The sequence below is a fragment of the Beta vulgaris genome, chromosome 2, assembly GCF_026745355.1.
Source record: "Beta vulgaris subsp. vulgaris cultivar EL10 chromosome 2, EL10.2, whole genome shotgun sequence".
NCBI classification, from domain to species: Eukaryota; Viridiplantae; Streptophyta; class Magnoliopsida; order Caryophyllales; family Amaranthaceae; genus Beta; species Beta vulgaris.
The window spans coordinates 54680741-54749853 of record NC_079203.1 but is presented as its reverse complement, the minus strand read 5'-3'; the positions used below and the strand labels follow the sequence as shown (position 1 = coordinate 54749853).

Genomic DNA, 69113 nt, shown 5'->3' with positions numbered 1-69113 from the left:
CACGGTAGTCTAGTATCATTTGTGAAGGGATAAGTTAGATTAAATACGAGGGTTATGACATGTTTATTCATTGCCTCATGTAAAGCAAACACTTTTCTAATTTGAGTTTATATCATACTCAATTGTGTTGTGTTTCAAATTTTAAACCACGGTAGTCTAGTATCATTTGTGGAGGGATAAGTTAGATTAAATACGAGGGTGACAATGATAATGTTATATAGGCTATAATAGTAAGAGTGGTTTGAGAGTAAAGAAAATTTAGCGAGAAGTAGTGTCATTATATATTAGAGTATTGTTACCTTACTATTTATTTATTTATATTCATGTATTTTAAAGTAAGTATGGACATTGATTTACATCGAGGATTATCATTTCACAAAAAAAAAAAAACAGTGTTTTGGAAACGTTGAATCAGTGTAAATCAGTCTGTTATTTTATCAAATGAATTAGGGGTTGGAAACATTAGATCGACATGTGTTAAACAATGAATTGGTGTGTTCATTCCATCAAATGAATTATGGTTGGAAACATTTACTCAAGACGCGTGTGTTGTGTGTGTTCGAAGGAAACACCATGTAGAGATTTAATAAGGGCTCCATTGATTAGATTTACAAGAATTTGATCAAATTGAACAACACCCTATAAAGCACACAAATTACCTACTCCATTTTTATATATTTAATGTATGTCTTTTCAGTTAACTTAGCACAAGAATTATGTAGAAGAAGGAAATGACCAACATTATATAAAGCATTGATTACAAAAAAGTGTATAAGAGGTAATACAAGAGAGAAACAAGTACATAAAAGTATATATTGGGGTTTACTACCATCAAAAAGGATGTTGGCAACTTCAAACTAGAAAGACTAGAGTTTTTTTTGGAAGAAAAGGAAGAAAATGTTAATGACAACTTGACCCAGATTAATGTACGATAATCATAAGTTGATGAATTAATTTGATTAACTAGGAGTTACTAACCAACATAATTAACTGTCCTTACTCATTAAGGACATTTTAATATTTTTTTTTATAAAATTATGGGATATATCGAATTTTGAAAGGCATACTAATACTTGATAGAAAAAAACACTCGAGAGATTTGGTGAAAAACCGGAATATATCGAATCTTGAAAAGTATAAGAATACGTGATATTTTTTGAACTTATTTTTAGTCAAGTTCAATTCAGTTTCTCCCAATCCAAAACAACGGAACTCCCTAGTGATTGATTACCAACCACGTGGAAAGTCAACCAATGTGCTATGCGACAAGGAGCACACCGTTTCACCTGTGACTCTGTGAGGCCCATACAAATCGCACTTACATCCATACATACATACATGATACATACACATTGATTAAGAAATCTCCAACTTACCCTCGACAAAACACAATAACAATGAATCCTTGTCCTAAACATTTCCAAAACATCAAGGATATAAACGTAATTGTAACTTTCAAAAGCTACTGGAATATCCAAAATTCGCCCCGCTCAAAACCACACATAAATAAACTATCCACTGTAATCTCACACTCACTTTCTATCTAACTCTTACATTCACGGAAATCTCACAACCTAATCACCAAAAACAAATCTCAAAAAACAAAAAAACTTCTTCATCTTCTCCAAAGAATGGGTCGTAAATTCTTCGTCGGCGGTAACTGGAAATGCGTTAGTCTCTCTCCTCTTTTTTATTTGTTGTTTCTCGAATTTCAATGTATATCGATCTGTTTTTTTTGTGTTAGATTTACTGAAGTAGAACATTTGATCGAACTTTTTTCTGCATTTTCTGACCGGAATTTTTCTGATGTCGAATTTGTTAAATCATCATAGTATGTGATTTCATATCTTGTTAATTTGAGCTATCGATCGAAATTAAATCGCCTTTTGTGATTTTTTTGTTTTTGTTTTGGAGTATTTTAGATATTGTTTTTTAGTTGATTGTCAAATCGATTTGAATTTTTTTCATTTTCTGAGCGGAATTTCTCTGATGTCGAATTTGTTAAATCGTCATAGTATGTGATTTAGTATATTGTTAATTTGAGCTATCCATCGAAATTGAATCGCCTTTTGTGATAATTTTTGTTTTGGAGTATTTTAGATTTTGTTTTTTAGTTGATTGTCATATTCATTTGAGATAAACTTTATTTCTGCATTTTCTGAGCGGAATTTAACTGGTGTCGAATTTGATAAATCGTCATAGTATGTGATTTAGTATCTTGTTAATTTGAGCTATGGATCGAAATTAAATTGCCTTTTGAGATAATTTTTATTTTGGAGTATTTTAGATTTTGTTTTTAGTTGATTGTCATATTGATTTGAAATGAACTTTTTTCTGCATTTTCTGAGCGGAATTTATCTGGTGTCGAATTTGTTAAATCTTCATAGTATGTGATTTAGTATCTTGTTAATTTGAGCCGTGGATCGAAATTAAATCGCCTTTTGTGATAATTTTTGTTTTGGAGTATTTTACAGTGTGTTTGGTTCATTTTTAGTAAAGGAAAGAAAGGGAAGAGAAAGGAAGGGAAGAGAAAGGAAAAAAACCTTAATTTCTCATGTTTGGTATAAATTTTCTCTTTCCTTCCGAATTCCCCCGCTTTTGGGAGGAAAAGGAAAGTGATATTTTATTAAAGAGTCTTTCCTTCCAATTCCTTCCATTTCCTTTCACTTAATTTTTTTTAATGAACCAAACATTGGAAAGTAATAAATTTCCTTCCACTTCCTTTCCTTTCCTTCCAAATTCCTTCTACCAAACAAACTGTTAGATGTTGTTTTTTAGTTGATTGTCGAGTTGATTTGAAATATTACACAATGTTTATTGGTGTGGATGGTAAAAATAGCTGGAATTACAATATGCTTTTGTTTCTTTCTTCTTCCTATAGATCAAATCTAGGTGATAGAAACGGTTTTGAGAATTTTTATTCGCAATGAGAATTAGTTAATACTTGGATTGGTGATCAAATGAATTCAAATGAAGTTTATATTGTTCATGTATGAACAGATAAATTAGCAAGTAAATAATTGAAATAATAGTTAAGAGGAGGAAGTGGTGATTAATTTCGTGGAGATGATGAGGAAAGATCTGTTTTTCTTAACATTTTGGTATTTTTTTTTTCTGAAAACTGTTTTTCTAATTGATTTTAACTAATGATTACAGTCATTTTACTAGTATAAACTTCGATTATGAAAATATATTGTCAGCTCTTGGGGATAAGTTGAGGATGAACATGAAGCGGCTGAATGAAATAACTCTCGTTTAGATCATTGCATTTCTAAAATAGGCTTCATTGTGGAATCAAGATCTGGATCTTAGTAACTTACTGATCAATATGGGGGAAGATGAAGCTAAAAGATTGATTTTGATGCGAGTATTTGTAATTTGATAACATTTTCATCCTCGTTGTTTCAGAATGGGACTAGCGCAGAGGTGAAGAAGATAGTAGAAACTCTCAATGCAGGGCAAGTGCCATCAACTGATGTTGTGGGTAAGTGAATTCTGAATCGCGTGAGGAGTTTATGAGTCTTTGTATTATCTTTATTGTAGAAAGGTGATTTAAGTTTTTTTTTCTTCGGTTGTTTCCAGAGGTTGTGCTCAGCCCGCCATATGTTTTCCTCCCTGTGGTGAAAAGCTCATTGAAGCCCGATTTCCAAGTAGCTGCTCAGAATTGTTGGGTTAAGAAAGGTGGTGCATACACCGGTGAGATTAGGTAGGTCAAAGCTTTCTCTTTTTTTTTTTTTTTTTTTTTTGGTTGTTTTTGTGGCGTTTGTTAGTCTCATGTGTGCTTGTTTGTGCTTCTTCTTGATGAAGGAATTCATTGTCTATGTTTCTAGTTCATACTTAGCAATCTTTCGTTTTTTTGTTAATTTTGCCATTGTACACTAATGTTTTGCATCCATAGAGTCTCACTAAGAATCCTTCATTTTTATCACTCTTGAGATATAGGGTGTGTGGATCATATTAGCACTTCATTTTTGTCGCACCCAAGATATAGGGTGTATGGATCTATGTTGTCATGTCCTGTTGGTAAACTTTTGTTTTTGTAAGTTGATGTTTAGGTGCCATATAACCATACTTCAATTCTTTGCTGGATTACTTCGACGTGGACATCAGATCTGTGGAATTGCATTCCATGAGCGAAATGTTAAGCAACATATGATGGCTTTCCTATGCTCTTTTTTTCCCTATTGTTTCTCGTCCATTTTGGGTTTTCTGTATTACATGTTTCAGCGCACAACACCTTGGATTCGTAATACGTAGGGTTGCATAGACTCTTGGCATAAGAATCATGCAGCATTAAGGCATCTTTCTTGTCTGAGTGCATTTGCTTGCCCTGTATTTTTCACTATATGTTAAATTAGATGCTTGCTTAATTGGGTATGATATATTGGGATGCATGATTTGGGCTTGCTGGAGCTGCCAAAAGAGTTCGCTGTAACAAGGATTTATGCTGTGTTTTTTACATCATGTTATATTGGTTCATGTGAACCAGTAATTTGAATGTGGGTTTTTATTTGGAGTGTAAAAAAAGGAAGAATCTCTGGTCTAGACGAGTGGTGGTGATTATCTTTTGACATTATCAGGGACATAGATAATTGTACTTTAAAGTTATTCATCAGGATTTATGCTTTATTGTTTATAGAGTTATTGTTTTTCTGATTTTTATGGTATTGTAATTTTGTCATTTACATTTATAGAGAGCGAGCTTAGGAGCTTCTTTAAGTTCGTTAAAGCATCTACTGCTCAGAAGTTTTCGGTTATTCAGATGTGTGTTTGAACTGTAATATATTTGTTCTATATTGGTAATTTTCTTTTTGTAGTGCGGAGATGCTTGTTAACCTGGAAGTTCCATGGGTCATCCTTGGTCACTCTGAAAGGAGGGCTTTGCTAAATGAGTCTAATGAGGTATGTGTTGAAGTTATAATTGCTGGAGCTATTTTGCAGTGCATCTTATTGCTTTTGAATTTTGATACTCTGTAAAGCATTGAAAATTCTTGAATTTGTCCTCTAATCTTTGCCATTTCTTTCTTTCCTTGATTTTTTCTTCTGAAGTTTGTTGGGGACAAGGTTGCATACGCACTCTCAAAAGGTTTGAAGGTCATAGCTTGTGTTGGAGAGACTCTTGAACAACGGGAAGCTGGCACAACTATGGAAGTTGTTGCTGCACAAACCAAAGCAATTGCTGGTACGTGTCAATAATATCACTGAATATGTTGCGCAATAAGATTGTTTAATTGATACCCTGTTTCTTTTTAGTGCTAGATAGGATTTGTTTTGTTCTTATGTTAAAAAATAAATAATTTATGCAGTAGATGTGTAAATTAATTTGTTTCTTTCACCGCCAATTTTTTCCCAAGTTATGTACGTTCCTGTTCTCATGTTTACATTGTACACTTTAATTATAATTGGGTAGTAGATATTAAGTTTACTTCCTGTTCTTTGTGATAGCTGATCCAGTATGTTTGTTTTCTCCACAGACCGAGTAACTGATTGGACAAATGTAGTTATCGCTTATGAGCCTGTGTGGGCTATTGGAACAGGAAAAGTTGCAACTCCAGAGCAAGCTCAGGAGGTATATTCTCTTGTTTAGATTGCATAATGGTGGTGCTATACACCGTTTGTTTTGTCTTGTTTAGATCGGAAATTCACTATTGCTAAATTTGCATAACCAGACATGAAATAAGCTAGTTTGATTCAGTTTCTCAACCATTAGATATTTAGTGTCGGCAGGTTTTTAATATTAATATGCCTTGTATTCTTCTTCTCTTAACAAGCATTTCAAATCAGTTGCTGGTTTAAGCTTTGTTTTCTAGAAGATCAGCTGGCAATTATAGGCTTTCTACCTTGGGGGATTATTGTTCGATTTCAATCTAAGTGCTGGAGGTCATTTATCAACTGTGTTATAAATTTAACCATTGTGCACATTTTATTACCCACAACAGGTACATTGTGAATTGAGAAAATGGCTTGAGGCCAACATCAGTCCTGAAGTTGCTTCCAGCACAAGGATCATCTATGGAGGTACTTCTCTTGTTTTCCAGCTTCCTCTCTGTGTATTGATCTTTTCTCCTGTCATAATTTGACTGATTCCATTTCAATTAAAGCCTGATTTACTCCTAACCTTGGGCTTCTGAATTTATTTTTGCTGATAATTCATCTTCTTGTAACTAAAGTCGGCGTCAATAACTTAAGTTAATAATATACAAAGTTACAAACACTCTCCAAACTTCTTCACTGTAGATTTAGTCAGCCTGTTTGTTCCCTTCTGTTACTTGCTCCTGTGATCCTATGTTTTGAGATGTGCTACAACTTCTCATGCTCTTCCCTTTCCTTCTGTTTGCTAAGTGTCGTGTAATAGTGTAATGTTTTGCTTGTTTGTTCAATATTCAGACTTCTTTTATAATATTCTCCTTTCAGCTATTTCCACCTCATGTTGCTCATATGAGGAACATACTATCATACTAGCTGGCCTAATAGTCACCGTATAAAATTTCATTTTCACTGAGCTCTCGAAGCCCGAACGTTTCCATCAATAGCAATCGTAATTAAAAGTGATTTACGCAATTTATTGAATCTTTGGTCTTCTATATAGACCTTCCAATTGACTATGATGGTGTTGCAGGTTCAGTTAATGGTGCAAATTGTAAGGAGCTGGCTGCTAAGCCTGATGTTGATGGTTTCTTGGTTGGGGGAGCCTCTCTAAAGGTATGTTTCTCAAGTATCTTCCTTTTGATCTTCCTCGCCAGCAAGCTGCATCGTAGTTTTTTCTTTTCAATTTTGCCTTTTTCCTTTTGAGTCCTAACCCTGACGTTTGTTTGCTGCCTTATTCATCCAGCCGGAATTCATCGACATAATAAATTCTGCGACTGTGAAGAGTGCTTGAATCCGGGAATCGAGTACGGAAAAGTTACATGCAGGGGTAAATGTTTGATTGAAGCTGCTTTTGAGAGAATAAGCTCTGGTTGAACCTCTGTATTTTGGCTTACCAGTAGCTTTTGGCTATCTTGTACTAGTAGAAATAATCTGAGTTATTGTTTTGCGCTTTTCGATTTTGCTGGATGACGTTTTATCCAGTGCCATTATATCTGAATGGATTTTCAGATTTTTCTGCCCAGTTTGAAGATTTTACTCCATTGCCAGTCCTCTGGCTTTCAAAACATAACCCTGATGTAGTCACTCTAGTCCAAGTCAATTATTCTAAAAGAATAGTATGGAAAAGAGATGAAATAAAATTTTGCCAATTATACTGCAAATATTATGTCACTTTGTAACCTTTTTTTTGTCTAAAAAAAAAACAAGTTAATAGTTTATCTCAAGCAATTCAAGTATATTATGACTATCTTTTGTCAACTTCTAATACATTTTTGGGGGTTGAAAGCATATTTTGTTGATTAAGAAGAGGCAAGAGGAAGCAATACTAAGCTACAAAAATGACTAATTGTTTTAGTTGTATACTTGTATCCAAATGTATTGGTATGTCAGTCAAAAACTCAGAACCAAGGATGTCTTGGCTTAGTGGTTAAGATTGAGATGTTGTGAATGATATGTCAGAGGTTCAAAACTCCCCTCCTCTTTTTTGTATTGCCTTCATGGCTCATATGGATTAAAAAAAAAATACAACTTTAAACATCAATATTCATAATTGACTATGAGTAAAACTTATAAAAGTTAATATTATGAAACTATATGACAAGACGAATTTAATAATATTTACATGAATATATCTTTTTATATGTATAGATAATAAAAAAAAAGTCTACGTGAAATTCGTCAATAGTGTCAAGAGTTAATATTGAACAACTAAAAAGAAGGGGAAGTAGGTAGTGGTGATGACGAGATTTTCAAAAAGGAGAAAAAATAATAGATGTAGGTTCTTTTTTTTTTTTTTTTTTTTGGTACATGAGTAGAGTTAGGACACCCTTCTCTCAAGGGAAATGTAGGTTCATTTGTATTAAGTTAAAGGATCGATAATGGGCCTAAAATATTACTTTTAAGTTTTAATCATTTAAGGAATTTTAAATCTACATGGTTAAAGTTTCTTTTCTTGAGTCCTAACCTCAAGTACTTGCTATCAAACTATTACTCTACATTACTAAATCATGGATAATTCTCTTACCAACCGCTAACTTCTATTTGTAACAAAATAACAAAGTGAAATACAATTTTTTGATGTATCAAGTGGGTTCATATGTCCCCTCAAAAAAAAAAAAAAGTGGGTTCATATGTCAGTTTGTCACGTGCTCTTTGTGATTTAATGAGTCTCCTTACCATTATCCTAATAAATTTTAAAATAAAGAAATAAGGATATTTTAAGGTATTTACATGTCTTGGTCTCACGACTTCAAGTATCAACAACAAAATTCAATGAAACTTTTTATAATTCTTAAATCGAAATATTGACAATGTATATATACCTTTGACAAAAAAATTAAAAAAAGGACCAAACATAAGTGCTACTATTTATATATATATGAGTTTACTCGTCATATAATCAACCTTTTTTTATAGAACGATTTAAGATATTGTCTGAAACCTCAAACTAGTTATAATGAGAAAACTATTGGTGAATTTCTTCTATACCTACTTAAGTATAGAACATTTTAAGATTCAATGTTGTACAAGTGACAATTTGGTCAAAAGTGTGGGATCAGTGAGAGATATCATGAAACATTAACTTCAGAGTGAGTGCTCTTATAGTTTATACTACGTGGAGTTGAAAGCTTCTTCATGACCCTTATTGTAAACTAAGACTCAAATTTGAAAGGTGAGGAAAATAGCAATAGTCATCCATCTTCATACAAGTTGTGTAGAAGACGAAATTAAGTGTCTTTAAGTTTGTACTGTGGATATTATTGTGACGATTGACTACAAGTTTTGCTTTTGGAACATTTCATGTGCAGCAGTACATAGCATCAATTTTAAGTAGGTCTCACTAACTCGACATTTTGACGTATGAGAAACTTTGTATTTGTCTAAATCATGGGCCTGAAATGATCGAGTACAATATTGTAACTAGTTTGTGATCTTGTGTGATGCATAGCATATAAAGTTATTATTTTTGGTGACGGGACCCATCCACTTAGTGAATGGTAAATTTCGAGTTATATGGGTGAAACCCACACCCCATGTAACCAGGTCAGTGTGAAGGGTAATGAGGGAGCAACTACCACATCGATACCTTACTATGGCGCCAAATCTCAAACTTGGGACCTGGTGTATGACATGTGACGCTCAAACCATTTTGCTTTGGTCCACGAGGGTTCATAACATATATTTTACCGACTATTATATGTAAGGCATGAATTTTACTATGCAAGTGACTAAGTTTGTAACTGAAATGGGTGGTCACTAAAGGCATTAGTCTTTACTATATGCAAGGTAGTTTTGTTATAATATGACAATATATTATACTATTTTCAGCTGTAATGTATATATATATGTATTAATATTCTTAATTGAAACACTTTGATTATTACATTATACACTCCCTTGACCAGATAAAAAAAATGTTATCATGTAAACTAATAATATGAAAATAGTCTCCATGTAAAATTTCAAATTAGTTAAATTTTGTAATAGTTTTCACGTAAAAAAAGTTCAAAAATATTAAAAATAATCAAAATTGTACATTGTCAAACATAAAAGTAAAAAACATTGTAATTTTATATAACAGATTAAAATAAATATAATATTTTGCAAATTGCATACTTGTTCTTAAGAACCTTCTTTTTAGGATGAGCTTTTAATTTGCTTATACTCCCTCCGTTTTATCATATAGTGCTTGTTTATTTTTTACACGGTCTTCAAGACGAAACTTTAACCTTTAATATCTTCAATTCCGTATTAATTAAAAATATAAAAGGTTAATATTATGAAAGTACACGTTGTGATGAATCTAACAAGACACAATGAGTAGATTTTTGTGCGAACAATAATGAGAATATTTGGTCAAAATTTTTAAAATTTGATTGATCGAAAATGAAATAGGCACTATATTATGCGACGAAAGGAGTTTTACATATCAATATCACAAGTAACACCACCAACCACCTCTCAATTTGTTTAGGTACTTAATATGTACGCGTAATATTTAAAGCTTGAGAGAGTAGTTGTTAAATACAAATGTCTTCACTCTCAAATCTCAATTGTAAAAAACTAAAAGTCCATAAGTTGGCTCAGTTTTTGCCCATGACAATTTGACATCACGACCTTTCGTTATCTAAATCTTCATTGACACATAAATTTTGTCAGCTTAGTTTAGACTTGTTCTTCTTCTTCGTTTAATTTTTCTCTTTTTAGGGGTTTTAATTTGCAGGGTTGGATATGACATAAATATAGTATCCTATGAATAATTTGTCAAGGCCTTCCACATAAAAAACTGTACTCGATCATAGAATTATTCCTGTAACGCACTTCGACTTTTCTTGATATTTAAAGGTACTTTATTTGTTTTTCTATGACTCGTTCTTAACTTTTTAGGTAGCATGTTGATAACTAATCGTGTTAAATATACATGAACAATAGTTATAATTGATAGAGTATTAGACTATTTTTAGAACTCCAACCATTAGCGTAAGCTTTTGGTTGAGTTGGTCATTTGGCATGATATCAGAGCAACGGACAGAGCTCGCGTTAATGGCTAGAGTCCCATAAATAGTTTAATACTCTATCAATAATATATGCCTCCTCTTCTCCTATTTTAACTTACAACATTGTAACTTTTGTATTATTCATACACTTATTTTAACAAAGAACTTATGAATAATGTAGAGTAAGATTTTAGCAATATAAAGTGTTGTTGGATTTACCTCAATATATATTTATAAGAGTTTAATTTTTTTTTATAATTTTTACAAATATATAATTAGATATTTCAAACGGTCAAAGTTGTATATTGACAAGCACGAAAGTCAAAATATTGCATGTGGAAGAAAATGGATGAGATATATATTAATATAAGTGAGATAACTAACAAATCAAAAATATGTTTAATTACTTTTTGGAATGACAATTGGGTGTTTAATTACCCTATTATAAAGAAGTACTCACCTATAATTGGGTCAGAGGATTTGATGGTTAATTTTTTCATTACAGATGCTGCTCAATGGAATAAAGAACTCCTCTTAAACTATGTTCCGTTTAATGTAGTGGAAGATATTTTAAAAGTCTTTATCCCTTATAATAAAGTGGCAGATAGGGATTTTTTGGGGCCTTACTGCAGATGGAGAATATTCGGTTAAGTCGGGTGTTGCTCTGCTTCAAGGGTATGGCTTAGATCCGCCCAATCAGGTTAGCTTTGCTTGGATTTGGGGGTTGTCCATTCCCCCCAAGATTAAATTCTTTCTGTGGAAAATTTGTCAGAATGGTCTCCCTACTAAAAAGAGGTTAGAAATGAGTCATATTTTTCTTCCTTTAGAGTGTGTTTTTTGTAACTACCACTCAGAAGATGACCATCACTTATTTCTTGATTGTCCTTTTGTACATGATGTTTTAGAAATAGTTAATGTCAATGGGTTTTTTTCTCCCCTTCCTATTGATAATAGTGATCTTTCTTTTATTGAGTATTTGTGCAATCTTAAGTCTTGTTTGAGTCTTAAGAACCTCAATTTCTATGCTATTGTGTGGTGGTTCATTTGGTATGCTAGAAATAGTATCACTTTTCGTCAGGAAAGCTTTTCTCCAGCCAAACTAGGGGCAATGATTAAAGCTTATATGCATAATCTAGATTGTTCCTTGTTTAATTGTTCCAATTTAGACTATAGTCAGCAGGTTGTTAAAGCAGCTAAAAAGCCTAGGCCTAATATTGTTTGGTCCCCCCCTCCTCTTGATTTTGTTAAACTTAATTTTGATGGTTCCAAGTTACTGAATGGAAGTACAGCTTATGGCTTTGTTATTAGAGATTCCGTGGGGAATCTTTTGCTTAGTGGTGCTAACGCCATAGCAGATAATAATTCTATTTTAGTTGCCGAGGCCTGGGGTCTAAGAGAAGGTATAAGGGGAGCTCTCTATCTGGGGGCTAATAATATTACAATTGAGGGTGATAATCTCTCGGTTATTCAAGCTATCAAAAGAATCTGGAAAATTCCCTGGTCTATTAATGCTCTCATTAATGATGCAGCGGAAGATTTGAAAAATTTGATAATTATAATATTCAGCATGTTTTTAGAGAATCTAATTTTGCTGCCGACTGGATGGCACATTATGGCCACTCCACTACTAATCTCTGTTATTGGTTTGAATCTCCTGATATTGCTTTTTCCAAAATCATCCGTAAGGATGCTTTAGGGTGGCCTGTTAATTGGGTTCCTCCCTAGTTTCTTTCTTTCTGGCTAAAAAAAAAAAAAAAAAAAAAAAAAAAAACAAATCAAAAATATATTTCATCTATTTTCTTTTTACTTTTAAGACATAACTTCAACCATTAATATCTTTGGTTACCAATAACTAAAATTATAATAAGTAGATATTTGAATATATGGATTCATAAGAATCTAACAAGATCATGCATATGTTTTTCCTAACTATAAATAACAAAAGATAAACTAAGTAAAGTTATTGAATAATGTAAAAGTAAAACCTTTGCAAGTATAAAGAAACAGAAGAAGCAAAAAATCAAACCTTTACAAGTATAAAAAAAAACAGAAGAAGCATACTCTACTAACGGCCGTTTGGTAGTTGGTCATAAATGGTGGTACTGGGAATGAATTTGTGAAAAATATTATTGTCCATTCCGATGGTAATGCTAATTTATCCTAATATGTCCACTTCCCTTCTTGAATTTTCATTCCCATCCAATACCACCTTGTAGGTGGTAATGAGTGGTAATGAAAATTGCTTCCCCTTGGTGTCAAAAACACAAGTTTAGGGGTGAGATTGTTTGCCCATGGAGAAAAAATGCCTCCCCATGGACATTTTAAGGGTGCTTTCCTAATAAAATTATACTTAAAATTCATTCCCATTACCGCAATTTATTAACGACAACCAAACGGGCCGTAATTGGCACATGACATTCTAATGCTTTTTTTTCTCATTTGAAATTCCTTATTTTACTCATGTAAAAGTGTTTAAATTTAACGATAAAAAAAAAAATAACTTTACATGTAACATACTCCCTCTGTATTTTTTTTTTTAATCTTTTCTACTTTGACTTTGCACTTTGTCAATGTACTTATTCTATATTAAATATCTTTCACTATATATTACTCCCTCCGTCCCATAATATAGTGCTTGTTTCTATTTTACACGGTCTTCAAGACGTAACTTTGACCTTTAATATCTTCAATTTCGTATTAATAAAAAATATAAAAAGTTGATATTATGAAACTACACATTGAGACGAATCTAACAAGATCCCACATGAATATGTTTTTTATATATACAAATGAGAATATTCGGTCAAAAATTTTAAAGTTTGACCCACCAAAAATGAAATAGGCACTATATTATGGGACGGAGGGAGTAGTAAAAATTATAATAATTAAATATTAATAAAATACATGAATTAAACAAGACCCCACATGACTATAATTTTTTTTATATATTGAAAAAAATCTAAACATTCTCTCTAATTGTGAATAGTGTCAAGATTCTAAGTGAGAAAGATAAAAAAATACAGAGGAAGTACTCATAATAAACATAAATCAATTGAATGATGAGTGGTGATTGCTATGCATGTATTACCAAAAACAGAACAAATTATTCATGAGTATTATATTCTCGAGGCATGCGCAAGTGCTTACCACGGTTTGAATTAATCCAAGTAATAATCTTCATCCTCGTAGAGTCGTAGACATACTTTACGTTGGTACGTTGCTTGATGCCATGCAATCTTTTTGTCTTTTTAGATTGTTTACTAATATTATTCTTTATAGAAAATACACAGAATTTACATATACATGCTCTCGTTATTCAGTCATTGGGGTCAACAAGAAAAAAAAGGGTAGGCCTCTCTTGCTTGGTTAAGGTGACAACATTCACAAACTTATCATATTCTAGTTAAATTGCTTTGACTTGTGGAAATTAAGTTTGGAAAAAGGTATGAGTTCCCCAAATATCTAGTGGAATTGTGGAAAGATAATACTACTGGAAGATAAGAGACCGTGTTTTTTCTAATAAAGTTGATTGATGTAATTCATATAAAATCAATTTGTGATCTTTGGTAGATACTTTGAATTTGGATAAGTTATGCATCTAGCAATATTTGTTTTCTCTTCAATCTTACCCTCTATATTTCAAAATAGTGATGGCCATGTGTGCAGGTTAGGCGGGACGGGTCGTGTACCGTAGCGAGTTGGACTGAGATTTCATGGCCCAGGATCAGACTGTGAAATTAAAACGAGTTGGGTGGGCTGGTCCATTATGGGCTGAAAAATCTTGGCCCACACCGCTCTACTATCGATTTTCGCAGTTCAGAAAGCAGTTTGTGGGTCTAATGGGCTGGACCGGACTGCTGGGCCAGCATGAATTTTTTTTTCAAAATTATTTAATTATTGAAATTATTCATTATTGTTATATAAAATCTTTACAATGAATTAAAATATATACAATTATTAATATTGATGAATAATTTCATTATTTTTAAATTTGATTGAATTATAATACTTCCTCCGTTTTTTTTAGATGTTACACTTTCTATTTTAGGAAGTTTTAAATTAGATGTTACACTTTTATTTTGGGTAATAACTTCTCTCTATCTCTCTCCTATCACATGTTCACATGGGACCCATTTGTTTTTCATTCTCTCTATCTCTCTCCTCTTCAAAAATTACCTAGGAGTCTGTGATTTGAAAAGTGTAACATCTAATAAAAAACGGAGGAAGTATATGCAATTTGATTAAAATATATAAAATTTGATTAAAATATACACAATTTGGTTCAATATTTACTTGGACTGGGCTGGTCCGACTCATGGGTCGGGCTAGACCGATTTCGTGGTCCGGGCTAGGCAATTTTAGTTGCAAGCGTTAGTGGGTTGAGCTTAAGAAATCTGGCCCGCACCCACCCACCAATTTCACAATTCAAGTTGGGTTGGACCGAGCTTTTTGCGGGTCCGGCCCACGAGGTGGGCTGAATTGGCCCGTACTGTCGGTCATCTCTATTTCAAAATATAAGGGACACATTATGATATTTAAGTTGAAACATGCCGTTGATATTCAATCTTACCCTTTATATTTCAAAATATAAGCTAAGGGACATACTAATATTATTCCGACCTTGTTTCCTCTACTTCATACATGTTCGAACATTATAATAGACTACTATATTAGGCTTGTAATTCTATCAAGCATAGTTGTTCTAATCACTAAGGGTGCATTCTATTCAACTTATTGGACCTGAACTTATTGGAACTTATCTGAACTGAACTTATTGAACCTGAACTGAACTTATTGGAACTTATTAAACCTGATTGGACCTGATTGGACCTGATTCAACTTATTGGACCTGATTGAACCTGATTGGAACTTATTGGACCTGATTGAACCTGATTGACCTTATTGGACCTTATTGGAACTTATTGTCCCTGATTGAAACTTATTAGACCTTATTGGACCTGATTGAAACTTATTAGACCTTATTGAACCTGATTGAAACTTATTTGACCTTATTAGACAAAAACATTGACCATAAATAACATAAATATTACCACTAACGTAAATACTACCCCTCAAAATTTTTTATGGAATAATAATTATAATTCGTCCTTTAAAAAATAATGATTATTAATTATCGAAGATGAAGAAAGATACTCCAGTGATGATAATGAAGCAATCAATTGATAACATTTATATCTTTCATAGTTATTAGTAACGAAAACATGTTATCTCTAGTTATTTAAAGACGAGCGAATTGCAAAATATTGTAATTATAATAATAATAATTATTATTATTGTTAACCTTAATTATTTGACCATGATTATAATATTATTCGATAGCAATATGAATAATCAAATAATAGACAATAATACAAGTATAATACTATACATTGTGGTAATTTAATAAAAAATTCTAATAATAACATAATCAGCTAATAGTAATATGAATAATAAAATAATAGACATAATACAAATAAATAATAAAATAATAGACATAATACAAATAAATAATAAAATAATAGACACTAATACAAGTATAATACTATATAATCATTGTGGTACTTTAATTAAAATTCTAATAATAACATAATCCGCTAATAGTGATATGAAATTATGAATAACAAAATAGTGGACAATAATACAAATGTTTATTAAACATTGACTATTTGGACCTTATTGGACCTTATTAGACCTGATTGGAACTTATTGGACCTTATTAGACCTGATTGGAACTTATTGCACCTGATTGGAACTTATTGCACCTGATTGGAACTTATTGGACCTTATTAGACCTTATTGGAACTTATTGCACTTATTAGACATTATTGCAACTTATCTGAACTTATCTGAACTTATCTGAACTTATCTGAACTTATTGGACCTGAAACTTAATTTTTTAAGTTGAACAGAACGCACCCTAAGTCATCACTCAATCTCAACTCAAATATCGCATTGGACTCAAACATTTATTTATCAATATCTCAAGTGCCGAAATACCTCTATCAAACTCCATTCATATTATTAACCTATCCTTCTAAATAAACGTACGTATTAGTACAAAACCAAATAGTTTCGTAGTAGTACCTAGTAATCTCATAACACTTTCCATAAGATTTCAACTTCGCAAATTCCTTTTTATTTATTAAAAATCAAGATTGACCTTCTTGGTGGGAGACCCTCCTTCCTCCCTTGCAACAGTAAATTCGATCTTACCTCATTAAAAAAATAATATCGTAACACTTGAATACTTTATATTATTACAAACATGATTTCCATGAGCAGCATCAATAAACAAAATCCACCTCCCATAGATCATTTATACTAATCTTTACAATAACATCCCATAGATCAGTTAAATGAACACTACTAGCAATAAACTATTCAGTCAACTCCAAAAGTACTCCTCCACACATTTTTTTCCCCTATGCAAAAACACAATAATCTGACAAGCTAAAAACGCTGTAGCAAAACGTTGAAAATTCTTCGTCTCCACATTCCTTTGAATTTACTTCACACCTTCCTACTGTCTTTTCACTATTTAATCAAGTTAAAAAAAACCCAATTTTCTCTCTCCTACAACTTGCTTGAATTTTGTGTCCATTTTTTTCTCTTATCAACTTTCTCATTCATATAAAATCCATCACATCCTTCTTAAAACCCTGTTTTTTTGCTTAAAATCCTTTAAAACAAACTCAAGCAAGAAATCCCAGAATTTTTTAGCTCTGAAATGGGTTGTTGTTTAAGCATACTACAATTAAAAGCTGATGGAAGCCCTGTTCATCAAAATAGTATGTGCCCATTAATCTCTTTTTTATTTGTTTCATTTGCATTAATTAGTAAACACTAATTGTTTTTTTTTCATGTGTTTGGTGGTTAAATTGATGCTTTTATTAGTTTTGGTTGGTACTAATTTTTTTTGTTGTTGGTTATTTATAAGAAGCTAAATTTAGATTTGGAGTAGTAAACATGTAATAATAACCCATGATTTTGTTATAAGTTCTTAACTTTATACCATTTTTGGAAATATAGTTTGAGATGTTTTTTTTTCTTGTAAGACATAATTTAGATTTGGAGTAGTAAACATTTAATAATAACCCATGATTTTGTTATAAGTTCTTAACTTTATACCATTTTTGGAAATATAGTTTGAGATTTTTTTTTTTTTTGTAAGACATAATAATTGATGTTTGTTTAATCTAATTGGTTATTAACTTCTCTTGTAGAGTTGTAGTCTTAGACATGAATTATAGGAGTTGATTGCTTTTTTGTTCAAAGATAAGGTAAAAGGAAAAAAAGTTGAAACTTTTGAACATTCAACTCTAGATTTATTTTCCAAAGAAATGCTTGAATCAGCTGACAAGAGGGTTGTTTAAGCATAACTAGAGGTCTCGAATTCGAGTCGAAATTTTACTCAATTGGGAATTCCTGGCTAGAATTCAGATTAGTCGGAGTCTAGTAGGCTTTTGAATTAGTACACAGTGTGTGTAGATTCTTTTTTTTTTTTTTTTTTTTTGTTTCAAATGTAACTTTCATGTTATCAATAAATACTCCCTCCGTCCCATAATATAGTGTTTCATTTCCATTTTGGGTGTCCCAAAATATAGTGCTTGGTTCTATATTTAATTCCATAATTTTTTGTGATTTGCCTAGAAAAACCGTGTCATCATTATTTGTTTGCTTCTTGAAAATAGTTTTTTTGCTTTGTTTATTCAACCCAAGGGTTGCATTTAATGCTCTTTCACCAATTATTCTCCATTCTCTCTCTTAAGATCACCTTTTTCCACACAATATTTATTTTAATAATAAAAAGTTTTTACTTTCCTCTTAGATTCTATTTACCTTAATTCCCGTGAAAAAATGGAATCAAGCACTATATTATGGGACGGAGGGAGTACTACATTATCTAACTTTGATTAGTTAAAATTGTGTATATATAAGTTACTGTTTTGTTCCAATTTTAAGTGTTTATAGTTGTTGACTTGTTGTGTTCTTATAAAGGTGGAGATAGTGATAGGATTCAATCTCCAGGACTGAACCAAAGATCAGAGGGAGAGATATTGCAATCGTCGAATTTGAAGAACTTTTCCTACAATGATCTTTGCACTGCAACTCGCAATTTCCGGCCTGATAGTGTGCTTGGAGAAGGTGGTTTTGGTTGTGTGTACAAAGGGTGGATTGATGAGCATACCTTTGCACCTGCTAAGCCAGGTTCTGGAATGATCATTGCTGTCAAGAGGCTTAATCATGAAGGATATCAGGGTCATAGGGAATGGTTGGTGAGTATCAATAATTTTAAGGCATATCTTAATGCTAATGCTTACGCTAATGCTATGCTGCTGACTTTTTGCATTAATAATTTGAGTTAGTGGCTCTAAATTTTTATTATACTACAGTTCATCAACGGTTTGAAAGTTTGACATGAATAATTCTAAGTATGGGTCGTAGAACAGAAATAATGTGACGTTTGCTATGTTATCACAAAGGTGAATTTTATATCACTTACAAAAGAAGACTTTCTTCTCTACTGTTCCTCCCCTCCACCATCAAAGTTATAACACGGGACGAAAGAAATGTGTTATTACTAAGGTGAAATAACGGAAAGATTAATTCAATTCATCGATAGCTCACCCGTGTGACAACATAGCAACTTGGGATTATTTTTGTTTGTGGATCTTTTACAAGAGCTGAGGATCACAAATGATGCAATTTTTTGTTTGTTATAAATTCGATTAAAGGAACTTCCTTTTCACTTGAGAAGAAAAGAATGAATGATTGCTAACTCTTGGATGTAAAGTCAAGTTGGTTTTATAACTGCTTACACTATATCTACTAACAAGGCAAATTGTTGTCAGTTAACAGATTTAAAGAACTGGAAACAGGGTTTTTAACTAGAATGTTTCCTCTGTTTTATTCTCTATGTGTTCTACCTGATTTTACTTTTGGTTGAATTGGATGTTTATATGGATGAACCATACTAATTCATTGTATGTATGTTTGACATGTAGACTGAAATAAATTACTTGGGACAACTACGACACCCTAATCTTGTGAACCTGATCGGGTACTGCTTAGAGGATGAGCACCGCCTCTTGGTATACGAGTTCATGACACGTGGTAGCTTGGAGAATCATCTGTTCAGGAGTGAGTTCTGTAGCCTTTCATCATATTGGTTAATCTACCATATTTCTATTTCGATTATGGTGAAAATCTAGTATGTGGCTTCTGTCTACTAAAATATGGAAATCTATTGTTTTTGTAGGATCATCTTATGTTGAGCCTTTAACATGGAATCTCCGAATAAAAATAGTTGTTGGCGCAGCAAAGGGGCTTGCCTTCCTCCATAGCCCAAAGATAAAAGTCATTTATCGAGATTATAAGCCTTCCAACATACTCCTCGATTCCGTATGTGAAGCCCCTTTATTCGCTAATTGAACGTATCTGAATTCTCACTCAATTGCATCACTTAACATTTTTAATGTATATACAATAGGATTTCGAAGCAAAGCTTTCCGATTTCGGTTTGGCTAAAGATGGGCCATTTGATGACCAAGGTTACGTATCCACAAGAGTCATGGGTACCCATGGGTATGCAGCTCCCGAATATATTGCCACTGGTAAGGCATCTTCTTGCTTTCTCTTATTTAATAAGTACTTATGTGACTTGTTTTTAAAGCTTCAACCCTCAATTCATTCTGATAGCACTTAAGTTGACTATTGAGCATGAAAATGCAGCTCCAGAAAGTAGGGGTATAAGTGGTTCGGATAAGGTCGAAAGTCCGGTCTGAACTTATATGCTTTGACTGAACTAGAAAAGATACCTGGATTCGGACTCAAAATTTTAAAGAGAAAAAAAAAATCTAACTGCATATGGACTCTATACTCTGTAGTCTGCAGTCCGAAATTTAGCTTAGAGATATATATGTGCAATGTTGATATATGCAGGCCCTAAGGGCTAACAATAAGCGGCGAATACATTTCCCAAATTGGTATTAGTCAAGGGACTTGTGACAAATTACGCATCAAATTCGATGTTATTACTTTTTAATGCTCACTTATTGCTCAAATTTTCCACTTCTAGCTTTTATAGGCTGTATATATCAATTCCCTGTATGTATATGTAGGTTGGAGCTTGGATGTGTTATCTCGTCTATATCCTCTGACATTGAATTTTCTTTGCTTTTTCTGTAGGTCACCTAACCCCAAAGAATGACATCTACAGTTTTGGGGTCGTTCTCCTTGAAATGATGACAGGAAGACGAGTTCTAGATGAAAACCGGACCACCAAGGAGAAAGACCTAGTCAAGTGGGCAATGCCGTATCTCCGGAAGGAAAAAATAAGCAGAATCATGGACACTAGAATCCAGGGACAGTATTCTTCAAGGTCAGCAAAGATCATAGGCAACCTTGTCATTCAATGCCTGTCGATAGACCCTAGGTTTCGGCCCAATATGGTTGAGGTTGTCTCAACACTCGAGCAACTTCAAGACTCTAAACCCGCTGCTGATTTATACCCTGTAAACCGCGATTTATATCCTGAAGTAAGACGGGGTTCTAACTGTCAAAAATCAAGTCTAGAACCCAAAAACCGGAAGCGAGTCATCGTTGGTAATGAAGTTAGCAAGGGTGGTGTTACTACTTCTCCTGATTATAGATCATCTGTTGCACCTGTTTAATAGCTGACAATAATATAAATTTTTTATTTTTCTCATCTTTTGGTGAATGGAAGTCTTGCATATCTCATGACATCTTAATATTCAGAAGCATCTACAATGGTTTGGAAAGAAATAAGGTTAGGTAGGTAAGGTTGCACATGGTTTTTCCAATGTAAATTGAACAACTTTGGTAATGGGTGAATCAAACTGATCCCATGCTTTGGTTGATGATTGTACAGCAATTTTTAATGTTGTAACTAATTGTTGCTCCCCTCTTTTCTTTTCTCTTTTGTCCTCCAAAGTTCCTTTCTTGTAGTTGTAGTAATAATATGCTTGCTCCTCTTAAGCTTAGTATTAGAAATATGCATATAATATACCTCATCCGTTTTGAAATGTTTTTACGTTTGTCGATGCATTATTTCAAACATTAATATCTCTAATTATCAATAAGTTAAAATTATAAAAAGTTGATATTAAAATAATATACATTGAGACGAGTCTAACAAGATTCCATATAATTATGTTTTTCCTAAAATATAAATCACCAAAGACAATCAAAGTGCAAGATGTGAATTGTAAACACTATACAAATGGTGCAACTATTTCTAAACGGAGGAAGTATAATGTAGTAATACTGTGCTTGCTCCGATATTGTTTATATTTACATTGTATGACTACAAATATAGCTTCAATGTCGAATTCTTGATATAACACAGTGTTCAAAGCATTTTGCTCAGCATTGTTTGACAGCATAGTTGTATATCACAAAAATTACACTATGGACTATAGATGTTTTTTTTTTTTTTACAACAACAATATCTAGACTAAACAAACAAAAATTTTAAATTAGAACGAAAACTATTAGCTAAAACATGAGCTTGCTGAACCTGTTGACGAGGAACTTTAGAAATACGGCATGAAGTCATAGAACTTCCTAATGAGATAATGCTTTGAGTTGATGGGCTATAGATGTTATTTCCCCATATTGTTGTCTAAAGACTACATACATCCATTTGACAAATTGGCAAAAAAAGCAAAATCCATTTTACCCTTTCAAGATTGTAAAAATATTGTATTATTATAAACAAAAGACTGTATTATGGCCTTAAATAAAATGCAAATTAGTTAAGTCCAATGACATGTAAGATTCAATGTTTTAGGTATATGTGACTAATAATTTTGAAACAAAAGCATCTAAGGTCGCATAAATCAATTAAAAGCTCCTCGTACACTTCCTAATTTGTTTCACTACTTTTTATTTGTGACCTTCTAAGTGCTAAAATTAAATTCCCCATCCACAAATTAAAACCAAAATCAAAACTAATTTCTGTTTACTTATATCATAAAAATAATACTCCACTATTTTGTTACATCATTTTAATTTACATACGGTTTTAATCATAAATAAATGTAATCATCAATTATTTTACTCGAACTATTTAAAAAACTCTCCTTACTATCTCAATTGTTGCTTAATTTTTTGACTTACATTTTTTTTTATTTTTTTTATTATAAAGGTAAGGAAAAAGAGGTTAGGAGACCCTTCGCACGAGGGGAGCTCCGACCTGATCGTTTACAAGAATGGAATTAAGGGCGGAATGAGTACAATCATCAAAAGAAAACTGTGGATCCACAAGATGGCCAGCGTTAGCAACCCAGTCTGCGGCTTTGTTTGCTTCCCGGTAGATATGACGAATAGACGAAGCTGAGAGAGACCGCATGAGAACTTGGATATCATGGATAATATGTGCAATCTGCCAAGGAGTAGACCAGAGACCTTTCACGGAATTGATGACCAGAAGATTATCCCCTTCAATATGTAAGTGACGAATATGATGCTCAAGGGCTAGGCGGACGCCCTGTTGAAGAGCCGTAGCCTCGGCGACGAACACTGAAGAGGACCCAAGATTGAAGGCGGTGGCAGTAATGAGGTGGCCGACATCATCTCTAATGATAATACCTGCTCTTCTATTAAGGTTGCATATACGAAGTAATAATTTTTCCAAACACGATCATAGTATTGGTATTACCTCAAATTTCGAAGATTTAGGTCCTTAGGATCATGTCTTGCCCCTTCGGAAAGGGATCCCCATATCTCCCTCTACTCGCAGACTTCGGGGTGCAATATCTTCATCTCAATAAATTAAGTTTAAGGTGTAAGAAGTTCAAATAAGTTCAGTTCAGTTCAGATTAGTTTCAATCAGGTCCAATAAGTTCCAATAAGTTGAATCAGGTTCAATTAGGTCTAATAAATTCTGTTCAGTTCAGGTTTAATAAGGGTGCGTTCTTTTCACCTGAATAACCGAACTTCTCTGAACTGAACTTATTAGATCTAATTGGACCTCTTTCAAAATTTAGACAATCTTACGATCATTCAAGTGAAGATAACGCAACATTCTAACTTACCCTATTTTTTAAAAAAATAAAAACAAAGGCAGTGAGGTTTTGGGTTTTTGTTTCAACATTTTGCTATTCTGCTACTCTTTCTTCATTGACACAAGAGAGAAAGGTAGTGAAAGATAAGGCAAGCAAACAACAATGGCGCTACTACATCAAGTATATTCAATCCCACTCGCACGTGCCTCCATTCGGTCACGTGCTTTTGCCCTCACAATTTCATGTCGTTCTATTGTTTCTTCTCCTTCTGCTACTACTTCAGCTGTTACTAGTATTAATACGACTAATACGACGCCGTCTAAACTTCCAGAAGCATCTCCGGCACGTGCGTCACTCTCTGACTCACGTGTTCTTCTGGGTATGTCAGAACAAGAACTTCAACAACTTGCCATTGAATTTGGCCAGGTAAAAACTAAATTAAAAGTTGTTGTTTTTATAACCCATGATTTTAAATTTATTTTTTTAAATATTTTTTTCATATTTTTTTTGATGTATAAATGTTTTGGGAATTTAGCAAAGTTATAGAGGAAAGCAGCTTCATCATCTACTTTATCAGAGGAAGGTTAAAGAAATTGAGGAATTCACTCAATGTAAGCCCTTTAATTTGTTTTTTTTTTTTTTTTAATTTCTTTGTAGGTTTAGTTTCATGGTTTTCTTAGTTGTTGGTACTTTGTACTTATATCTTAGAGAATTAGGAAAATTTAACTGGAGTAGCATAAAGTAGTATGTTTTTGTGAAGTTGTATACTTGTATTGATTACTTACTAATTAGGGGGTGTGGTTATATGTGGGGGAAAGTGCCACAGGCATTGAGGGATCAGCTGCAAGAAGCAGGATGGAAGGTGGGGCGATCGCCGGTGCATCATATGGTCACTGCTACTGATGGCACAATCAAGGTTGAACCCCTTGAAAATTACCCATTTTGGTTCTTTGCTGAAATTATTAGTTCCTTGGTTTAGAAAGTGTTGTGTGATAGTGTTATGTGAGTTTCTTGGATATGTTGTTCTTTTTAAAGTGATTGTGAAATGATTTGTTGTGTATGTTGGGAATTTGATTGTCGAATTCAAATGCTTTTGGTGATGGGTATTGGAACATTGGTTCTCTTACAATGCTTGGATGGATAGAAATTGGGTGTTTACTATAATTTTGACGTGTTGTTTGGCAGACCGATAAGAAATGGCAGTAAAGATAATGATAGCTAAATTTTTTTATCTCCATTTCCACTTTGGAATGTGGCTTGGCAATGAAATATTGTGAAGAAAAACACATCTTTCTGGATACACTGCCTATCAAATAGGACCCCAATGCTTTTTGTAGGTTGGAAATTCCCATGGGGAGTGTAAAATATTGCTCTCTCATTGCACAATAATGTTGCTGTACCCTATAGGTGTTTGAGGAAACTTGAGTAGTTGCATATCTTGAAAAGCACTGAAATTGCGTATGAGACTGAGGAACAAGTCGTCAATTTGACAATATCTTTTTTCTTTTGTGACTATCGTATGTTGTCATGGCCTAAGCTTCTTGGGAAAGATGTGGCTTTAACTGATGTTCATGATGATAATGAATGCTTTCTGTTTATTTGGGTCTACATTGGCTTCAAAGCATCGTACTTTTGTTTTCTGCAGTTACTGCTAAAGCTGGAGGATAACAGGTTGGTTGAAACAGTTGGAATACCGGTGAAAGACGAAAAGGGTTCAGTAAGGCTTACTGCTTGTGTTTCATCACAGGTCATTTTCTGAAACAGGCCTTTATTTCGAGAAAATCATTGGCCTCACCTTAAAATCTTATTTTTTTTGTGCATTAAAAGTTTATGTTATTGCTTGTCCATCTGATCTTTCCGAGTGATGCTACTATTTATGTTGGTGGATTAGGTTGGTTGCCCATTACGATGCTCATTTTGTGCTACTGGGAAGGGAGGTTTCTCGAGAAACCTCCAGAGGCACGAAATTGTTGAACAGGTTTAATCTCTATCGTTTTATTGAATGGCCTCTCTTGTTTTTTTCTGAAAGTATGGAGTCCTGGTATGTAGCTTCACATGTCAATAAATTGAGCAAAGTCAGAAATGATTAAGGCAATTACAATATCAAGGAGTTATTCTATAGTGCTTGTAGAGGATGCCATGTTCCCATCTCTGGCTATATCTTGAGTTGTGTTTATGAACAGCTTCTCAAAATCCATATATAACAATATAACATTATGATATTTTTTGGTCTTCTATGCAGTTACTGTTTTCTCCTTTTCCTTTTTGTAATATTTGAAGAAAAATTTAACGTGAATATGGGTATTTTAATATGTGATGAGTTAGTTTACCTTTTCTTCTAAGTTTTATGGCATCCATATCTTAATTCCTTTCAGGTCTTGGCTATAGAAGATCTTTTTAAGCATCGCGTAACGAATGTTGTTTTCATGGGGATGGGGGAGCCAATGCTCAACCTGAAATCTGTTATTGAAGCACACCGATGTTTGAACAAGGTAAGTAGCGTGCTCATTATGTGTTCATTTGAAGAATTTTATTCCTTACATCCAATATTTATCTTCCCAAATATAAATTACAGAGAGATTAAGAACATTTATTGAATGTAGAATAAAAGGAAATGAATATGAAAAGGGAGAGAAATAAGGGTGTATCTGATGGAGAGAGTGAGTAAGAGACTAACTTATATAGGATATTGGAAGTCAATTAAGATTTAAGAGGCACCTCAAAAGTTAAACTGGGGACATAACTAGCCAGCTCTCTAGTTGTAAATTATAAAACATAGCTTTACTTTCTGTTGGGGGTGCTAGGCAAATATCCAGCTCAGCCTTTGATGAATTTGTATCTTAAAAGACTGAACCTTGGTGGTAGTGGATGGCCTGCCGTGAAAAAGATTCAACAGAAGACAAACAAATCCGCACTTGAAAAGCTACGTCTTTCCTATCATGGTTAGTGGTTAGTAATTTGTGTGGCTTGACCGGTTAGATTAGTCAATTTACTTCACCTAGTTGCATTCTTAGCTTTTAGAAGCCAAGGCCCAAGCGCATTAAGTCCTCAGTCTGGACCGACATTCTCATTTCTCTTGGAACAGAAAGAAAAAGGAGGAAATGATGGTGAATCATCTCAGATTTTCTACTCTCTTGCCACTTCTTTCTAGGATGTGAGTTCGATTCGAAGAATTGGCTTCTTTTTGAGAGAGATGATAGATATGTTGTGTGTGTTTTTCTATCTTTTTTTTAGTTTTCTGGCATGTTATCATATTCTGTGGGACTTGTCATGTCAGTGTAGTGAGTGTACAAGTTTTGTCCTTCACCCTCATCAAAATTGGCTATGTCTAAATATTTCAGGACATACAAATTGGGCAGAGAATGATAACGATATCAACTGTGGGAGTTCCTAACACAATCAAGAGATTGGCCACCTACAAACTTCAGTCTACATTAGCCGTCAGGTGCATCACCCTGAGAATATCTACAATCACTTTTGGGGATAATATCTGTATATTGTGCTAAAAAAGTCTTATGGTCTACATGTTTATCTACTTGTGTGATTATTGGTCTAAATTGTTAGGAGCAGTACCATGCTCTTCATGCATTACCTTATGTGGCTATGTGTGCTTAAGCTGTTTCATGATCTAAATACACTGACAACAAACAATTAATGTGGATCCTGCTACGACTGATTCGTGATTCTATCATATATTGTTGTGTAAAAGAATTTGATGTAATCAAGTGCGGTGGTCCCAGACTCCCAATTCAGGCTCTTACCACATGGGGTCATGATCAGTTTTTATTTGAAATTTGAATGGGATGAGCCTTTTGACGTGCCGATATGAATCCCAAACAGCCTTGAAAGAGTTCTTAAAGATTTCTCCATGATTCCTTTTCAGACTTGTATATTGGCTTTCTTAATATCTCTCCTGGACTTAGGGAAAAGTTGCAGTTAAGTGACCCAGGAGACTTCTTGTAAATCATTGTTGACATTAGTCTCCGCTTGGGTCTTGGAAAGGTCCTACAACTGTGCTTTATATTAGATTTGCTGAGTGACCCAGGAGACTTCTTGTAAATCATTGTTGACATTAGTCTCCGCTTGGGCCTTGGAAAGGTCCTACAACTGTGCTTTATATTAGATTTGCTGGTCAATTTCATTGAAATTGTAACAGTTTCCTAAAATATGAGGCGATTGGGCTGGTTACTATATTATATTTGGATGCAGGGACTATAAAAAATATCCCCATCTTTTCCCCCCACAATTACTACTCCCTTTTCGTCCTATTCATTATCCGAGTATCCGACTATGTTTGTACAAGTTTTTTGGAAAGTGAAATTGTAGAGTGAAAATAGGCAAATTGTAAGGCCTAATGCTAGAGGAAAAGATTACTATAAGGAGCATGTTGCAACAACTAAATTGGGATGACCCAAAAAGGAAACTGTGTCAACTAAAATGGGACGGAGGGACTATTGATTGTCGTTATTTTTTGTAGTCGATAACACTACATTACATCAGTATCAAGATCCATGCCTAGTGGTGATGGTCTTTACTCTTTACTAAACAACCTTGCACTGTTACTTGTGATTCAGCTTACATGCACCAAATCAGAAGCTTAGAGAAAAGCTCGTCCCAAGTGCAAAAGCTTACCCGCTGGAAGCCTTGATGCAAGATTGCAGGGATTACTTTCTTGAAACTAACCGACGAGTGTCTTTTGAGTACACTCTTTTAGGTACTGCATTTAACTAAATCTGCCATTGGATTTGGGGTGGGGAGATCACAAGAGTATAACTAGCCAATGTCTGTTTCAGCTGGAGTAAATGACTCAGTGGAGCATGCAATAGAACTTGCTAAGTTACTACTTCAATGGGGACGAGGCCATCATGTGAACCTGATACCATTCAATCCCATTGAGGGCTCCGAGTACCAGCGACCCTACAGAAAGGCGGTATGTTTACTCTCTCTTGTAATTCTGAATGCTTCTAGTTTCTAAAAGGTTCGTTATTTGAACCACCTCCCCCCCCCCCCCCCCCCCCCCCAAACCCCCTAAGAGAAAATCAATGTGTTCAAAATATGATGTTCGGTAACCAAATAAATTAATTTTGTCATATTAGCATAGAAGGATGAGGGTTGGACAGGGGAGATTCAGAGGAGGCTGCTTCGAGATAGTGTTCGGTTGGCTTTACAGCATAATTAGCTTTCGTGTTTCCTTGGTATGGTTTGTAAAGGGATGGAAAATAGTTTATATGTGTGGAAAATAGATCTTTCATGAGTAGAAAAGTTTTTCCTTTCCAGATGAATGAATATCATTTTTTATCGTTTCTTACCTTCCTTTTTCTCCCCCTTCTCTAGCTTTTCTTGTAAGGTATCACACAAAGGGAAACTGATCTACAACAGTATTTTTCTGGGAAGAATCTTTAATAGATACGCATACGTTTTACAATTGTTGCAGGTCCTCGCCTTTTCTGCTGCTCTGGAGTCCCGCAAAATAACCACAAGTGTACGTCAAACAAGGGGTCTCGATGCTGGTGCAGCTTGCGGACAACTGAGAAATGAGTTCCAGAAGACACCTTTGCTCAATGACCCTGTGATTCAGGAACCTGAAGATGTTGCTCTTGCTTGTTGATGGCATACATTGAGATACATTATTTCACCTTTGCTATAATAAGCATACAGAAGAAGCTTGCGTAAGCTGGTGCCCGAGAAATCTGGTGGTTTCAGCTTTCATCTTTGCCAAAACAGAACTGTGAAATAGTGCTGAGACCAATATCTACAAATGTTGAGAGGGAGAAAACTGATCCTCATTGCTACAACAAAGTGCAAAAGATCTACTGCATATGGATATTATGGGCTATGATGCTCTTCAAAGCTTGGATTTTCAAATATGTGTATAGTTGTGCAATATTAGCCATAATTATTTTTGAAACTATGTTACTGATGTGTTTCCTATAGAAATTTTGTTGTTTATGTAGTTTTGATTAGGAAGTGAAAGAAGATACTGTATTTGGTTGATCATTGAAAATTCACAAACATGCATACGGCTCTGTAGGCCTTCATATATTTGATGCCTCTGGTTACTAGTTCCTAAATACTACCTCCGTTCTTTTTTAGTTGCAACGTTTGACAAATTGCACTATTCATGTTCTCTTATTTGACCACATTTATTGATTTATATGTTAAACAAAATATAGTCATGTGGGGTCTTGTTTGATTCGTTTCGATGTAAGCTTTCATAATATCAAATTTTAATAATTTTTACTTACATACAATTAGAGATAAAACGATTTGAAATTATACATTGACAAGCGTGAAAACATTGCAACTAAATAAAAACAGAGGTAGTATTAGACAAGTTGACTATTTGTACACATATCTAAATTAGTGTTTTATGCTTCTAATCTCATTTTGTGAGTTCAGACATAAATTCACAAAATGAAATAAATTGTTGTTTACGTACCCCTACGCAGATTTCCCCACCCCTCCCCCATCCCTATCGATTTTCACACCCTCCCCCAACCCCAGTCGATTTCGGCACCCAAACCCCCACCTCCGTCGATGAACAACCCAGAAGCCCACATGCGAGCCCAGAAATCTATGGGGGTGGGAGGTTTGTGAAGGGAAATCGTCTGGGGTTGGATGGGAGGGTGCGAAAATCAATAGGGGTGGGTGGGGAAAACGCAGGGGATGTTGGGATAAGGGCAGCGAGGAAGGGGGGTTATGGAGGGGGATGCTGGGAGGGTGGGGGATGGGGTGGTGAGAAAGGGTTAGGGTAGGGGTTAGGGTTAGAGTTTAGGGTTAAGGTTAGAATTAGGATTAGGGGTTAATTAAGGTTTAAAATAGAAAATCAGAGTTAATGACTAACGACAGTTAACGCCGTTAGTCACTAAGGGTATTTGGGTGTATTATGTTAAAATTGAGGAGTAACAGGTGTATTTTCAATAGTACGATGGTACCTGATGAATTTCGTGAAAACTCGAGCATTTGGTGAAAAAACCAATTTTCTAATGTAAGTAGTAAACTTACCCTTTTTTTTTATTAACATAAAAAAACATAAAATGTCGAAATGTAATAATTATACAAGTACTTAATGCACCCCTGAATTACACAGGCTAGGTAGGCTAATAAAATACCCTAAACGACAATCATCAATTCATCACCCTCCTAACTTTAGAGACCAGCATTTTCGGCCGAATTGCATCAAAAAACCCTAATACGGAATTCGAGGTACGAATTGATCTTCAAACCTCGTTTTAGGTTTTTTTTTCTCCTTGGATGAATCTACTTTTGTTAGACGATCTTTTGTTGCGATTTTTCAGGTGATATCTCATCTCTCGCGATTTTTCAGATCTACTTGATGTGATTATTCATGCGATTGTTATTTTTTGTTTCATGAATTCAACATCTTTTTTCTTATCTCATGTTTTTAGGGATGATTTACATGTTATAAATTTACGATTCAAATTTTTGGTGTAAATTCATAATTTCATGTTTGTTTCTTGGAAGCAATTAGCAAATGAGAATAATTTTTTTATGTTGCCATTTGTAAATGCGCAGAGTTTCATGTTGTTTGTTTCTTTAAATCAATTTTTAATCTTTGTGCTTAGATATGGTTTCAGGTGGAATATTTGCTTCTTTTTCTTTTGTTCGGATGAGTTGTTTAGAATTTAGCTTGCTTTATTTTGGTTTTTGATTCATAATTTATGAAGTCTTTTTTGTATATAGTCTTCTATAGATTTGGCTCGCTCATATTTGAAAATAACTAATGGATGTATTATGCATTCTTTAGCCCACATCATGAGGAGGTATAGCCCTGGTTATTACAGTCCTCCAAGAAGGGGGTATAGTAGTCGAGGAAGAAGCCCTCCAAGAGGAGGATATAGCCCCCCGAGACGGGGTTATAGTCCTCCGAGAAGAGCATATGGTGGCTATGGACGACGCAAGGAGCCAAACCATGGAAGCTTGTTGGTCCGAAACATCCCTCTCGACTGCAGGTAACCTTGTTAAATGTGTATTCATGGTTTATGATGTTGTGCTCTTGTTTTGCAGGTTGTTTATCTCGCTTGAAGAGTTCTTTTTTTTTATAAAAAAATTAACGACTGCAATTAATGACTGAAAGCTGTGTTGCTATTGTAGACCTGAAGAACTTCGAGTTCCTTTTGAAAGGTTTGGGCTTGTCCGTGATGTCTATATCCCGAAGGATTATTACACAGGGTGAGATGTTTGATTATTTCTTTGTATAGTGTATACTCTAGAATTCTTATATGGAGAACCTGAGGTCCTGACGTCTGGCCTTTATCTCATTTTGATTTAAACAAACCATTGTTTAACCTTATTGATGTGATTGATCTGTCATTTCAACAAATTTTTGACCCCAACGGTCATCAACCCTGTTAGGGCGTTGTGTAGGTCTCATAGCTATCATACATCTTAGCTTCAGGTTTCATTAGCAAAAAATATTTTTTGGGACGAGGGTAGAAATATGAGGTTGTCATGCTTAAGTTTGGTAGTAGATGCTTGCTATATTACTTGGATAGTGGGTACAAAAAGTGATATTTTTCGAAATTTATCAGGCATTTCTCTTTGATTCTCAGTACGATGTTTTTTGAACTGGTTTGTCAGGGGGTATATTGGTTTGAAGTTAAACAAGCCCAAGCCCCACTTTTGATGAAGACCCACACTATATGTTTGATTAACATACTGCCTGCCAAGATTTTAGGAGTAATGTTATAAAGAAGAATCTTCCTAATGAAGAGAATTTATATGATGATTCAATCAATAGAAGCTTGGTGAAGAAGATGAGTGATTGTTGATGAAATGAAGACAAGATGATTCAATCTATAGAAGTTTGTCAGGGTTGAAGATTTTCATTTATATTCAAGTGCTTCATTTATATACGCGCATGTGAAGAATTTCAAGTCCCATTCCTTTGAAGTTGCCATTCACATTTTTTGAGTGCGAATGGAAAGGTCAGTTCCTTAGTTGTGGACCCTGTGTTGCATTTTGTGTAAGGCTATGGGCTTCTTGTTAAGGAGGAGCTTGCTAGATAAAGAATGAGGTATATGTAATGACATTATGGTCTAGCATCACTCACTGTTTGCTGCATGCCTTGTCTCCATCATTTAAGTGCTGAATGTTTAACTTAATTTTGTGAACTGGGGCACAGGGAACCTCGTGGCTTTGCCTTTGTGCAGTTTGTGGACTCTTATGATGCTTCGGAGGCTCAGTATCACATGAACGGTCAGATTTTTGCTGGGCGAGAGATAAGTGTAGTTGTTGCCTCAGAGTCCAGAAAAAGGCCTGAGGATATGCGCCGGAAGACCAGGCAAAGGTGGGCTTGCCTTTTATACTCGACCTTGACTTTCTGTGATATGAGTGTACCTGGAGATTGAGAGCGCTTACTTGATGTTTGTTCTTACATGTTGTGTCCTGTGCAGAAGTGGTGGTCCGAGATATGGTGGACGAAGATCGCCTGGTCACAGTAAGTGTTGATCCTAATGCTGTCATTGTAGCCAATCTTCCACTCAAGTTTATTTCTCTGTTTGGATTTGCCTTGGTCCTCTTGGCATTTACGTTAAGCTCCTTAAGACTTTTTATATGTTTCTTTATGTAAATTCTCTTCATGATGTCAATTATAATCTTTGGTAAAAAAATGTATAATTGATAAGCGTGGTGTTATATTATGTTAGACCATGGTGTTGTTGCTAGAGTGTAGCTAACCTTATCTAATATTCTGCAGCTTCTTTGTTTCTACCAGTCTGGCGATCGACAGTTATTGCATCCATATTATATCCTGTTTTTTTTTATGGCTGTTTGGTTCCATGTTATAGTAGGCTGGTTTACAATGGAGAGTAACACTGTCTTTGCCTCCTTTGAACACGAGGTACCCTTAGGCCTTAACAGCCTCTCCCCTAGTCAAATTTCGTAAGGCAACCCTGACCAACCAGGCAAGTCACCCTCAGTTCAGTCAACCTCAGCCACCGTTTTTTTTCTGTTAACATGACTTTATAATGTCTCATGACCACCAAGAAACTTTGTTTTCCTCTCTGGCACTACCACAACACCATCATCATTGCCTTGTCAGGGGCCTAGACGTCAAAGTTTGCTAGTTTTATCCGGCCACCAAGTATGGATTCAACCGGCAAGAGTCATGATCTAAGCCATAATACTGAGAAATGAGATGGGTTTGCCAGTAAGTTTCGTTTTCTCTTGTAGATCTACTAGCTTGGCCGCCGGAACCCCCTTTTTTGTACCTTGTGTTTTGGTTTAATACTTTAATATGTCTTTGTTTTTGCAATTTGAAGGCCATCGTCGCTGGCAAGATGGCCTACCATTTTTGAGTGCAAGGGGCTTGTGGAGACTAGGAAGTGTGGTTTTGAGTGCAAGGGGGGGATGGGGAGCATCAGAATTCCATTGCCTGTGATAATGTTAAAGTTGTGTCTAACCTCTTTTTCATCATCGAATTAGAGAGCTTTGTAATTAAGTAAAGCTAGGCCAATAAGTCGTGATTTCCTTACCATAAAGAGTTAGCACAAATCACACAGAAATCATGAAGTACACCACCTAGGTGTTTTATATAGCTCCTAGAAACCTATGAGATTTGAGACTTGTTGAAAGGCTATATAATAAGGGACCTATATGAGGGTTTAATCTAACAAGCCTAGCTATTTAGAAACAACACTTGCCCAAGTGCCACAAACATATAGCAGACAGGTACAAATACAATTGAGCGAATTGCAGCTTACTACACGATTTGCCGTAGTGTTTTCAATAACTTTAACTAAATGAAGTTTTGGCAATCATATGTTGTTGACTTCGTTATACTCTCTGTTGAATCCCCTTTTTTATCCTACCCTGTTTTGCTGAAGCCAAAATATACGAAAGGCATGTTTGCGCTGTGTGACTTTGGTGCATGAATTATGATACCATACTCAATTATGTTTTTCGAGACAAGTTTGCACGCATCAGTTGGTCAATCTCTTACAAAGGATTTATGTTTTGCTGCCAGGACGTTCTCGTTCACGTTCAGTTTCCCGCTCGCCTCATTATCGTTCTGGTTCTAGAGGAGGTCATCGCTCTAGGTACATACATCATCAATGCTAATGTATTTATACAAATGTCTACCATAGCCAGAGGAAGTTAATATCTTACTTTTCAGGTCCATTTCGGCCTCGCCTAGAAGACGTGCTGAGTACTCGGCTTCTCCCAGTAGAAGACCTGTTGATCGCCCAAGATCCCCAAGGGATTCTCCTCGCGCTGATGGTCGTAGGTCATATTCCCCTGATCCTGAGGATCGAAATGAAACTGCGAATGGGTATGAGAAGCAGTTATCTGATTCTTTGTGCAATTAATTGGTTCAAGGGCTTTGAACTAGTACGAGATGTTGATTTTGTTCATATTGGACTTAAATATGTTTTGAATGTACTTGAGAAGTTATACTAGAGGCTTCATGATATTAAATCTCTTTTGTAGGAAAGCCAAATATGAAGCTGAGGAAGAACAAGGTCTCAGAGCTTCTCCAAGGCGTGTTTCAAGATCACCATCTGGCTCAAGATCTCGATCCGTAGATGCATCTCCAGCACGAAGCGGATAAGCAGTGGGATGATAGTCTTGAGACGCTGCTTGATCTTGGTGGATGATCTCCAGGATAGTTTATAAACTGCTTGTTCTATTAGTTTAAATGTCTCATGTGACCAGGATATGTGATAATGAGGGACGCATTCTGATGTTTTCGTATGTGAAGTTAGTACTTATTTTCTTTCTAGATAGTTCAGTGTTCTCTATAGTATGCGTGCTCTGTCAATTCTTATGGACAAGGGAGAAGGGACACAACATACTTCATTGTCACTCATGAACTAAAAAAGCTTGTCATACCGCTCTTTCTCTACAACTTTCTATCATTCTCAACAAATTATCATGTGTCATAACCAATTTTACTAAATACTCCTTCCGATCTTTATTAGTTTTCCCGTTTTTTTTTCCATAAAGTTTTAGGAGAAATAATGTGGGACATAGAAAGAAAGAGAAATTATTATTTTATATTAAAATTGAATGTGTGATGGAAAGTTAGTGATCTCATTCTAAAAACAGAAACAAAAGCAATGGGTAAACTAATAAGGAAATCTCAAAAAGAAATATGTGTAAACTAATAAAATCTGAAGGTAACATTCCAATCATGATCAAAATGAAATTCATTATCCTCCTCCTTTCTTCAAGTATGGAAAAATTTCAGATTGAAGAGGAATATTTTAAATAGTAAATATAAGGAAATTTCAGATTGAAGAGGAATATTTTAAATAGTAAATAAAAGTATAGCAATATGTGTGATTGCATGTTTAATATAAAATATTTTTTTATTATAAAATAATTTTTTAGTATACAATAATAATTGAGTTGTTCACGAGTTTTTCGAGCTTAGCTTAGCTCGGCTCGTTTAAGTCTTGAGCCGAGTCACAACGAGTCGAGCTTTGACCGAGCCGAGTCCGAACTATTCGCGAGCTTGTCAGGCTCATTACCACCCTTAGATATCACTATTTGAAGCTATTAGTGTTCAAGAAGAAGAATGTTCTTTTGGCATTTGTACGTATTTTTTTTTTTATATTTGTTCTAATTAACAATTTTGATATGTTATATTCTTTTTGATGTTGTACATGTAATGAGCATGACAACAATATATGATCTTTGTTTTTTTTAACAATTTTTGCAGAATAATATAAAGTATATGTTACTAATTTATATAAAATATGAGTAGCATATGGGATAATCTAATGTTGTTGGCATTATGCTCAAAAATTTTCCTATAAGAGATTTTAACTTATCTTTAAAAGCAAAATTTACATAGAACAGGACAACGATATAAAAAGAATATTTAATAATTTTTTCAAAATCATATGATTATATATATTTATAGGTTTATTTATAATAAAAAAGAATAATTTATTGATATAACAAATAATATGTTGTTAGTTAAATCCAAACCTGGTCTGTCATCAATATAAAAACAACACATCTACCTTTTAGATTTAGAATGTGTTCTTTAAATAGATTTTGTATCTCTTTCAATAATATATGTTCTTTTTTTCAATTATCATTATATGTTCTTTTCATTATTTCCTAAGTTCTTATTATTAATGAGTCTCAGACGTCAACAATGTGTTCTCTTTACCATGAACAATTTTTTTTTATATACCTAAAATATGTGTTTTTTTAGTTTTAATGGTATGTTCATATATCAATGTGTTGTTTAAAAAAAACTAATAATAATAATAATTATTATTATTATTATTATTAAAAGTTGTTCATAGTAATAAAATGATAGTTAAGATATCAAATAAGTTGAAACCAAATCAGATTATATCATATTAGATTGGATAAGTTTATGGCCCTGTTTGGCACTAGCGTTTGAGGTAGCGGTTAGCGGTTTGACAAGAGTAAAACGCTACTTAAGAAAATTATGAGTGTTTGGTAAGGTAGTGGTTGTAGTAGCGGGTAGCAGTTGGAGTAGATAATGAGTAGCGGTTTTGGAACGTTAGTACAAGTAACGTTTGAGATTTAAAATTGGTAATATACATTTTTCGAGGGTTGAATATTTTCTTAGATTTATACATTTCTTTGAGCAGCTAAAAAGTCGTATACTCCATTGAAAAAACAAATTTTAAATTTAACTATTGAACGAACATATGAAATTGTTGTAGTTCACTTCATATTAGAATAAATGTCATTTATTGTCTTTTACAGTTTCAACCGTTATTTTTGCCAAACACTTCTAATTAAACAACTACTTTAATCACTAATTGCTAACAGTTACTAATAGTCAATAGACAACTAACAACTACCTCTAACAGTTACAACTATTGCAACCGCTAATAACAACTATTAGAACCGCTAGATTTGTCAAACATGCCCTATATCAAAACTCCAAAACTAAACATACCCTTAGTCAAAGGCGTCGCACCTACTTTCAACTTATCCAGCAATATATATTGAATTCTACACCAAAATAAACGCTAATCAACAAATCAGACAAGAGTTGTATAGTTGTACGTAGTCAAATTATTGATTGTTTGACTTTACTGAAAGGCTAAAGCCGCCATGAAATTTTGTTTAATTACTCTCTTATCATATGATTTTTCATTAAAATTGAATCTTTGAGAATTTTGTACTGATTAAGAAGGTACTTTCAACTTTGACTTTCAAGTTAGCATATCATCAACAAAGCCGCCTCAGACGATAGAATTATAGAAACGATAAGCTACTGCTTCATACGTTGTAACTACTAATAATAGTATAACTTATCGTATTTAAGAAACTAAACAATTATATATTACTCCATCCGTTTCATTTTAATCTACACAATTACATTTTTCACGCATGCGGCATGTCAATGTAAAATTTTGAGGACATATATCTTTAGTTTTGTAATTCTAAAAATTATAAAAAGTACCTATTAATAAAATACATGTTATGATGAATCTAACAAGATCCTACTTGACTGTATTTTCATCCGCGTATAAATCACATACGATGGTCAAATTAAAATATATGAATAGTGTAAAATATCAAAGTGTAACAATTAAAACGAAATGGAGGGAGTACTTCTTCCGTCTCATAATATAAGTTCTCCTTTTCTTTTAAAGTGACTCAAAATATAGGTTCTGTTTATATTTTCAATCAATAATTATGTCCAAAATACGCTCATGAAAATAATTTATTTCTAAGAAGTCCTTATAATTTCAGCTTCGAATGCACTAATATTAATGATAAAATGGAATCTGTTACCCTATTGAACTCTTCTACACATTAAACCATGCAACATTAATGTTTAGTTTTTATTTTTTTGTAAAAAAGAAAAAAATAATATAGGTGTTTCCCAATAAAAATGAATCTTTTTATTCAAATAAAACAACATTCCACTTTACCTTAATTCTCGCGTAAAAATAGATTAAGGACTTATATTATGTGACTAGGTCCGTCTAATAGGGCGCGTGCGAAGCGACCAACAACACATGACTCGCTTTTTAAAGGGTCCAAAAGTCTAAAAATTAAATGTTTTTTAGCCATAATATTGTTCGAACATACATGAGCTTTATTTTGTCAAAAATAGTTTAACAATGATATATTCAGTAGGAAATTTTATTTATTTTAAAACGCTAGAAAGTCCAAAAGGGATAACTCATATACTCAGAGTTAAGAATGTCACCTCTATCCAATTATAGTGTATGATGTATTTCCTATTTGTTCCTACTTATGACCTAAAAAGATATCAAAATGGCAATTATATATGTATGGATAAGATGGGTATATAACTTGTGTGTAAATTTGAACAATATTGACTTAACTTTGTATTATGGCATATTTCTGGTAGTGTACAAGTTTATGCAATATGGACTTAATTTGTACCACTAAAAAAAAAAAAAATTCACCACTTAGATAATGGATTTTTTTCCTTGAATAATGCAAAATTAGGTTTTAATTCCAGAAATGTACCAAAAAAAAAATTCCCTGCGTACCGTCCACATAGGACGGCACGCGAGATTTTTTTTCTACTTAAGTAAAACCTTGGCGCTGAGTGATATAAACTGCTACTTCAAGTAGCGGTTCATTAATGAAAACCGTTACTCGAAGTAGCGGTTTACTGAAATCCCCAACTTCAGAATTTGATATGTGCTTGCAACATTTTGTCCAGGTAAACCGCTACTTGATAGAGCGGTTTACGTGGGCAAAAACAAAAAAAAAAACAGTTTCTCGCGTGCCGTCCTACGTGGACGGTATGCATGGAATTTTTTTTTTTGGGCACATTTCTGGAATTAAAACCCACTTTTGCATTATTCAAGGAAAAAATTCTAGATAATAACTGCGACTTTTTTGTTTTTCCCTTATTTTTATTCAACTAAAACTACTTTCAATGATTAAACTGAATTTTTACCTAACTTGGTTGACTCTCACTTATTTTTCTTATATGCAAAATTAAAACTAAATTTTTTCTACATAGTTTATAAATTGATATTAATAAAATATTATATTTTTAAAGTTCAAATACCTCGACATACTGACATACCTCCCTGGCTAGCTCCCCATTAGAGTACTAGCCTACTAGGATTATCTATCTTATTATTGTTAACATTAGCACATCATGATGCTTTAGTATTAATCTAATAATATTCTCCCGTTGTATAATATATTGCTTGTTTCTTTTTTACATGATCTCGGAGATAAACATTTGACTTTCAATATCTTCAATTTCTTATTAATAAGAAAATATAAAAAGTTGATATAATGAAATTCCACATGAAAAAGTTATTTTATACAAAAATATTAAAAGAGACGGTCTAATTTTAATATAAAAGTAGATGTAGTCACTAAATGGATTAAACTAGTTACCGAAAAAAATTATTATGTCACAATTGAGCTAATTCTCTTTTTAATATTGGGTTTACAATTTTAATTTAAATAGGCGGTCTCTTACAAAACAAGCTCTATTTTATATACTTCCTTCGTTTCAATTTATTTGTGACATTTTTAAAATCACGGACTCCTAGGCAATTTTTGGAGATGAGAGAAATAGATAAAGAAAAGAAAAGGGTCCTATGTGATAGGAGAGAGATGGAGATATGTTATTAGTTATTAATCAAAATGAAAGTGTTGCAACTTAAATTGAAATTTTTTAAAATAAAAAGTATTACAATTAAATCGGAACAGAAGAAGTATACAAATGAAAATTTTTAATCAAAAATTTTAAACTTTGACCACAAAAAAGAAAAATTAAACAAACACTAAATTATGGAACGAAGGTCGAAGGAAGTAATTGAGAGCGGACCCTGGAGGCCTGGACGTACTTACATCAGATTGAAACTCGATTGGGTCAAAATTATCGTCCATTGAATATCAAATTAAAATTTTTAGATCTTCAATGAAGTTTTTTATATCTAACAGTTAGAGAGATGGAGAGAATATTTTTTTAGAGAGATAAAGGATTTTTAGAAAGAATATGATAATAAGGGTTTTTTGGGGTTTTTTTTAAGGCTGCGTTAATAAAGTGAGGCTGCGTTTAGCAATCCCCTTGATAACACGTCACAATTACACAAGTCTCTTTGGAAGTTCCAATTATTACCATTTACCAGTTGTGTAATTCATTGACTAGTTGATCGAAGCTGACTTTTTCTTCCCTACAAAAGAAAATGAATGAAAAGAAAAGAAACATTGACCTAGTCTTCTTCGTCGTAATATTATCACGTACCTAAAATTACGACTCAGCCTCATATATTGCAGCTTATATATATCTCTCTCTTCACAAACCCTGATTAAAATCCATAACTTGTTTAGAATTTCAAAGAAAAACTTCCCTCAAAAAATCAACAAAGAAAATTCGCAGGAAAACTTCCCTAAAAGAAAAAGAAAGAAATCGCAGAAAAAAGAACAAAAAAAAAAAAACAAGATTTTTTTTTCAGGGATAAGAAGAAAAGTTAGAAAAAAATGACAGCAGGATTACTTGAAGTATTAGTTGTATCAGCTTGTGGGCTTCCAAAACTTGATTTTTTGAGTAAGTTAAATCTTTCTAGGTTTTTTTTTTCTCTTTTTTAACCCTTCAATTATTTCTTTTTTAGTCTTGTTGATAAAAAAATAACACTTTTTATTTAATAATTTGTGTTTGATTATGATCTTAGTAATTTGTGTTTGATTTGGTTGGTATACAATTTACATTGTTAGCATGTAATGGTAATGTTTTGGAACCTAGGACTAAAGGCATGAGATTGAATAAGACTTTGATTTTACATGATTATATACTAACCTTACTATTTAGATAAACAAATATTACTGGCCCGTTTGGTAGTATTGTGGTTTTCTGTTTTTGGTTTTTTGATTTTCAATATCCTATGATATATGTCCTATAATAAATAAATAAATCAGTCAAATTTAGTGGAAACATGATGATTTTGAAGATTTGACAACCAAAAAGTAAAAATCACTTTTTTCTGGTTTCCTGATTTGGTTTTTAGTTTTAAAAAAACTGCAAACAAAAAATGATAACGAACCGCCCCACAGTATGTAAGTTAATCTCTTCTGGGGTTGGACAGGTTTGAGAGAACCACTCTTCTTCGAGAGTGGCTCCTTACATTCTTATGGACAATTTGTCCCATGATTAATGCTAATTGCTAGCTTTGATGTTTTCCCTAAAAAAAATTGTAAAAGATGATGAATTTATAAAATATATATCTTCAAAAATACTTTTTTGTTAGTAGTTTTTATGAATAGAGAGTTATAACTCAAAAGTGTATCAGGAATTGAGTAATTTCTTTGTTTATGCATGGCTTTGTGGCTTTACTAATGAATTTAACGCCTTAAAATCTACTAAAAACGTTTTTAACCAATTTCTATAATTCTATCAAGACTTCTCCTTTTCTTATTTTCAAGTTTCCTATTGTTAGAACTACTAAAGGTTTTTAACCAATTTTTCCTTCTCTTGATTTGCAGCAGACAAAATAGATCCCTATGTTTTGGTTAATTACAAAGGCCAAGAGAGAAAGACTCGTATTGCAAGAGGTTAGTATAGTTCCATTATTATTTGTTGTTCTTGCATTACATTCGCAAATTCTTACATATACTCGAGTGTACCTTTATTTGATTATACTCGAATAGTATATAATAACATGATGTTACCCTTAAAAGAAGAGTTTGATAGGCATACAATTAATTAAACTATTTTCTGTAGGACAAGGAGGTAACCCAGAATGGAACCAGAAATTCACATTCAGGGCGGAGTACCCAGGCTCAGGGAGTGACTACAACATCAATCTCAAGATCATGGACCATGATACCTTTTCTTCTGATGATTTCATTGGTGAAACTATGTAAGTTTTTCCCTTTTCTTTAATTTAATCACATTAGAGCAACATATTTAGAAACATATATAAGTACGTATATGCTGGTACCAAAGTATTCTATTTCGTCAATTTGGAATTAGTTTTTACGTCGATCATGTAATTTGAACTACTAATGTAATATCTGAATAGATGAATTGATTTGACTTATTTTGGCATCACAAGAAGTTTGATAAACATATGCTCTATGACCTTTACTTAGCAAAACAAAATTTTATTGGAAAACTTGACACCGGAGGTGCTGCTCCTACATATGGGTTATTGTCTTTTATAGGTCTCAACTGTTGATTTATTCTATGTAAGACCTAAGAATGAGCTGTTGTAACGTTAATAAGACCTAATTTAACTATAATCATTTGGACTATTGTGATTTTAATTTACCCAATTTGACGACCCTATAAAAATCAGAATAACCCATACTTAGTCCTAGAGATGCAAAAGCCGGGATCTATAAAAGACAATAACCGATAGTTAGAACCTCCTAGTGTCAATTTTTCCAATTTGATTTAGTTATTTCAAACGCATATTGAATCAAAAAAAAACACAAAGCAAACTATTGGATTATTCAATATGCGTTTGAAATAACTAAAAGTTTGGATTATTCCAGAATAACGAGTTATTAATTTCAGAACGGTGATAGTTTGGATCATTCTTGTCAATTTTTCCAAAATAGAAAACGAGTTATTAATTCGTAGGTTGGCATGATATTTTATAGGATTCATGTGGAGGATCTACTGGCTTTAGGAATGGATAATGGTTCTTATGAAATGAATTCTACCAAGTTTAGAGTGATTGGCAGTGACCAAAAATACCGTGGTGAGATCAAAGTTGGCGTCAAATTTACCAAGGTACAATCTCTCTTTCGCCTTGTTTTTTTACTATTGGAAAAATGTTCTCTTGATTAATTTGCATGGTCTTGCTGAAAAGTGGTAGTCTAAGTATTCTTAGAATTCATAATTGTACACCCTTATGATTTATCCTTTTTGCAAGTTTAAAGTCTTAAGCTCATATGAAAAGTATGCAAAAAGAATATATTAGCAAAATAAATCAAACAAGATTCCACACAACATGGTTTGACTTCTGCTCAAACCCTGTTCAGTGACGGATCCAAGAATTTATTTTGAGGCGTCAGTTATAAGTTTCGAAACTGATATTGATCGAGCATTTTTCAAAGAGTAGATTTGCTATAGCATGTAAAAATTGAAAACTAAAATGAGTGTTCTTGATTGGATTTTTCAGACATCAAATGACGATGATGATGAAGAGGAGATTGGAGGATGGAAGGATAGTTACGGTGATGAGTAACTAGCTTCCTTCATTCATCAGTTATTGATGAATTATTTGGATGATGTTAATCTCATTTATTTATTCATTTGTATATATATAACTTAAGTGTGTATAATTTTTGGCTAGTCTTTACATTTTGGTCTTATAATTGAAGCTCAATTAGCTTCTTGGTGTGTTATTGAGTTCTCCTCATATGATTTGAGATAGAATTTAGAGTTTAGTAGTGAATTGTACTTTAGTCAATCTAAGTATGTAGAGTTTTGATTCAATTGATTTTTTAAGCTTAAAAAGGCTAGAATTTCCAACATAATGGAGTGATTAATCTTGTTGGAATTATCCAATTGTACAAGTTTTTTTTTCTTCCATTTGGTTTATTTGTTTCTTTAATTTTTACAAGAATGATTGGTATTTTTATCGATGAGAAAATTAACATTGATTTTAGATATATGATCAAAATTGTAAATCAAAGTAAATTATATTCTTCACTTTCGAGTTTCGAATTGTATATAAGCATAAGATCACATGTGGCATTGAACAAAGCACATGTTTATAAAATGATCGAACAAAGCACATGTTTATAAAATGATCGAACAAAACGGGTGTATCCCAAATTAAAAGGACATAGAAAAACAAATAAGCACAATAAGATCATCCAGAATTCAACGACAAATTAAATATTGTTGTATGACAATTTTGAGTAAAATATTCCTAATACATGTTTTTATATAAAACAAATATTCCTAATACATGTTTTTATATAAAACAAATATTCCTAACAAATAATAGTACTTATAAGTGTTACGAAGCGGGTGCAATGAATATGTGGGTATGATGCAGCTACGAAGCGGGTGCGAGTACCGATACAGGTAGTGGGGCAGGGATGGGTACAAATACGTACCTGGTGGGGCGGTGATGGGTCTGGAATCTTCCCCCCACAATGAGTGGTGGGGCAAGGATGGAGATTGAAATTTTATGCGGGTGCGGAGGTACCATCCTCTGCACTTGCCGTGTCCAATTGTCATCCCTAGTTATTACAAATAATAGTATATTAATCATCAAGCCGTCTTAGCTCAGTGGTAGAGCGCGTGGCTTTTAACCACGTGGTCGTGGGTTCGATCCCCACAGACGGCGTTTTGATTTTTGGCTGCAGGTTAACGCAAATCTGCTCGTTTATTCTGTTGCAGAAAAGAGATCCCTTACCCCACTTTCAAAAATGATAGATGTAATTAACGTAGTGTATATTAAAAAAGCCGTCTTAGCTCAGTGGTAGAGCGCGTGGCTTTTAACCACGTGGTCGTGGGTTCGATCCCCACAGACGGCGTTACGAAATATGTGAGTTTTTGTGTATAAAAGTTTTTCTTGGCAAAAGAGAAGTAGATGTAATTAACGCAATATCTCTATTCTATATGGGAAGACAAGGGGGACACCAAAATAAGGGAAACTCCATTTTACCCTTCCTTAATTAAACAAATTGCAGTTACTAAAAAACAAGAAAATAACTACTTTATTATCCCTAACAAAAAGTAACTACTTTATTAAAAACAAGAACCACAGTGGAACTTCCCCTCAAAAAAAAAAAAAAAAAAAACCACAGTCGAACTAACAATTTACGATCCACATCATAAAAAAATTGTTTTTTTTTATAAAAAAAATCCCTAAATTAATGGTGAATAACTGTGGCATGCATTTTACAGTTTTCAATTTGAAAAAAAAAAACACAAAACACAAAACACAGAATACAAATACTCGCTTCTTTACTTCTGTAATCTTCTTGCTATCCTTCTACCTCTATATTGATTAAGATGATATTAAGATCTTGCACAAAAATAATCAGGTAAGTATATTGATTTTATTTTTCAATACAGTCGTACAAGTAACAAAACTGACATTGTTTTCTGGTGTGATTTTATTCAAGGAGTAAAGAGAAAGAAGACACATTTGGCAAATATTGTAAACTAACAACAAACAAAAAGTCAGGACTTTTGAGGAATTTTATCAAGAAAAGTGAAGTTAGAAGGTATTTTTGATGATATTCAATTGTAAGTAGTTTGTTTGAGAAATAGGAAAACAAACATTATAATTTCATACTAATTCACAAACTAAAACTATGTACCATATAAATTCTTTGATTTATGTTCAAACAAAATTAAATATTTCAAAGGTACCATTTTAAATTTAATTATCGAGGAAGAATTTGAAATCGCAAAATCCTGAAATTTGATTTTAGGTGACAATGGTAAGAGATAGAGAGAAGTGAGCGAGATACAACGCATTGAGTTTCGGATTTCTGAAAGATGGTAGAGTGGAAACCATAGATTGACTGATGAGTTGGTTTCAATAATGAAGGAAGAAAAAAAAAACTGGGAGATGGTTTGCACTTGCATTTCGTTTATTGCAATGTTAAGGTCCCAAGTTTTATCAATTAAAGTAAATACCTTCTAATGTTGGGTATTGTACAATTTTTTTTTTCTTTTCATGACTCTTCATAGATATACTATAATTCCCACCTTATAACTTCAAATTTTAGAGATTTAAATTGACATTGATATATTATACACATTCTAAATGAAAAGGATTGTATTTTTAATTAATTAAAGTTGTCTGTTGATATAGCTAGAACTAAGCATTTTGTCATTTACACTTTGAATTTCTTTGATATATCATGATAGACATGCTTTTTTGGTATAACATGTTTCTCATTAGCTGCATTATTCTTCATTATTCATGACCTTTAATTTTAAAAAATCATGTTTGAGATTATTTTGCTTAGAAGTAAATAAATTTTTGAAAGCGAAAATTATCATAAACAAATTATACACAGTTATAAACATTATTATTTTAAAAGTCATGTTAGTATATAAAAATTGTAGAAATAATAGATAATTATATTGATATAAGATGCAAATGAAGCACTAAGTAGTTACATGAAATATCATAAAGTCATGAAATTGCATTCAAATGGATAGAAATAAAATATATAAAAAATATAAACTAGAGTAGGTCAAAATAGAGTTAGAATAAAAGACGTCATAACCTCATACAATAAGATTACTAATCATTGTTAAAATACATATAAAAAATAATCACTTAAAATTTATAGTTAGTATTAGATAGAAATATAAAAAAATAATCATATATTATATGGTAATCATATTGATATAAAATCCAATGAGGTTACTAATGATTGTTAATAGTTCAATTGATTAGAATAAAATTATTAAGCTTTAAAAATTGTAGTTAGAACTAGGTATAGTTATATATTTTATGTGATTTCGCACGCATAGCGTGCATATAAAGCTAGTACATAAATAAGCCGTCTTAGCTCAGTGGTAGAGCGCGTGGCTTTTAACCACGTGGTCGTGGGTTCGATCCCCACAGACGGCGTTACAAAAATCTGTAACTTTTATTTTACAAAGTTTTTATTCGTCTCTCTTTTCACTTATGGTTAAAAGTATAAGAATTCTTTCGTTAAAAAGAATTTTGAGTTAGAAATATATGAATTCTTGAGTATTTAGTGTTCATTCATACTGACTAATATATTCAATGAAAAACTTTAAATTATATTTTTTGAGTTAAAAAAAAAATCTAAAAACATAATAAAAAATCGAAAAAGTTGATTCAAAATTGCAAATCTGTTATCTTCGCCTCTCTTTTCACTTATGATTAAAAGTATAAGAATTCTTTCATTAAAAAGAATTTTGAGTTAGAAATATATGAACTCTTGAGTATTTAGTGTCCATTTATACTGACTAATATATTCAATGAAAAACTTTAAATTGTATTTTTTGAGTTCAAAAAAAATCTAAAAACAAAATAAAAAATTGAAAAAGTTGATTCAAAACTACACATCTGTTATCTAATTACATTCCACTCGAGTACTAAAGAAAAAAATGTAAAATAAATAATTACTAAATCAAAGTACAAAGTTAACGACAATTTTTAACTTTCCATTTTCATAATATTTTTGTCCGCATAACGTGTATATAAAAATAGTATTAAAAAAAAATATAAAACCCATGAGTATCTTGTCATTTTCAACTCCATGCTTCTTTATGCTGAATTGCTGATGGAGATAGCAGACCTAAACAAAGTAGGTTCAACTCCTACAAGAATAATTGACCTATAATACTACTCCACTAAACGAACCTAGTGTTATTGCTGATTTAGGATATCCGTTGACTAAAAATTGATGAAGTCACTAAAAATTGATGAAGTATTTTCCACAAGTAGTGAGGATAACTTCTTAGTAAAAAAATCATGCTAACGTAGTAGTAATACTTGACGATGAACTATCAAATAGAGTAGTTGGCTGTTCAACTTTTTATCAATGAACACTCTCATAATTGTTGGCACATCATTCACCCCCTACAAGTCAGCGTATTGTAGAAGATTAGCTAACAATTTCAATAAAATAACCAATGATTATAAAGAACGTAAAAGTCCAATTCCATTTTTTAACTTCTGTATTTAAGTAAATAAGTAATACATTTCTCTATTATGTAAAAGTTTTCTTGAAGAAATGTATTATTAATTTAGATACAAATGAAGTATTTATCTAAAATAAGTATCTTAAAAAATTTCTTATCAGCTCTTAGCACGGTAAGAGAATCAATACAACTACGCTTTGGAAATTTTGTGTAAAATTGATAGTTGATTAACAATAGTAACTTGTACCAAGTAATACTAGAGGCACTCTGGAGATGGAGATTTCCCCTTATCATTCCCCCTACTCCCAAGGAGACTTGCCTGCAAACCCGGACCGGATTGACCTGTACGAGGTTTCGATCCAGTTAGGACGCCTTCTTATTACCTTATCAAAAAAAACAATAGTAAGTTGTGATTGACCGTTAAGTCCACTCAACCGCATTGACATATCATTGCTGTTGTCAAATGTCTGTTAGTGCAAATCATTATTTTATAACCTACATATAAGAAAAGGTCAAATACATAATTATTTTTGATATCACATAATTTTACAAATAAATCAAAGCTATTTTTTGTTCTTGACAAATTCAGAGCCCAGATTCCTGAGTCCTGACTATCTCCATTGCCACTTGTTCAAGGATTCCCAGTATATAACCTGAAACCTGTACTATTGTTTTAGGGGCATCGAAGAAAAAAAAAAAAGCATGTCATGCGCTTCACGTCCTTCACCACCCACAGCCACAGGCATAAAATAAGTGAACACAGGTGACTTCTTGTGATTCAACTCTTTTATCTTAAATACCTTAATTTGACCAGTTATACTTTCCCCACTATCACCCTCAACCTCTCCACCGCAACTCAACCTGCTTGTTATTCATTCCTTTCCTACCCTTTTTGTCTTCCAGATTTTTTCTCTCTCTATCTCTCCAACATATCCAGGCTTTATAAATCGGCTAACATTACTGTTAGCCATTAGTAAACTGGTATGTTTGGTACTTTATGCAAAAACAATGAAATTCGAAGACTTCTTGATGCCATCAGGCGAAAAACAACGCAGAAGGATCGCTCTTGAAGAGGAGGTAACATCTACTTCTAGACTCTAATCATAAAGAAAATATGTATGTACAACAAGAGGTAAGCTATTTGACTAAATTTTAGTTAGCTAGATTTTTGTCTCGTGAGAAATGCGGACATTATGTGTGCCTGTGTGGAGTGTGGAGTGTGGACTCGCTATTTTCCTATACATATTTAGCTAACTAAAATTTAGCCAAAATGAGTATTTCAAAGAGCTATAAATAACTGTAATGATCTGAATTCATGTCCAATAGGTTGAGGAGCTGCATGGAAGACTCAATGGGGAGCTGCAGTTAAATGGCGTGCTACGAAGTGCATTGAGAGGACCTCTTCTATCCTGTCCTTGCCTTTCTTCATTGCTTCCCCTGGAGGTAATGAATTTTTGCTTTCTCCTGCTAGTACGACTTGCCAAAAGAATAAAACATATGAACCAAATAAAAGCACGAAGCCAACTCGTGTGATAATAGGACAGTAATGGATTTAGGCATATTATTGTTTTACCTGCAGTATAGGCTGTGAATGGTTCCACATGAAAACAAAGCATACCTTGTTTAACCATTTTAAGAAATCACTAATACCTTGATTTAACCCAAGAATTTATACTTAATATAGAAATGGATTATTCGGAAAAAGGGAGTCTTTATTTTCATCTAGAATATAGTACTGAAAAATATACCCTGTGCAGGACATCAAATGTTGGATAAGAGGATTGTAATAATGTGAACATTCACATGAAATTTCTGTAATCACATAAATTTCATTACAACTATCTTAGTACCTTATACAAAGAATGAGCATGGGATTTATGTTTCCACAACATGTGCAGACTCAGTTTAAATTGGTGCTTCTGGTGCAGGTTCAGGTACTTCTAGCAGAACTAGCAATGGTGGAGAGAGAAATTACTGGGCTAGAAACAAAAGTTGAGAGTTTGAAAAAGAACCTGTACAAAGAGAAGAAGCTCAACAAAGACGGCCAGCTAGAGCAGCCAGGAAAGCACCTTGAGATGCAATTACCCTACAAACAGCAAAATCAAAGAGATTGGAAGAGATTAGAACGAATTAAAGTTACACGAAGTCATAACAGGCGAAAATGTTTAAAAGACGGAAGGTTGTCTTTCGGCTCTGTTTCAGACATGCAAACTTGCTCTTCTGTGGAGCCCAAAGGTGGGTTAAATTCCATCTTGTAAGAGCTGAATTCTGCATTTTACAATCCAAAGATCGTTATGAACTTTTCTTAAGAATGAAATTAGCATACAAAACAAATGTAAATTGACATCAATTGAAGAAATACATCTTGGTTACTTACAATTTCATCATTCTCTGAATAAAACAGAAGAAACTGCGAAGCGATACCTGAGAATCATCAGAAATAAACCAAGCCACAGCATAGATGCTGAAGTCAGCTGTGAGGAGCCAAATAGACTCTCAGAAGAACTGCTCAAATGCTTAATAAGCATACTTGTAAAGCTAAGCCAGAAGTCAGCCGAAAAAGAACCAATGACTGGTGCTCCCAAGAATACTTTAAACTGCATCAACTCCAAAGGATTTTCATCAAAAAATACATTTAGTTGTAAAGCAAGATCATCAATCACTAGCGACGATGGAAATTCACAGGTATTTGATAGCACAGAAATTGATTTTAGCCCCTACAAGAACTTCATCCACATCACAAGAAATTCACTGAAAACAGCTCAGCTTTCGGATTCTTGTCCTGCAACCAGAAAACTGAGGTAACTTCTAAATTTCTCAGGCAGCAAGTACTTACAACATGTTGGAAAACTGAAATATTTTGGTCTCTCTATCAGGGTTTTGCTGCAAACTTTATGCTATGTGGACCTGTCATTCCTGAGCAACAAACAAAAACTAGCCTTTTGGATTAACATCTACAATGCCTCCATTATGCATGTACTGTAAGACATCTTCAACTATCCCAAATCACATCAAGTACCAAAACTGAGGTACTGATACTCTTCTTTTGTGTTCTGGAACCAGGCTTACTTACAGTATGGGCTGCCAAATACACAGGAAGGAATGTTGACACTTCTGAACAAGGTCGGTAACCACATTGCAAATCATAATTCTTCGCAGGTTTAAGCAACGTGGTTCAGAAATATGAATAAGTTTATACTTGAACATGGAAAGAAATTAGACAAATTTAACATCAAAATCAATATGATAGGGAAGAACTAAATGTGCACTTCTGAACCAGGCTGCCCTAAATGTTGGCGGAATAGTGCTGAATGCCCTGGCTATTGAGCATTACCTTCTTCGGCATCCAAGTATTTCAAAATACGTAAGTAGTCACAAAATCTTCCCATATTTCATATTTTCATCTCATAGAGCAAAAGGATTCAATACTTTATCCAGTGAAATTGTACAGACTGTAAGAATGCATGAGAACATCTATACATGTCGCATATACTAGGCAGACCGCTTTGCTAATCCAACATTGGCTACCTTCAAGAAAAATTAAATGTTAATAAACTACGAAAAGGAAGTACCAAATAGCTCCAAATTTCCTCAGAATTTAATCCTACTGATATTGCATGTGGGCGTTTCAAAACCGTATTCACCTTAAAAGTTAATCCATCAACTACACTTGTGAAATGTGCATCTAACAAACAAGATGGAGGTTTTTGATCATTCATCCAGTACTAATTGTGTCTTAACCTAACTCATCATTTCCATTATTCAGGATCTCATAAACGAGAAAGAAGTGCTACTGCGTCGTGCTTATGGACTACGCTATCCTGAACCCAACATTACCTTTGCACTCTGCCGAGGCAATTGGTCTTCACCAGCAGTGAGTTCAATCTCCTTCACTATATGCACTACTATAAGTCTATAACCTGATGTTATTGTTAACCTCAGGCTAAAGAATAAGTATTTCCTACTTGCAGTTGTGGATTTATACTCCAGAAGAAGTGGTGAATCAACTAGGTAGAGCAAAAGTTGAATACTTGGAAGCTTCGATACGAGTAACGAGCAAGAGAAAGGTCTTGGTGCCCAAGCTCCTTCAATGGCACATGCAAGATTTTGCAGATGATATGGAGTCATTAATAGAGTGGATATATAGCCAATTACCACCAAATGGAATTTTAAAAAGAGCAATAATGGAGTGCCTATATGAAGACAGAAAACTACCAACAGGAAAGATGATAGAAGTTGTGCCCTACCAATATGAATTCCAGTACTTGCTGCCACATTAGAAGCACCAGTAAACACGAAGAAACTGACAGACTGTTTCAACAGGCAAACTAATAACACAGAATCAATGAAGACCTTCCATCACGATTGACAAACTTTTACGTAGCAGAATATCATCATTCATAAAGGAATCGATTCATAATGAATTCCCATCTCGGTCCTCGAAGCAGTGAAATTACAACCAAATACTTTTAGTACGTTACTAACTGATGGTTCTAGAACTCCTACGTAATAGTCTATAATCTAGATAGCACCAGGTACATAGGGCTTAGTACATGCTTAACTGATAGAATATAGGCAGCACTTCAGCTGTGAAATATTCATGTAAGATGCAGTCAGAGGGTCCAGCATTATGGCACTTCCACATCCCATATACATAAATTAACAGGTGCCCAAGTTGTTTTCTTTGAAAATATTGCAAAGCACAAACCAAACAAAAGAAAATTGAAAGGTAGGCTGCTCATACATAAGATCAAAATTTCGAAAGAGAGCTTACTCGTAAATATATCAAGATTTATCATCATCATTTAATGTCTAAAGTTACATTCCCTCATGTACAACACTTCTTTCTCTTTCCTTTTTTCCTTTTCTTCCTCTTTTCGGCTTCCTGAAAAGAGAATTGTATTTGATACAACCTCTGAAGGCTTGCCAGCTGGTCTAGCTGACTTAATTATTTATTTTTCTTCTTTAAACAACCATTGATGGCAAGAAGAGCTACTAGCCTGGAGCAACTTAAGGTTCTAACTTCTACCAATGCCACATGAAGGTGATGGTTATAAAAACAGCATTGAAATCTGCTCCAAAAGAAAAATCCAAAAGCATGTAAAACTAATACACGCACACCAGTTTATTGGAATCTGATATACTACTAGCCTCCATTCGTACCCTTGGATCGCAAGTTACTTAGCAGCAGCAACAAGAGATACACTCCCATGCATCCAGCCACTAGAGCTGTCAAGGGTGGTCAACATGTACACAACTTCACCCTGATAACTGGTGAAAATCATTGCAAATTTGGAATATATAAAAACAATAATTCACACAGTGCCATCATTGTTAAAAGTTTGCTTCTCAAGAAGGTTCACAGACCCCATAACTAGTATACAGGTTATGTCTAGATCTTTTGATGATAAACAGTACAAGATAATGGACGTAAATGAAGGGGGGAGGGGGAAGAGTATGCAGAAAATATTGTTTGAACATAAAATGCTATAAAGAATACACAAATGCACAACAAATAACCGCGTCAACTAATATCACTCTCAAGCATGACAAGTACTAGAATTTTGTATGTTCAATTCTGTCACTAAGAGCAGCTAGGTGAGGGTTCAGCTAAAAAATTTACAACCCTGTTCAAAAAATTCAAGCCAAAAACAGTTTCTTCACAGTTGACCTTCACGGATATATTCAGTGGTTCTGAGCAAGCACCTTCAACAGTAATGGTAATCAAGCAAGGAACTGAACTGCTTAATATCTCAGAACTGAACCTTAAGCACAAACCTGATGCATCATCAAGTTTAGAGCCCAACGGCAAATCAACTGATACGAGAGAAAGGTTTGCATTACTTAGCATCTTTAATGCTATACTCTCACAGATTACAAGATACGCATCTTTCGTCAAATAGGTGTCACTTTTGTCCGTACTCAGTTCCACTATGTGATCAGCAAAGGTACACCTGAGACCAACGAGGTAAATATTAAGACGAGAAATCAAGGATATATAGCAGTGAATTCTAGCTAATAAGAGACAATTAGAAAATCAGAGTTGATACACCTACATGCTAAACTCACATGTACTTGTGGGTTGATAGACTTGATACACGCTAAAATAATGATATGATGGCGCAACATTGCCTACCTTTAGCGCGTCATACTTGACTTACAAGCATTTTCTTATTCACCAGCTACGAGAGAAAATAGTCGCACTGACTAACTAGATCAGGGGCAATTACTAAATCCTACAAAGAAACCTCGCCTTGATAAAAAAAATTCTTTATATTTTTTTTTTGCTGAAAATGATCAATATACGAAAGTACTAAACAAAAGGTCACATAATGATGACGTGAAGAGTTTCAGATCTTCAAACTTGAGAATAAAGCATGTTTAAAGCTTATTTATCAGCTTATTTATCAGTCCATAGTAAATCTTGGCCGCACCACATTGTAAAGGTTTATAATATTACTACGCTCGTGATATTAGGCTGCAACAGCCACAAACCCTCCGCATTGCCAACAAAAATGGTTTGGCGACTATTATCGCGATCACAACCACATCTGGATTTCAAAACATGCTATGATTCTAATAGATAGCCACCTGACAAATGCAGATTAATTAGTAACCAATCCATATTTACAAAATGATTCGAAAGAAATCTCCGATCAGCGGAGACAGCATTAGATCAAAATAAAATAATTGGCACCAATTACTCTCCAATCTGTGTTATGGTTTCCTTTTGTAGAATAAATGATTTTGAGGATAAGTAGGACAAGAGTCCTAACAAAGAAAGAAATTTTATACCGAGAAATTCAGTTCTATGGTATCAGGTGACAGATGGCTAATTTTCATAATCATGAAAGAACAGAAACAAGAGTCAAAATAAAACCAATCAAGTACCATACCTTCTTACATATTCAAACATGCCTGGAAGCTGCAATTCCTTATTTGTGAAAGCTAGAACATCCATTTTTAGGGGCTTTACAAAGTATCCGATATCAGGCCGCAACTTGACAGGGAATTTCCTGCCGTTACACTGTAACGACAACTTCAAAGGTAGAAGATGATGATGAAAGTGGACATGAAGGACCCTTTTTATCATTTCGCTAGGTCCAAGGGAATTGATAACTTCCATTGGAACCAAAGTTGGAACGGCATCATGAGCAGCAGATGACCTGATACATCAAACTCACCAGTAAAACTCTGCTTTAAGAAATATCACAAAACAAATTATTCAGAGCCTTACAGTTCATACCTCTCTCCTGACATCAATCCTTGTTCTGTCAGATCTATACCATTGTTGGGGCCCTCATCTACCAACATCACTTCCGAGAAAGGCTCATTAGAGCAATTATGAAAAGTAACCTCCAAGCAAACAAGCAACTTTGAAATATCGGATATCTGAGAGGAAAATGAATAATCCACCTTCAATCCCTGACCACTCACAGTATCTAGAAGCGTATATAACTTAGGATTAACCCGGCTGCCTAGATCATCGAGGGAAATTCTGGCAGATCTCTGGATGGCATCACCTCCAGATGATTTCTGGTCTGACAAAACAGGCTGATCATCCAACCATGACTCATAAGCCCTCTTGGATAACATATCCTCTACTCCACTATATCCGGATGGGTCATGACTAGTCTCAGCACCATTCTGGCCCTTAAAGGCATTATCGGCATCTGAAATCTGGATCAGTAGACCTGTACTCTTGTCAGCTTCACTTAGAGATTGACTCTCCTCAGTACCATCAGCAGAACTTGAGCCACTATCTGAATACTGAGAACTGCGATCAGATGCACTTGCCTCATCCACAGAACCAGAAATTGTCTCCGAATCATCTGTTGTATATGAGTCTCCAGACTTCTCTGTTCCAGGGACTATATCTGAGTCTTGGCCAACATCAGCTAGAAGCAAACTGCATGGTTTAGGCAGAGGTTCATAACCTGGCGCAGCATGAAGAACTATCTGTGAAAGAGATCCAGGAAGGTAGAAGCGGGAACTTATGGGTTCAGACAATGGTATCCCTTGGAGGGGTCCAAACAACTTTTCTGCAATGAGATGGGCTGCCCCTTCTATTGGTGAGGCATATGATACATCCTTATCAAGAGAACTCAGGATTGTGGACAATATCTTTGACAACATACGAGCTCGGTCACGGACATCATATTTCATGTCATATTTTGCTAGTTCAAGCACATAACTTACCAGTTTCTTTATTGTTACTTGATCCTCCCTTTTGGCACTCAACAAAACCTGAATCCAAAGTGGAAAAAACACTTCAGGATGAATTACACACTTATTCACAACACCAAGATCATAAATAGAAAGCTTATGCAACACGAAAAAAATAGAACAAAAATTGCAAGAAAATTTTGAAGATGAGAATAAAAATGCCAGAGTTGGATCACTTTAGGTGTGGACAGTGGAAACACAATTTTTAGAAAGGCTTAACACACAACAACCCATCCCATGGGGATTAAGGCTTTGGCTTGTTACAAATAAAAATCATAGAGCATGTTTCAATATAATATTTCTTTTAGAAAGTTATAACGGAACCATAAAATGTTACAATGGTACTAGATAGTGTATAAAATGATACTAGAAATTATTTGATGGTACTTCTGATGTTACTAAAAAAGTGTTCTGATGGTAACCTTTAAATACTTTCTCGTACATTATAACACAGGTTACATACATTGGTACAACTATGAAGGATTTTGGTACTACAATTTTTTTCGTACAGACAAAATCTGTCAATAGTAACATCCCCAAGTTTGAGTAACATAGCTCAAGAAGATGCAAACATTTAGTGATCAGCAGAGAGTTTTATTTTTGGAATGAAAGCATCTTAACGACTGACAAATAGGCAATAAGTGGTGGCTACTTGGTACAGTAAATGAGAGACGACCCATGCAGTAGTAGACCTTGTTTTACCTTAGTAGCAGTATTAAGTATCTGAAGCTTTGTTTCAGAGGCTTCTGAAGTAAAGCAACGAGCAACATACTTAAGTACTGAGGTTAGCATTTGAGGAATTCTGTCTCCTAAACTATTGTATTCTCCAACCATCCATACAATTATTGCTCGCGCTGCAGGCACCTTAATTGAATCCAAGCTTCGAACCAATTGAATGATTACCTTAAAATTTTTGAAGGAATGAAAATATCAGACACAAGCAATATGGGGAAATAGCTAAATCATTTAAAAAAGGATATAAAGAACAATCATCAATATATTTTAACAAAACGCATGGGCAAGCATTGGATCCCGCCACATGTCACCCCCTCTCAAGTGCTGGCATCGCGCTATGTCATCTGTGACACGATATGTATGTCCGCTACCTGACACTCCTCTCACATCCAAAAGCTTTTACCGTACACATCCAGAAACAAATTTGTTATAATAGGAGTTAAACCCATAACCTTATATAGAAACTATGGAGCTCCCATCAATTGAGCTAACATATCAATAATGCTTATTCACTCATAAAATAACTTACTAATGAATTTAGCACAAGCTTTTGCATTACAAGATAAGAAAAACCAACGTTATGAGGCTTTAATGGAACTCAAGAGTTAAGCTATGATAATTTGTATACATATATAATACAAATGAGATAACTTTTTTTCCGCTAAGACAATTAGAAAAAAAAGAACTTGATCCATTGCCATGTGTCACCCCCATTTCTACTAATTGATTTCACGATGCAATATGACCATATGACATGACATTTCTTTGAACACTCTTCTAGTACTCATAAAACTAAGGAAATGTTTGTAAGAGGTCTCTCAAACTCTTTACTCCTCGATGTGCAAGGCAATATCCAACCACCAAGTTATAGTATTATACTTGTCAGAAATCAATTGCCAACCCAAACAATTACATCATTTTGTCTAATAAACTCACCACTGTTCGCCCAGGTTCAACAACTACTTGTCTTATTTAGAAGTAGTCTTGATACAGGATAATAGATATTTCGCCAACCAAAAAAGGCATGTCTATCATAATGTACTTCTAAATTTTCATTTTCTAATATCTTTCAGAACCAATTGATAGTCATTGCAGAGTTTCTCTGAGGACGTTTCAGCATATCAGACATGCACAAATAGAACCACAAAAAAAGGTTACAGCTTCAAGCTATTGACCTGATCAGATGATTCACTTTAATTAGCAAAACGATAATCAAAGGTTTCAGATAAACTGCTTTTTCTGTTTACATTAAACCTTAAACCTATCCTCATCCATTACGAGATATTAGATATCCAGGATACATTCAGCACATTAATAGGTTTAGTTAGTTACTTTACATCGAAAAGCTTTAAAAAAATTAGGATGTTCTAATGTGATGGATGTAAAACCATAGAAATCAGATATACAAAATGCAGTAATAAAGCGATAGTGAAGTCGCACTATCACTAAATAGGGAACTTGTTTGGTCATTTATATCACCATTTGGGGTAACGCTGTGTACAGCTCCTCAGACCCCATCTTCATGGAACTTATATAGAAATGTAATTGTTCTTGTAGTGGAAAGTCAAAAACTTTCAGACTAAAGCAGTGAGAGACAGCCTGTCATTCCTTGATTCCTCACACAATCAATCGAAATAACATGGAGGCACCAGGTAGCAAAAGCCATCCACAGGATCCTAGAATTGTGTATCTTTGAGGAGTCGCGAGGGTTCTAATATCTGATGCAGTCAAAACATTGATAACGACAGCGGGACACTTTCGGGAGACAAGGCAGATGATTTGCGGCTATCGTAGCCTGATATCACAGACACAACAAGCTTAATAATCTTTACAATGCTGTCGATATGCGGTGACGCGGCCAAGATTTAATGCCATTCCATCTACTTGCAAATAAGGAATATTTGCAGAGTGTTGAAGGTAGATAACTTCCTAGCACAAAACTAAATCAAGGATTTTAAGAATTCTCTGTATGCAAAAATAAGAAAAAGAAAATGATTGCAGTTGCAACTGCGTAACACAAGAGGGACCAATTAAGACAGTAAACTTAGTCATCCCAACATAGGTAGGTTGTCAGCCAAAAGGGGGAAGTTCCTGACGAAAGGGACAGGAAGTTACAATTGGCGTAAATCGAAAACTTGGAAAACAGATTACCATCACAATTCAAGAATTTCCAACATTATACTTGAAACGTATAATTTAGAACCTGATCTTGTTACTTCATCAAGAACCAGAGAATCTACATATGTAATGACTTAAATATGAGGTAATTTTTATATATGTGAATTTTGATAGCATCAACGCATAAGATGTTTGTAGTACGAATTATAAAGGCTAATAGGTAATATAACGGTCTATAACAGATACCACTGCGTGATTCCAAACCCATCTAACAGAACACCTTTTCATAGAGCAGCTGAGTATACTTTAGGAAATGGTTCTTAAGTAACGAAATGGCATATATCTGTCAGATGGATTGCATTCCATCCCCGCCTGCATATTAGTCATTCGCGTAATAAAAGGAATATTTGCCACTAACAGAAGCTTTCTACAAAGAGTAACTGAAATTTTCAGTCACTATTGACTTCAAGTTAAAACTTGGAGAAAAGAAATTGGATCAAATAGTAAAATCAAGCAAATGCAAACCCTATGGACTTTGATGGCAAATTTATACTACAACTCTACAGGCTACAAGTACCATATAAGCTATATATCTTCACCAGAATACTGTCATATAACAGTATGCCAGATTCATTTCTCATGAATCTCCTGTTTCATGTGCTCTCCATCATTAAAATACAAAAAAAAAAGTTGGAAATGAAACACAAGTGAAAAGCTACCTTGTCATGACTAGGTGGATCATGACTTATGATGGCTTTAATGGACATCACTGCTTGAATTTGAATACTCGCTTCTCCATCCAAAGCATTATCCTCACCAGTTAATAAATCTGCAATGCGTTTTATTTCATACAAATTATGACGTGAGAAAAAAATTACAAAAAACAATTCAGAAGGTATACCATTTTTGGCAAGTGACAAGAGGCCTTCCAAGCATATATTAGCGAGTTTCGGAAGACGTTGAGCACATAGACCAATGGCAGCCACTGTATCACAGGCAAATCTTCTGTCTGGATCTTTAACATAGTCCTATCAACAAGAAAGAATGGTCAAAGATTATGAGTTGTTCATTTATGAGCATGATTCAAGGTGAATAATAGAATAGATTCTCTTTTAACGAGACAGCCTACCCTCTGTGTAGGACATACACATACTTATACGGGGGTTGGACAAAAGACAAGTTTAGTTATGAATTTCAATGTGGCAAGGACGGCAAATCCCCTTGATCTTGAACAAAAATTTGTTAAGGAGAAAGAAGAATGTTGAATTTTCAAGCTAATAAAAATTGCTGTTAACGCTAGACACAGCCTACTGCCAAAACCAATTCAATCCAGGTTTCGCCATCCAGAAGAATCACATACTTAACAAGGAAATTTCTCCAAATTGAATTTACTTACCCCAACTAAGGGCAAAGCAATTTGACCACAGTATTTACTGAAATAGCAAAAGTTCTAAGGCTACTTTCATTTGTTAAAGATCAACTTTACCAGTTCAGGCCATATCCCAATATACATGGATAACTCTCTTAAAACCTTTTTTATGATGAACAGCTGGTTTTTTGGCAGATAAGAGCTTATCAGCTTCTCGAACAGAAAGGCAGATTAGCATATACTCCCTCTGGACTCCAGCCCGGAAAACTAGATCTATTTCCTTCTTTTACGGTCTCCAAGGTACATCTTGAGCATTGATAACTTTCATTACAAAATAAAAAAAAAATTAAAAGGTTGACATTGCAAAATATGCATCGAGACAATTCTAATGAGATACTACAAGATAATGTTTTTTTTCTTATATATTAGTGAAAGAATATGGTCAAGTTGATGATCGTTGATTTCAAATAAGTGAATGATCCAGTATTTAGTTACTAGGTTCTGCACTTAGGTAGGCTAGCAAGAAAAGCAGTTATTCTAGAATTATCCCTCCTTTATGATGACCAAACAACAAAGCAGACCAATAGAACTACTCTGCACTCAGGTTGATTGCACAGTGCCTATACCGTACGCCCTGGTGTACATAGCTGATAGCTCTATGTACACCCAAAGCCTAATAAGTATGTATCTTTTCAAATAAGTACGCACTTTTTCAAGTGAGTATGCCTTTTTTAAATGAGTATGTGTACAATTTTCCACAAATGAGTATTTCAAATGTGTATATTGTTTTTTTCAAACGAGTATGTATGAGAAATATATATTGTTGACATGTCAGTGTTAGTAATTCATGTTGTTACACAAATGTGTATGATGATTTGTGAATGTGTACAATCTCTTGAAAACTATCTCTTTTCCATACTTTTAAGTTGAGCATTGATGGTGTTATGTTGACTATGTTGAGCAGACAATGGTGAAGTTAAATTCATATACTCATTTAAAACTTATTATACACATTCGAAGTTTACGTAACTTATTTCATCCTAATTTGTAGTTACTTAAGAATTTCCATACTCATTTGACAATGAATCCACATTTGAACTAAGATGCTACAAATCAGATCACTTTGCACCACCAAAACAGAGTCACCGGATATATTGAAGTATCGACCTCCAAACAGAGGGCCAAATACAACCCACAATACTTTCGAGAGGATTGTGGAGCTCTCCCTCAGTAACTTTCTTTCTACTACTTTCTGGATGATTACAAAAATATCTCCCACTCCTATATATATTCCTCTGACCCTATCATTAACAAACTCTGCTCACAAATTCCCCCCCAATACCATCCTAGTGCTGAGTCACTAAGAACATAAAACATTATTTAATTACAAGATAAGAGAGTTTCCCGAAACTACCCTTACTACCCTTTTCTAATTCCTCTTCTTGTTTCTTCTAGCATACGTGAATCTGCCCAGGTCCAGTAGGAAGTGTTGCATAAGACATACTCATATCAACAAATGCATACTTACTTTGAAAATTTAAGTACTCAACTGAACCCCTCAAAAAAAAAAAAAAAAGTACCCAACTGAATATTTGGCCGTTCATTTGTAAAATTAATTTTAAAATCCTATCTCAAGAGTCAACATTAACAACTCCAACTGTTACTAATTAGATAAAAAATTTGCATAACTTGTACCTTTACTGAAATTTTGGCAAGAGCTAATGTCAAACATCATAACATAGTAGCTGGTCTATGCAACTAAAGTGATGATTTAAAGAATTCAGATTTTCCTTCCATTAATGAAGTAACTCTGGTTTTGATCCCCATGGATTTCACTTTGAGGCTGTTACACGATGCATCACCTCACAATTCACGTTGTAAAATAGATAATAAAAGAGAGATGAATGGTCGATCAATTTTAACCTTTGCCTAAAATCTACCTCACAGGAAACTGAAGTGTTCTACTCTCCACGAGTAGGGTGTATCAATTTGGATTTACAGGAAGCAATGACGCAACTTATGGAAAGTCGGAAGCAATGTCTACACATCATCGTTAATTATACAACCATCACATAATGAAAATAATAAATTTCCAGAAGAGGAAGAGAGAGAGAGAAAATTACCTCGAATTCCTGAAAGATACAAGAAATTGAAGAATCCGTAGCAATCAAAGAGAGAATTTCAAGCTTCAGAGCTTTTATCTGGTAAGTTTCTGAAGCTGATATGAAAAAATCTTCAAAATAGTCGGCAAAAAGTGAAGGCATGACCTTAGCAAAAACTTGAATGTTACAGAGAACCTGAACATTCCGATGACAGAATCAGTCACATCATCACAATGCACCACATAAATTAAGATATGTACAGATCAGTTTCAACTTTCAAGACCACAATTACACAGACCAACTCATCATATCCATCTTAAATCTGACATGCTTCACATCTTCAGATACTCAAAAGAAGAAGCATGTCTGACAGAGACCAAAACTACCATCAGAGAAACACTATGGCAGGATTATTACATTCAGAACGAGGTGACATAATTACGAAAAACAGAAATAATTTGCTTTAAAAAGTTTAATTTCTAAAATTACAGTCCTATTGGAAAGCGAATGTAAATGCAAGTAAGCGACAGTGATTGGGAATTGTAATCAAAAGATAGCAGATAATTACAACAGTTGCTCTAGGGGGAGTTGCAGTAAGCCAGTAACAATAAAGAGGGAAAAGAAAATGAAAGAAATCCAACCACATATTTTGAGGCACGTGATGATCTCAAGACAAACAGCAATGGTTTCACAATTCTGTTTACATCATCCTTCGATGCCATGATCCAGTGCACTCCAGTAGCTGCAAGTACTACAGCACTGTTTTGACTCCATAGAAGGGGAGATGTACACTTCAGAAGCATCTTCATGTCATCATTGGTATCAGCAGAAGTTAAGGAAGCATCATCTAAGTCAAGAAAAATTCCTTTCTCGGCACTTGATCTTGATAGGTATTCATCAGAACCTTCAGTATATGACCTGGCAACCAAATTCACTAACTCTTGCTTAGAGCTTCCATGGCCCAAGTCACTGCTGCCTTCTAAGTGAATGTGTGCAATTGAATCAACCTTATCATAGCTGTTAGTTCCAGTAACACGTGGAAAAAACAAAACGGATTCTTTTGCAAGACCATGCCTCGCAATCACATAGCGCAAGAGAATTCCAATCAAGATAATTTGACCCCATTCTTCTATATCAGGAAGAATTTCACAGAGTCTTCTATAGTTTCTTGCTACCAGAGGCAAGTTATTTGGACATATTGTATTGAAAGCGGCAGCGGCGGCTCCAACTACTCCAGGAGAATGGTCATTTAGTTGTATACCAATAATCTGCAGAAGAAGAAGCTCCCATTACACATTCATACATAGACAAAGATAAAAACCAATAGAACTGCTTCTAATGGCAAGAATAGATAAGAGGATAAAACGGACACGCAACATTTTGCTCGGCAAATCAATAGTGAAACCTCTACATGATAAAGAAACGGTAAACAAAGAAGTGGGCGCATAGAAACTGAAGGACATTTCTAAGATTAAGAATCCGACTGAAAGAAAGCATTCAAAGCAATTTCCTTCAAATTGAACCCGGACGTTTCTCCACAAACATGTTACAAATGTATTGCAGACTGAAATGGCCTTACATGAGTTTCCACACGTCATGTTGGCACTCAAATAATATACCTCCTCAATTGCAGATGCATTTTCCTCTAGCCGCAAATCATTCAATTTCGGAAGAGCATTGGCTGCACATTTTCTAACGTATACAGATGGATCTCTGGCACATTTGTTTATAGCAGCTAGAACAAGAGGTGCAATTACATGTAGACGGATACCCGCCATAGTACGCAGAGCCCATGCACGCACCAAAGGATTGGTATCCCCTAGATCCTTTTGGAAACAGTTAATTGATAATAATGCTTCATTTGGTCGCCTGGAAGACAAGTACCAAGATACGACAATAAGTAGAGCACGAAGAGTAAAAAAAATAAGGAAAGAGACAACCACATAAGTCAACTTTAACAGCATCTAGACATATACCTAAGCTGCTGCAGAATGCAACTAATACAGCTATATATGAAGGATTGTTTTCAAGTTTCAACTACTGGGAATTCGAAGAGTTAGCTAACAAAATTATACAGAAGAAGCACAAATAGAGCACACTAAATTCAATGTGGAAAATATAGATCTCTTCTCTAACAAGGGGTACAACTACAACCACGACACCAAAGTCTGTTAATCATCTAGCACATAGCACATATTATGATATAATGATAACAAAAATTACTCAAAGATATATCTCCAGTCATTTGGTTAAGCTATCCATCCGTTAGCTATTTGAGTCTCTCATATGTACAATTGTAGGACAGGAACTTGCAAACTATTGCTCGTATATTGTAACACCTCCAAACATAATTAGAGCTCCTTTGATTACTATTGTTCTCTTTGTTCCTACTAAACACCATCACCCCTTCTCAACAGAATTATGTATTATCAGTTTATCACACACTCCACTAGATTATCTCTCATAGACCCGCCCAGACTTTGTAGGAAGATCTCCCAGATAGAAGGGTTCACAGTCCACATTTCAAACATGTCTTGTATTCCCTTGACATAGGTTCGAAAACGAGTCTTGGTCTCCCCATTTAGTATACCTCATAAAAGAAAGAATTCAGTATTTATGAACCATGCTCTTCAAATTCACATAAATTGGATGTTCCAAATATCATTAATGAAATTTTTAATATGGGGAGTTGTATCCCACAAAAAGGAATTAGAAAGTAACAATTTTGTCCATCCTACTAAGACGAAGGATAAAAGGGAACATGTACCAAATGATTGAAAGTATAGTTGACATTGTCACCCTAGACGACAATCGTGACTTAAGCAAATTCATAGTGACTAGAGAATAGTTCGATTCCCAAATTTAATATAGCCTATATGCTGACTTGACAATAACTCAAATATTACATAATCTTAGACTCAAAAGTTTTATTCCTTCCATTAAACATTTTTTCAACTTGCATTTAGCATGGAGATTAAAAATAAAGTATAGGCCTATAGGGAGAGAAAAGTTAGAGGGTGTGGGATTGGAAAGAGCAGATGTGAGAGAAAGTTTAGTTGAAAAGGCAAGTGTGCAAACACTATGAGACAGGGAGTATAAGACAATCCATGTCTATACAATACACACACGATCTTCCATCGTCCATGCAACTGCTACAACTCTACAAATATTGGTCTAATCCATGACATAGGCAAAAATAGAAAAATATAAAGAAAGAAAGAACCAAAGAAAAACCCGGGACATATACTAGTGCTAGCTGGTCTAGAAAGGGTTCAACCACTCAGGTAACCTTACTCTCTTGGCCTCTAATGAATTCTAGAAAAAGGGAGAATGTTTCAAAGAGCCCTGATTCCCTGAATGTACCGAAAGATAATTGAGAAGATTCTTATCAAGAGTCAACTGACCTATCTAATGGTCAAGTGAGAGAGCATGAGTGGTCAAGCAAGTGACAGTCCATATACTGTAGCCATGATAGGAAAATCTCCATTTTTTGAGCACTTATCCTTGTTTCCAAAATCGTTAAAAAGGAGATGTGAGAATATATTGTTACAATGCTTGCTTTAAGATTTATAATTCCCCTTGTTTCTTATTAATTTATTCATATGGATGGCATAAGCACCCTTGAGAATTATGGCTATTAGAAGGGTGAGAGCCCCACTGATGGAATAACCACAAAAGCTCTTGTAAATGAAGGTTTAAAGTGTTCATTATCTTGATACCAAGAAAACTGCAGAACAAACAAGATTACATGGGAAAATCAGAGTCCTGATTCTCACCAACAGATCAGATTTGCACCATAAATAGAGTACTTTATCAAGTTATTCAGAAACCAGGAAAGTAATTTACAATTTTTAAATTTCATTTCAGATATAATGCAGGACTATTAGTTGCAGTGCCATGCAGACGATGACACTTCTGTATTCCCCAGACATGAATGCAGTAATAATCAAGATAGAAGAGAGAACAGGCTTGAATAAACAACAGTAAATGGAGAAAAGCTATAAAGACACTTGTTACTTAATGAAGCATACTTTTCGGCATAATGCAGTAGGTATACATATACCAGCTTCTTGACTTCAAAAGATTGTGATGCCACATTCTTCACAACCTGTACACAAACAAATACCAACACATCCTGATAAATATCACTGAACGAGAAGCCAAATGAAACCTTAAAGGTCAATGCACTACTTCCTGAAGAAAACATAAGAAGATATACAGAAGATGATCTATAGAGTTCCAACATGAACTCCAACTCCCCTTCCTGATGATTCAAAGTCTCGGCAATGACGCAGCAGTCAGCTAAACAAATTGATGAAATACAATCCATGTAAATATAGTTTAACTTAAAGTGGACAAAATGGCTAAACCACTAAATCACATAAAATATGCAGTACTAAGGTAACATTAATCTCATTTAACATGTTACATTAATATAAACGATCTTACTTTCAATGAGCAGTACAAGAGCCTGTCCATAATTCATTCCACATCCAACTAACAAACAAGTAACAGATCACTAAGCTTTGTGTATGCTCAAAAGAACATCTATTTCAACAATGTAGACAAATTCAATTCTTAGTTACACTTCAAGGCCTAAACAGACGACAAAGTATAATCTGCATAAAATCCAACTCTTGCTTAGTATGAAATTAATCGAATCATCCAAGAAATTTCAATCACTACAAGAATGATCAGCGTCTAAGTTAATTCCTGTTCTAGAACTGAATTAAGCTTACTTAAATCAATACTAATCAGACTGAAATCAAACTCACCTAAAAATAAAGGTTTAGAACAGAACATTGAAGCGATAACATCAAATTGGAGCACGAAAAGAATGATCAGCATCCAAGCTAATTCCTTTACTAATACTGAATTAAGCTTACTTAAATCAACACTGATCATATTAACATCAAACTAAGCCAAAAATCAATGTTTAAAACAGAACATTGTAGCGATAACATCAAATTCGATCACGAAAAAATGATCAGCATCTAAGCTAATTCCTTTACTAATACTGAATTGAGCTTACTAAAATCAACACTAATCAGATTAACATCAAACTAAGCTAAAAATCAAGGTTTAAAACAGAACATTGTAGCGATAACATCGAGAAAAGAATGATCAGCATCTAAACTAATTCCTTACTAATTCTAAATTGAGCTTACTTAAATCAACACTAATCAGATTAACATCAAACCAAGTCAAAAATCAAGGTTGAAAACAGAACATTGTAGCGATAACATCAAATTCAATCACGAAAAGAATGATCAGCATCTAAGCTAATTCCTTCACTAATACTGAATTGAGATTACTTATATCAACACTAATCATACTAAAATCAAACTCTGCTAAAAATCAAGGTTTAAAACAGAACATTGTAGCGATAACATCAAATTCGATCACGAAAAGAATGATCAACATCTAAGCTAATTCCTTCACTAATACTGAATTGAGATTACTTAAATCAACACTAATCAAACTAAAATCAAACTCCGCTAAAAATCAAGGTTTAAAACAGAACGTTGTAGCGATAACATCAAATTCGATCACGAAAAGAATGATCAACATCTAAGCTAATTCCTTTACTAATACTGAACTGAGCTTACTTAAATCAACACTAATCAAACTAAAATCAAACTCTGCTAAAAAACGAGGTTTAAAACAGAAAATTGTAGCGATAACATCAAATTCAACAAGAAACTCAAATCAAAATCGTGAAAATTATAACCTGAGGGAAGAAATTAGAGACATCGAAGCCTTGAGCAATGAGAGCGAGGAGACGTTTGAGAGCTTCGCACTTCTCGGAGTCGAATTTGCTGTCAAGAAGAGGAGCAATGTTGACATCATCGGGATCGTCGTAGAGATGAGCGTCGGTTCCAATACGAAACACCATTGACGACGCTTTGCTGAAGGATTCCGCAGTTGTGCCGAATTGTGTGAACATCTCTCTCTCACACACTGATTGAGATTATGAGTGTGTTTTTTTAGGGTTCTTGAGACTTGGAAGTGTTACTCCGATATATGGAGAATCAGGAGTTGGAGAAAGAAATGGCGGGGGAAGAGAGAGACTATAGAACTGGTTTTTAAGAAAATGAAAACTCGGCAAACAACGGAATTGCTGGAATTATAACGCTGAGTCGCTGACATGATGGGCTGCAACGGTGCAACCTGCGTGAGCTTCAGGCTAAGCTTGTCCTAAATTATTACCGTGTTAGAGCACCATTAACCATGATTGAAAAAAAAGATCATGGAGGTGATTGAGAAAAAATGGGCCTTAACCACAATTGGGAAAAAGATTGTGGGATGAATGAAGGTGATTGGAAAAAAAAAAGAGATGGGACGAGTGAAAGGTGATCAGGCGGGAGTGGGACCCAC

General features: G+C 34.2%; 7 protein-coding genes and 3 non-coding genes across 22 annotated transcripts; 9 read left to right on the top strand and 1 right to left on the bottom strand.

Annotated features, from left to right (window-relative positions):
* Positions 1-1509: 1509 nt before the first annotated feature.
* LOC104904128 (triosephosphate isomerase, cytosolic) lies at positions 1510-7111 on the top strand. The gene is made up of 9 exons (XM_010692322.4): positions 1510-1670; positions 3409-3484; positions 3583-3706; positions 4818-4902; positions 5050-5182; positions 5475-5569; positions 5940-6018; positions 6620-6702; positions 6833-7111. The coding sequence occupies exons 1-9, from the start codon at positions 1632-1634 to the stop codon at positions 6878-6880; spliced, it is 762 nt and encodes a 253-aa protein (XP_010690624.1). The 5' UTR covers positions 1510-1631; the 3' UTR covers positions 6881-7111.
* Positions 7112-17147: 10036 nt separating this feature from the next.
* On the top strand, positions 17148-21510 carry LOC104904134 (receptor-like cytoplasmic kinase 176). The gene is made up of 6 exons (XM_010692328.4): positions 17148-17374; positions 18585-18862; positions 19592-19727; positions 19846-19988; positions 20077-20200; positions 20775-21510. Exons 1-6 carry the CDS (start codon positions 17314-17316, stop codon positions 21257-21259), a joined length of 1227 nt encoding a protein of 408 aa, XP_010690630.1. The 5' UTR covers positions 17148-17313; the 3' UTR covers positions 21260-21510.
* Positions 21511-23662: 2152 nt separating this feature from the next.
* Positions 23663-29690, top strand: LOC104904143 (hypothetical protein). Its single transcript, XM_010692337.4, has 10 exons — positions 23663-24040; positions 24150-24225; positions 24433-24530; positions 25260-25361; positions 25506-25592; positions 25990-26106; positions 26956-27059; positions 28189-28328; positions 28408-28544; positions 29049-29690. Exons 1-10 carry the CDS (start codon positions 23777-23779, stop codon positions 29220-29222), a joined length of 1299 nt encoding a protein of 432 aa, XP_010690639.2. The 5' UTR covers positions 23663-23776; the 3' UTR covers positions 29223-29690.
* A 976-nt stretch (positions 29691-30666) lies between these two features.
* LOC104904150 (serine/arginine-rich SC35-like splicing factor SCL30) lies at positions 30667-35357 on the top strand. 5 transcript variants are annotated; one of them, XM_010692343.3, is made up of 8 exons: positions 30667-30820; positions 31383-31587; positions 31730-31807; positions 32760-32924; positions 33031-33074; positions 34602-34674; positions 34752-34907; positions 35066-35357. In XM_010692343.3, exons 2-8 carry the CDS (start codon positions 31391-31393, stop codon positions 35184-35186), a joined length of 834 nt encoding a protein of 277 aa, XP_010690645.1. In that variant the 5' UTR covers positions 30667-30820; positions 31383-31390; the 3' UTR covers positions 35187-35357. The 5 variants fall into 5 exon arrangements, with proteins under 5 accessions (XP_010690645.1, XP_010690651.1, XP_019107197.2 ...); XM_010692349.4 differs by having other exon boundaries at positions 30710-30912; XM_019251652.3 differs by lacking the exon at positions 30667-30820 and having other exon boundaries at positions 31360-31587; positions 35071-35357.
* Positions 35358-40786: 5429 nt separating this feature from the next.
* On the top strand, positions 40787-44123 carry LOC104904172 (16 kDa phloem protein 1). 2 transcript variants are annotated; one of them, XM_010692373.4, is made up of 5 exons: positions 40787-41132; positions 42068-42133; positions 42303-42441; positions 43187-43319; positions 43711-44123. In XM_010692373.4, the coding sequence occupies exons 1-5, from the start codon at positions 41066-41068 to the stop codon at positions 43774-43776; spliced, it is 471 nt and encodes a 156-aa protein (XP_010690675.2). In that variant the 5' UTR covers positions 40787-41065; the 3' UTR covers positions 43777-44123. The 2 variants fall into 2 exon arrangements, with proteins under 2 accessions (XP_010690675.2, XP_010690670.2); XM_010692368.4 differs by having other exon boundaries at positions 40788-41132; positions 42065-42133.
* A 694-nt stretch (positions 44124-44817) lies between these two features.
* Positions 44818-44889, top strand: TRNAK-UUU (transfer RNA lysine (anticodon UUU)). The gene has a single exon. It is a non-coding gene; the product is annotated as a tRNA-Lys (tRNA).
* Positions 44890-45007: 118 nt separating this feature from the next.
* TRNAK-UUU (transfer RNA lysine (anticodon UUU)) lies at positions 45008-45079 on the top strand. The gene has a single exon. It is a non-coding gene; the product is annotated as a tRNA-Lys (tRNA).
* Positions 45080-47070: 1991 nt separating this feature from the next.
* TRNAK-UUU (transfer RNA lysine (anticodon UUU)) lies at positions 47071-47142 on the top strand. Its single transcript has one exon. It is a non-coding gene; the product is annotated as a tRNA-Lys (tRNA).
* Positions 47143-49129: 1987 nt separating this feature from the next.
* LOC104904194 (uncharacterized) lies at positions 49130-52986 on the top strand. The gene is made up of 9 exons (XM_048639592.2): positions 49130-49262; positions 49512-49628; positions 50114-50420; positions 50590-50986; positions 51062-51161; positions 51249-51308; positions 51466-51549; positions 51952-52059; positions 52157-52986. The coding sequence occupies exons 1-9, from the start codon at positions 49194-49196 to the stop codon at positions 52463-52465; spliced, it is 1551 nt and encodes a 516-aa protein (XP_048495549.1). The 5' UTR covers positions 49130-49193; the 3' UTR covers positions 52466-52986.
* On the bottom strand, positions 49252-68884 carry LOC104904184 (AP3-complex subunit beta-A). Of its 8 annotated transcripts, none has more exons than XR_007271674.2 (14): positions 68467-68883; positions 66767-66843; positions 64355-64604; positions 63377-64003; positions 62757-62930; positions 60166-60292; positions 59984-60093; positions 57114-57314; positions 55432-56432; positions 55082-55351; positions 53964-54139; positions 50716-53456; positions 50563-50609; positions 49252-50453 (listed from the first exon to the last, which is right to left on the bottom strand). XR_007271674.2 is itself a non-coding variant. In XM_019251662.3 (12 exons), the coding sequence occupies exons 1-12, from the start codon at positions 68680-68682 to the stop codon at positions 53428-53430; spliced, it is 3258 nt and encodes a 1085-aa protein (XP_019107207.2). In that variant the 5' UTR covers positions 68683-68883; the 3' UTR covers positions 49252-53427. The 8 variants fall into 8 exon arrangements, 3 of the variants coding, with proteins under 3 accessions (XP_019107207.2, XP_010690685.2, XP_048495548.1); XR_007271676.2 differs by having other exon boundaries at positions 50716-50782; XR_007271672.2 differs by having other exon boundaries at positions 50563-53456.
* Between the last annotated feature and the right edge of the window lie 229 nt (positions 68885-69113).

What these genes read in the sequence shown, in the direction of transcription:
- LOC104904194 (XM_048639592.2), top strand. Translation starts at nt 49,194, where the DNA reads ATGAAATTCGAAGACTTCTTGATGCCATCAGGCGAAAAACAACGCAGA. An exon ending in CTTCATTGCTTCCCCTGGAG is followed by an intron (nt 49,629 to 50,113) that starts GTAATGAATTTT and finishes CTTCTGGTGCAG; the next exon opens with GTTCAGGTACTTCTAGCAGA. An exon ending in TGTTGACACTTCTGAACAAG is followed by an intron (nt 51,309 to 51,465) that starts GTCGGTAACCAC and finishes CTTCTGAACCAG; the next exon opens with GCTGCCCTAAATGTTGGCGG.
- LOC104904143 (XM_010692337.4), top strand. Translation starts at nt 23,777, where the DNA reads ATGGCGCTACTACATCAAGTATATTCAATCCCACTCGCACGTGCCTCC. An exon ending in AATTGAGGAATTCACTCAAT is followed by an intron (nt 24,226 to 24,432) that starts GTAAGCCCTTTA and finishes TGTGGGGGAAAG; the next exon opens with TGCCACAGGCATTGAGGGAT. An exon ending in CAGTCTACATTAGCCGTCAG is followed by an intron (nt 27,060 to 28,188) that starts GTGCATCACCCT and finishes CTTGTGATTCAG; the next exon opens with CTTACATGCACCAAATCAGA.
- LOC104904150 (XM_048639593.2), top strand. Translation starts at nt 31,370, where the DNA reads ATGCATTCTTTAGCCCACATCATGAGGAGGTATAGCCCTGGTTATTAC. An exon ending in CCGAAGGATTATTACACAGG is followed by an intron (nt 31,808 to 32,759) that starts GTGAGATGTTTG and finishes ACTGGGGCACAG; the next exon opens with GGAACCTCGTGGCTTTGCCT. An exon ending in CGAAATGAAACTGCGAATGG is followed by an intron (nt 34,908 to 35,065) that starts GTATGAGAAGCA and finishes TCTCTTTTGTAG; the next exon opens with GAAAGCCAAATATGAAGCTG.
- LOC104904172 (XM_010692368.4), top strand. Translation starts at nt 41,066, where the DNA reads ATGACAGCAGGATTACTTGAAGTATTAGTTGTATCAGCTTGTGGGCTT. An exon ending in AAAGACTCGTATTGCAAGAG is followed by an intron (nt 42,134 to 42,302) that starts GTTAGTATAGTT and finishes TATTTTCTGTAG; the next exon opens with GACAAGGAGGTAACCCAGAA. An exon ending in TTGGCGTCAAATTTACCAAG is followed by an intron (nt 43,320 to 43,710) that starts GTACAATCTCTC and finishes TGGATTTTTCAG; the next exon opens with ACATCAAATGACGATGATGA.
- LOC104904184 (XM_010692383.4), bottom strand. Translation starts at nt 68,682, where the DNA reads ATGTTCACACAATTCGGCACAACTGCGGAATCCTTCAGCAAAGCGTCG. An exon ending in ATGCATCTGCAATTGAGGAG is followed by an intron (nt 64,004 to 64,354) that starts GTATATTATTTG and finishes CTTCTTCTGCAG; the next exon opens with ATTATTGGTATACAACTAAA. An exon ending in TACTTAATACTGCTACTAAG is followed by an intron (nt 56,433 to 57,113) that starts GTAAAACAAGGT and finishes CTTTGGATTCAG; the next exon opens with GTTTTGTTGAGTGCCAAAAG.
- LOC104904128 (XM_010692322.4), top strand. Translation starts at nt 1,632, where the DNA reads ATGGGTCGTAAATTCTTCGTCGGCGGTAACTGGAAATGC. An exon ending in GCCATCAACTGATGTTGTGG is followed by an intron (nt 3,485 to 3,582) that starts GTAAGTGAATTC and finishes GGTTGTTTCCAG; the next exon opens with AGGTTGTGCTCAGCCCGCCA. An exon ending in GCATACACCGGTGAGATTAG is followed by an intron (nt 3,707 to 4,817) that starts GTAGGTCAAAGC and finishes TTCTTTTTGTAG; the next exon opens with TGCGGAGATGCTTGTTAACC.
- LOC104904134 (XM_010692328.4), top strand. Translation starts at nt 17,314, where the DNA reads ATGGGTTGTTGTTTAAGCATACTACAATTAAAAGCTGATGGAAGCCCT. An exon ending in CCAACATACTCCTCGATTCC is followed by an intron (nt 19,989 to 20,076) that starts GTATGTGAAGCC and finishes TATATACAATAG; the next exon opens with GATTTCGAAGCAAAGCTTTC. An exon ending in TCCCGAATATATTGCCACTG is followed by an intron (nt 20,201 to 20,774) that starts GTAAGGCATCTT and finishes CTTTTTCTGTAG; the next exon opens with GTCACCTAACCCCAAAGAAT.